This window comes from Colius striatus, chromosome 17 (genome assembly GCF_028858725.1).
Source record: "Colius striatus isolate bColStr4 chromosome 17, bColStr4.1.hap1, whole genome shotgun sequence".
NCBI classification, from domain to species: Eukaryota; Metazoa; Chordata; class Aves; order Coliiformes; family Coliidae; genus Colius; species Colius striatus.
Window position 1 is genome coordinate 878,262 of NC_084775.1, and position 71,310 is coordinate 949,571.

Consider the following 71,310-nt stretch of genomic DNA (forward strand, 5'->3'; position numbering starts at 1 on the left):
GGCTCTCCCAGGCAAAGTTTTAACCAGTGGTTCTCTGGTAGTTTGAGTGATGACTCAGCAGGAGGCCTGTAAAATCTCTAACGGGACAACAGCCTGCTTTATCAAGAGTGTTTTCCAGTTCAGATACCATGGCAATAGTTTTCTGTTAATCAATGGCTACAAAAGTATTTTTTCTAAAGCTGGTATAAAAATGACTGTCTTCTCAGAAGTGAGAAGGAGTGAGAGAGTTCTTAAATAAATCTGCCTAACTCAACCTAAAGGTTGTTTGTGGGAATGGAAAGGGGTAATGTCATCCTGTTGGTGATTATTTTTTAAACAAACGGTTTTCTTTCTAGGAAGGTGCTTCAGCTAATGTCCCATGCAGCACAGATAGCTGGACAGTTTCTTCTCTATACTGGAACATAGATGTTGCAGCTGATGGGTGAATACGACGAAGACGGCACGTGCACGAGATCAAGGCGGGAGTAGTGAGCACAGCTGCACTTCGGATGTCGGATCCTTTTGCTTAAAGACATTCTCTTGCCCAGTTTTGATTGTAATTACAGCAGGGGGGGATATCTACTGATGGGAACTAACTTTTTTTTCCTATTTGGGAATGCTTGCAGGCCTTAGTAATAAAATAAGTGTGTGGTGTTCACAGGCTCTTAACACAGAGGAAAAATGGGTGCCTAATGTCTGTGAATTCAGCAAAAGGAGGGAGAGCAATTTTTTTGCCCCAGTAACTCAAAATGGAGAATAAGTTTACCTGGAAACTTGCATGCTTTGTAACCAGTGGAATTTCTTGCACCGATCAAAACATAGTTGGATTGGTTTTTCATGGCTATCTGAGTGGCCTTCAGAAGAGACTGAGGTGGGGGACGTGGACACTGTGGGTTTTCCTTGTTTTTAATCCTTAACAGTGCTGGTATTAGTGCCCGACTCACATAGAGATACAAAAGGGTGAAGTGTACTGCTTTGCTCCTGCTAACAATGGAACTACACAATACAACTGAGTCCTGGTTCGGTGACTGCCTGCTCTCATGAAGTCTAATTGGAGAAAGTGCAGCTACTAAGCAGAAGCTTAAAATTTAGCCTTACTTTCCTTAAAACAATGGAAAATGTTTCCTTTTAACTACTTGTATTTTCCTTCAAATCTACAGAAAGTTCAGATTTGTTCAGCTCATACCAACTGAAGAATCGGATTTATTTCTTTAATGGGTCTGGTATTCAGTTCTGCCTGAAGTAATGAATTATTTGCTATGGTTTCCTGAGTCTGGCTTACAGGCAACCTGCTGAAGCTTCCTTCAAGATTTGAACCTTCACTTCTGTAGTGTTTACTGTTCAGTTACAAGATGATGCTACATCCCAAGATGTACTTGAGGTGCATGTAGATGCTGGATTTTGATGTTCCTGTGGTCAGGGAGAGCAGCAGGACACTATCTAGTCTTGTGTAACGTATATATATGCTTTAAACTGGTTATTCATGATTTTTAGTCTCCCAAGTCAAGCTGTATTAAAGGGCAAAGTTTTTAATCCTTAGGTAGAATTCTCGGTAGTATTCTGTTCAGTTTAGAGAACTGTTAGTAGGACCAACTTCCAGGAAGGTTTTCCTAAACAGCATAGGAGACTGGAAAACAAACCATGTTAGGTATCTTGTGTCAAAATTCAAACTCCCGTTGCTGAAGGAAAAAAGCCCAACTTTGGTTGCTCATAGGTGTTGCTCTTGAGGTTTTCATTTGCTTGCTTGTGAAAAATTTTAGCAAGTTGTTATATTCTCGCTTAAGACTGAAAGCTGTTAAGGAAACAACAAATACAGGTAAATGTGTCTGACCTGACAGTAGGTGCCACCTAGGAAGAGAAGCTCTGATGACAAAACCCAAACAAGCAGGGCAGGGGAAAAAAAAGCAGTGGGAGCAAGAGGAAAAAGACCAGCGTAGGCCCCACAGTGCTTGGATACCTATCTCAGCAGACATGCCATTAACTGTGTGCATCAGCTGCACTAATCAATTGTAGGAAAACTTGCTCTGCTAAAAGAGCATCAGTTGGACTGAAAAGACCAAGCATCATGGTTGATGAGATCTCTTCTCATCTGTCAACTGGGTCTGTTCACTTAAATGTCACTAATGTAGGAATATTGATCTCACTTTTGTCTGCAAATTTCACCTTTATATGCTTATTTTTTACCTTCACTTTATGGAAGTGACTTAGCCATCTTTGAGCTGCATCTTTCAAATCACTGTTATGATAAAAAGCAGCCTAAATCCAAATGTTGAAGGAACTGATGGATGTAAGTTCAGCAGGTCTCTGCACACGTTTCTTCAGTAATGGTATTCTGAATAAGTTGACCACTAAGAAAAAGCGTGGATTTTCCTGGTTTCTATTGTTTCCCATCTACTTCTGAGTATTTGCTGGAGGAGCGGGGTGGGCACACTGCTCCAGACAAGAGGAGGACTCATTCTTTCTTAATTTCTCGTGGGGAAGAAAGCCTATAGCTTGCAGAACTGTCAGTTTCCCTTCAGAAGAAAGTATTAAACTGTTCTGTGAGTAATAAGAGAGGTTATATTAAAATGGAAGCTTTATATTTAATCTGTGTTGGTTTTGACACACACCCACTCCCAAATGATTGTTGCCGTAACGGTTGGCCAAAGTCTTTCTGCCCCTTTCAAGGAACTGTGTTTAACTGATAGAGTGCAAGGACATGTCAAGAATTCTTTTAGTTTTTAAGCACCACTTTTTCTCTCAAAACAAGCACATCTCTTGAAAGCAAACTATGTAATGCTGCTAAGAATATTTTTGTTGCTAATGATGGGAGAAGCAACAGTAAACCCAGCTAACTTGCACAGTTCAGTATTGTGTTGTGTGAATTGCCTCTTCAACATCTGTAATACAAAAACTTTTGCAGGTCTGAGCTGTGTAGGTCTCAAAACTGCATTCTGTAGTTTTCAGTGGCTCTGTCTAAAACTTTAACTTGGTAACAGTTAAACAGTTAAAATGTTAACAGCCGCTGCTTTGACAGCTTAAGGCTTAAAACTTCAGCTGCTGCAGGTCCTGTGAGCTGTGAAGTCTCCACCTCAGAGCATCTCCCTCTAATTCAAAATGCAAACAACTGAACAAAGTAACTCAGCTCTGATGTTTTCATTATGGGAGACACAACATGGAAGTTGTGTCTGAAATTGTTCCGTTGCTTCCAGCTCTGTGTTTTGCCACAGGCCTAGGGAATGAGATTTGCTGCTGTAGCAGCTTCTTTACAGAGATAAAGTTTTGGCTTAGAGTCAAACTGAAGTAGTTTGTCATTTTCTGAGTTGGAAGTGGTTTGATTTTTGCTTTTTTTACAGACTGCTTAGGAGGCATAGCTTTTACTTCACCTGTGTGTGCTACACAGCAAAGAATAACTTCAGCATTATCTGCCTCTCAGAAAGTTATATACATTTCCTGTACAATATCTAGCAACAGACAAAAAGAAGCACAGGCTCTTAACTGCAGGTATGTAGTTAAGAAGCTTGCTATTCTGCTTGGCGTTTTTAGCGTTAATTTTTCTCTCCATAAACTCAGTTAACCTGCACTTGTTACTGTTGCAGTCAAGGCTGGCAGCAGTGGTTTGTTGAAGGTGTGAAACATATTTAGCCCTTTTGCTTGCACTGGCCCCTTTTGCCTGTTGTTCTGCGTGACTTAGTAGCAACGCTCCAAGGCATACTCTAGTTACCAAAAAGGGAATTTTCACTGAAGTACTCGATCTTGTTGACTTAGGCACTGTTCATGTTCTGCAGGCAAAAAAAAAAGTTGCTCTCTTTGTGACTAGAATGAAGAATCCAGTAGCTTTTTTGTGTATGTGATTTATCATTACTTCATTTCCTTCCTTTCATAAGGAAGTTGTTGCTTCATTGCACCTCCCTATTCTTTCAGGAGAGAAATAATTACAAGCTCTTCTGTCCACGGGGAGGGAGAAAGGCAAGGTCTAAATTCCTGAAACCATTTGGAATATGGTCTAGGAAACATCCTAAATTGCCTTCCTACAGAAAAGTAGGTCAGAAAAGAAAGAAAAATAGGATTTTGATCTGTAAGGGTTTTTCCTGAGTAGAGAGGTAGGTGTACACAACTTAGGAAATGTTGGTGATTCTGAACATGAACTGTGAAGATAACTACATATTATCACATTTAACTGACCAGAATTACAACTCTAAATCATTTCAGCATACATCTTCCTGAGATAGCACTGGAACTAAAGACACAAGCTTCTTTAATTAAAAACAAAGTTTTAAACCAAAGTACAAGGTGTATGTTGATGACTCAAGTTTTACTGGAAGTATTAATATCATTAACATACCACTTCAGTTATGTATCAGTAAATACTCTTGTGGAGTTTAGAATTTATCACTGCTTTCTCTGCCCTGTGTTGTCATATATGCAGTTAAGATGTTTATGAACATGAGGATTGCCGTTTTGCTGAAGGGAAAAGGTAGTATTTCACCACTTCACAGTTTTCAAGCTCAGTAGTCTAACTATGAAAATGGAGGTGGGTTAGGAATGTGTATTAGTGATGGCAATGTTTTCTGATGTGTGGTGCCAATTTTAAGGAACGATGTCCATGAATAAAAACCAAATGGTAGCTTTGCACGTTGTCTCTGTTAATTTCCAGAATAACTTCTTCCTGATATGATAATGAATGTGAATGGATCTATGGTCTTGCACAGACAGTTTCCAAATGCTGGACTTTGGCAGTGAAGTAACTAGATACTGTTTTGCAGCTCTTAACTCTTTACTGCTGACTCATTTTCTGGCATCAAACTGTGCAAACTACGTTTCCTTTCATACAAAAGGAATGCCTTCCTCCATCTTTTACCAAAGCTTCAAAAGACTACAAACTACTGAGTACAGGAGATAGAAGGCAGGGGCAATCTCTGGTTTTTGCTAAATACTGTAAGAATCAAAGACCTATTTATAATGCCTGATGATAACTCCTTACAGTTCTTTACCCACAGATACATTAGTACACATTTTATTGCAGGGAAATATGAATTTAGTTTAGTGAAATCTTAGGTTTGTGTAGCTCAAGATTAACTTAGTCTTTGTCAGGAATAATGTGTGTGTGATCACTCTAGTGCACTTCTATCTAGTAAGTACATGCTGTACTCAGCTGAAGGAGTTTTTCAGAGCTTGACTCCTGAGCAGTTCCCCTCTTACAACCAAACCAAGATCTGATTTCTTGCTGGTGAAATGCACCAAATGCTACTGCATTGGGTTTAGGGGCAAGGTGTTGACAGTGGGAGGTGGAGAGGTGCTGTGGGCGGCAGCCTCTGCATCATAGAGACCTGCTTCCAGCTGGCTCCAAAATCCACCCACCACTGCTCAAATTTGAACCCTTCAGCCAAGCTGGTGGTGCCTGTGTGGAAATGTGTTTAAGGAAGAGTAAAAAATGTGCAGCGGCTGTGAGAGAAGACTGAGAAACGTGAGAGAAACAGCCCTGTAGAAACCAAGGTCAGAAAAGGAGGAGGAGCAGGTACTCCAGATGCTGGAACAGAGCATCCTTTGCAGGCCACTTAGGACCTTGTGTCACAGCAGGTGGACTTGCCTTGAAGGAAACTGCAGGCTGTGGAGAGTGCACGAATGAGTAGTATCACTGCAAGAGAAAAGCCCATGCAGGAACAAGCTTTCTGGCAGGCCCTGTGGCCCAGGGGGAACCCACATTAGAGCAATTACTGAAGTACCATATCCTGTGGGAAGGGCTCACACAGGAGCAAAGGAAAACGCTGGGAAGGAAGGAGTAGCAAAGAGGATGTGTTGCGGAGTGAGCACAACTCCATTCTGCTGCTCTGCTTGGGGCCAGGGAAAGGATGTAGAAGAGCTGGTAATGAAGGAGTGCTTTGGAAGAAGAGGCCAGGGAGGGGGGGGTGTGCAGTGAGGGGAAGGTGGTTTTAGTTTTCTCTTTGTTTCTCACCATCCTGCTTTACTTTTAAATGGACGATAAATTAAAGTGACCTTCCCTATGTTGAGTTTGTTTTGTTGATGTTGGTAACAGGTGAGTGATTTCTCTGTCTTTATCTTGACCCACAGGCTTTTTCATCTTAATTTATTCCTATGTCCCGTTGAGGAAACCAAGTGAGAGATTGGTTTGAGGGGCTTCTGGCAGCCAGCCAGGGTTAACCCTCCACAAGCACAAAACATTATAGGTAAAAATAAGAAAAACTCAAACTCAAACAATAAATAATCTTCTTTAAGTATAAGGACCACTGATTGATGATTGAGATAAACAAACAGAAGTTTACAGTATACTGTATTTCATACCTGAAAAACTAAAGTGCAAATGGTGTCACTTAAGTGATTCCTGTAACAAATGTCATTACTTGAGGAGCTCCTGCAGCTGGAGCTTCCTTACCCGCACGGGAAAGTCACCCAGAAAAGATGCCTATAATAGTTGCAGAATATTGTCCTAATCTGCTCCTGACTCACTACGTGCTTGTGCTTTCCAAATAAAAATCAGTATCTTATAGAGTAGCTGCTGTGTTTTCAGAGGCTTTTAACAATAAACTCATTTTATCTGAAATCAGAAATTACAAAAGAGTTGCTGCAAATAGCTAGTTATTCCAGTCTCCCAGAAAAGGTATTTCATCCTTGAGTGAGATGATCACGCTGGTGTTCTTCATCATTATAAGCATTTTCTGCAAACTTGATCAAGATTAGAATTTCATCTAGAAAAGTACAGCTTCTAATAGTTTCAGTGCTGTGACCTCTGGATTCAGTAACTAATTCTCTCAGTTCCTCTTACTCTTATCTGGCCCTGACATGGCGCTGTGCTTAGTTTTCAGAAGAGTTGTGATCAATAAAAACAAGGCTCTGTCAGGGGAGTTGTCCTGACACAGGACACGCTGACACAGGAACAGATGCATCTGAGTGGGAACTACAAGTCGTCAGGTCTAGTGTTCTCTGTTGGGGGCAACTGGTGAGAGCAGTGGTGGGGGGGGGGTGGTGTGTGTGTGGTGGTTTGGCCCAACCAGCCCAGCAGCAGCACGACAGTCTCTTGCTCGGTGCCCACATCCACCCCCACCCTCGTTAGGATGGCAGAGGCCCCAGCGAAATGGCAGTAAAAAGATCACCAAGGTTGTTGTGGATGGAGACAAGGGCAGGGAGGGATCGCTGCCAGTGACGGTCCTGAGCAAAACAGACTCCAGTGCTTGACCGAGAGAGGAGAGTAGGAACGCTTATTCTACAGGAAAAACGAAGGTGGGAGCTCTCCTCATTCGTGTGCAGTCAGTCTGCTCAGCCCAGACTCAAATAAAGGCTGCCGTGGGACCCCTCTACAGGAGTAGGATGGACACCTTGTGACTGGGTTTGTGATGCCAGCTTTGACGTGAACAAGCCATTCTTCAAAGCTGGCCATGGTCAGGGAATCACGGAATCACAGAATGGTGGGGTTGGAAGGGACCTGCAGAGATCATCTAGTCCAACCCCCCTGCTAAAGCAGGTCCATCTCTGTCAGGAACGTGTCCATAGAGGTTCAGAGAGCTCCAAGGAAGGAGCCTCCACACCCTCCCTGGGCAGCCTGGGCCAGGGCTCCCTCACCTCACAGGGAAACATTGTTTTCCTTACATTTCAATGGAACTTTTGTTGTTCCAGCTTCTTTCCATGACCTCTTGTCCTGACACTGCCTACACCAGAAAAAAAGGAAACCCCAGCCTCCTGACACCCACCATGTAGACGTTTGTAACTATCAATGAGATCCCCCCTCAGTCCCCTCCAGACTAAAGAGCCCCAGATCAGAAGAAAGCCCCCAGCCACAGCTCTCCTACTCCTCTAGAGAGGTCCCAGGGGAGCCTGTCAGCCAGCAAAGTGCTCCCTTGCCAGCTCCTGTGATGTGGGAGCTGTGACAGAATCACAGAGTGGTAGGAGCTGGAAGGGACCTCTAGAGATCATCTAGGCAAGCCCTCTGCTAAAGCTCCCAACTAGATCAGGTCACACGGGAAGGTGTCCAGGCCGGGCCTGAGAACCTGCAGAGCAGGAGCCTCCACAGGCTCCTGGGGCAGCCTGTGCCAGGGCTCCCTCAGCCTTCCTCTAAAGAGGCTTTTCCTTCGGTGAGACTACTTGTGTTCAGCTCTTGTCCATCAGCCCTGGTGCTCTCCCTGGGCACTCCCATCCCGCCCCATCCCCTTGCCATGCAACTGTCAAAGTGCCAAAGTGCCGAGCTGCCGGCTTCAGGCTTCTTCCCTAGGGCGTGTCCCCCCCTGGCCCAGCCCCAGCGCCAAGGACACCCAGCCCAGGGCTGCGTCATGGGCTCGTCTTTATTGCAGGAGCCGTGGCGGCCGGGAGGCTCAGGCCCAGCGTCCGCACGGCGGATCAGAGCCGGCCGGGCTCAGCCACGGCGGCGGCCGCGCGTCCCGCGGCGGCGGCTGCGCGTCCCGCGGCGGCGGCGGCTCCTCACGGGCCGCGGGCGCCTGGGCTGCCCGGCCCTGCGGGCTCTCTTGGCTCGGCGTGGGCCCCGGGAGCGGCGGCTCCTGCTGCGGCTCCTGCTGCGCGCTCTGCGGCTCCGGGCCCGGGCCATGCTGCCGCTGCCCGAGCGTGCTGCTCAGCCGCTGCCCGCACTGCCGGCTCCCTGCCCCCGGCCCGCTTTTATAGGGCTGCTGGGGCCGGGCCCTTTGTGACAGCGCCACCTTCTCTGGCCCATCCACGCTCTCGGGCACCTTCTCTCAGCACTGACGTCACCAGGGCTGCACCCGCCGCGCTGCGCGTGGGCTCCAGTGCAACGATGGTGCTGACCACAGGGCATCCTACAGGGACCGCAGGGAAAAAACACCACGACACAGCAACAGAAAGGATTGTGCAGGGCACCTGTGTTTTCTTTCTAAGCTGCTCAGGCCAGACTGAAAAAGCCCAGATGCAGCCAAGAGAGATTCAGGGGACAGGGTGGACACTGAGGGACACCCCAAAGCCCCCAGCCCCAGCTTTCTCACACTTTGCAGAGGTTCCATGGCAGCCTGTCTTGCCAGCAAAGTTCCGCCTTCATCCTACTCTTGCTGTAGGAGCTCTCCTCATTCGTATGCATTCAGTCTGCTCAGCCCAGACTGAAAAACGGCTGCCCTCTACAGGAGTGGGATACCTGAGGCTGGGGCCTTGTTGCTGTCCCTCGGCGTCTATCCTATCTCTTTCTCAGCTGCAGCCTGGCTTTTTCAGTCGGGGTTAAGCAGACTCCCTGCATACCATTGAGGAGAGCTCCCACAGCAGTAGGGCTGGGAAGGTTTGCTGGCTGACAGGCAACCCTGGGATCTCTCTTAAGGAGATGAAAACCTGAGGCTGGGACCTTTCTTGTGTCTCTCACTACCAAGCACATCTTTCTCAGCTGCAACTTGCTTGGCTTCTGGGCTCATATGATGGTTTTGCCCTGACTGGCTGCCTGGTGCCTACCAAGTTGTTCCACCACTCCCTGTGCAATGATGACTGGAAAGAATTGAGGAAGAATGTAGCAATGACACTTCTCTGGCAGAGATGGCATTGTATCAGAGGGACACGCGGCAGTGCCAGGCTCGTTTCTTTGCGGCTGAGCGGCCGGTTGAGGGTATCTGGGTGTTCCTGGAGCGCAGGGAACGGAGGAGAAACCAGGAGCCCCGCCAGGAGCCAGCAGGTCTCACGAGGGGATGCTCCTGGTGAGCGCTGGAGCCGCTGCAACCACAGGGCTTTAAACATTCCCCAGGGAGCTCAGTGACCAGGATGGGCAAACAGAGCCTGGGCATCAGCCAGGGCCTGGCACAGCAGCTTGTGCGGCAGGCGGCACAGGCAGGGCGAGCAGGGAGGACGGGCAGGCAATGATTTCAGTCCAGCATCTGACACCGTCTCCCACAGCATCCTGGCCGCAAAACTGAGACAGTGTGGGCTGGATGATCAGGTGGTGAGGTGGGTTGTGAACTGGTTGAAGGGAAGAAGGCAGAGAGTGGTGATCAGCAGGTCAGGATCTAGTTGGAGGCCTGTGACTCCCGCAGGGGTCGGTGCTGGGACCAGTACTGTTCAGTCTCTTCATTAATGACCTTGCTGAGGGAACAGAGGCACTGTCCGCAAGTTTGCTGACGATACTAAACTAGGGGCAGTAGCTGCCAGCCCAGAGGCTGTGCTGCCATTCAAGCAGACCTGGACAGGCTGGAGGGTTGGGCAGAGAAAAATCTCATGAAGTTCAACAAGGGCAAGTGTAGAGTCTGGCATCTGGGCAAGAACAACCCCATGTACCAGTACAGGTTGGGGAATGAACTCGGAGAGAAGTGTAGGGGAAAGGGTGCTGAGGGTGCCAGTGGGCATCAGGATGAGCATGAGCCAGCAATGGGCCCTCGTGGCCAAGAATTCCAATGGCATGTTGGGGTGGATTAGAAGGGCTGTGGGCAGTAGTTGGAGAGAGGTTCTGCTCCCCCTCTCCTCTGCCCTTGTGAGACCACATCTGGAATATTGTATCTGCTCTGGGCCCCTCAGTTCCAGAAGGACAGGGAGCTGCTGGAGAGAGTTCAGCACAGGGCCACAGAGATGATGAAGGGAGTAGAGCATCTCCCTTGTGACGAAAGGCTGAGGGAGCTGGGTGTCTTCAGCTTGGAGGAGAGGAGACTGAGAGGTGACCACAGGAATGTTTACAAATCCATCAAGGGTGAGTGTCAGGAGGATGGAGCCAGGCTGTGCTCAGTGATGACCAACGATAGGACAAGGGGCAATGGCTACAAACCGGAAGAGAAGAGGTTCCAAAGAGACACAAGGAAAAACTTCTTCCCTGTTGAGGTGAGGGAGCACTGGAAGGGGCTGCCCAGATGGGCTGTGGAGGCTCCTTCTCTGGAGACATTCCAAACCCACCTGTGTAACCTACTCTAGTTAGCCCTGCTCTGGCAGGGGAGTTGTACTGGATGAGCTTTCGAGGTCCCTTCCGACCCTTAAGATTCCGTGTAACTACAAATAAGTGTGAGGCACTGGTGGCAAGGGACTTGGATGAGCAAGCTCCAGAAAGGGAAACCCCAGCAAACAATTCACCATCAGCTGCTCCACCAGCAACAGGTAATGGGCACCGTAGAAAGAAGCGACGGGTGCTCATGATGGGTGACTCATTACTGAGAGGCATTGGGTGGTGGTTTAGCCCGGTGCCCACCAAGTCATAAAATCACTGCCTGTCCCAAACTGGACAGGAGAGAGAGAGAGAGAGATAACAAATGGCTTGTGAGTTCAGATAAGGATGGAGAGATCACTCAGCAATGAGCATCACAGGCAGAACAGAAACAACTTGGGGAGAAAAAGGTGTGATTTATTAAAGGAACAATAAGAGCAGGGAGGTGAGAAATAAAACCGTCTTAAAAAAACCTCCTGCCACCCCTCCTCTTCCCAGGACTCTCCTTCCTTCCCCCCCCAGCAGCGCAGGGGATGGGGAGTGGGAGTTGGGGTCAGTTCATTACAGATGCACTTTGATGCTGCTGCTTCTCAGGGGGAGGCCTCCTGACACTTGCCACGGCTGCACTGTGGGCTCCCTCCCACGAAAGACAGTCCCTCCCCAACTGCTCCAGCGTGGCTCCTTGCCGTGGGCTGCAGCTCCTCCCCAACTGCTCCAGCCTGGGGCCTGCCACAGGGGCAGCTCCTCACACCCTGCCCCAGCGAGGGTCACGCATCAGGAGAGCAGTCCTTCAGGGACAGACTGCTCCAGCCTGGATCCATCACAGGCTCACAAGTCCTGACAGCAAACAGGCTGTGTCGTGGTGTTTTTTCCCTGCGGTCCCTGTAGGATGCCCTGTGGTCAGCACCATCGTTGCGCTGGAGCCCACGCGCAGCGCGGCGGGTGCAGCCCTGGTGACGTCAGTGCTGAGAGAAGGTGCCCGAGAGCGTGGATGGGCCAGAGAAGGTGGCGCTGTCACAAAGGGCCCGGCCCCAGCAGCCCTATAAAAGCGGGCCGGGGGCAGGGAGCCGGCAGTGCGGGCAGCGGCTGAGCAGCACGCTCGGGCAGCGGCAGCATGGCCCGGGCCCGGAGCCGCAGAGCGCGCAGCAGGAGCCGCAGCAGGAGCCGCAGCAGGAGCCGCCGCTCCCGGGGCCCACGCCGAGCCAAGAGAGCCCGCAGGGCCGGGCAGCCCAGGCGCCCGCGGCCCCTGAGGAGCCGCCGCCGCCGCGGGACGCGCAGCCGCCGCCGCGGGACGCGCGGCCGCCGCCGTGGCTGAGCCCGGCCGGCTCTGATCCGCCGCGCGGCCGCTGGGCCTGAGCCTCCCGGCCGCCACGGCTCCTGCAATAAAGACGAGCCCATGACGCAGCCCTGGATTGGTCTGATATTCTGATTGTTGTCATCCTGTTCCCTTTGCTTCTCTGGAGCAGGACTTGTGTCCTGCTTTGTCCAGGACAGCTCCATCTCCAGGGTGGGACAGAGCACAGTCTGCAGAAGGGCCCTTTGCAACAGGACTGTCCTGCTTGACTTACGGACCAGATGCTTTTTCAGGAGTTACTTGTGTATCAAGTCATCTTCAAGGCAGCACAAGGGAAAACACAGGGCAGAGAGGAAAAAGACTAATGGGCACTGCAGCTCTCCTGACTGCACTAAGGCACAGAGAGAGGAGCCCTTTCCACGTCCTGTGCCAAGGTTCCTCCAATTTGCAGTGATAAAAGTGAGTTCTATCGCAAAAAAGAGCAGCCCTGACACAGAAAAGCTGACTCCTCAGCAGCACGGGAGCAGAGCTCCTGCCCCTCACAGACAACACACAGCACAGCAGAGAAATGCATTTCATTGGGAGGGTAATTACCTGAAGAATGGAGTGGCTTTGCTCAGAGGAGTCTGTCTTCTATTTTCTCTGCACTTTGCTGTGTTTAATAGGCTCCATCTCCACCACGGTCCCCAAAACCATGGCTAACTCCTGCTGGGACCATTGGGACATCTCCTACTCGGGACGTGCTGCCCACACATCGAGGAGTCTCCTTTTCATTTCAGGAGAGTGTTATCTTCTCAGCATCATGTGCCTCGGCCGCTCCCTGGCCATCTGCCCAGCCCTGCACTAGGGGCCGCCCTGGGCAGCAGAGCCTGTGTCCAGGTGGCAGCAGCTGCCTGGGGCTCTGGCTTTCCCTCAAGTTCCTGTACTTTACTTTCTGTCAAGTTTCCTTTGTTTCCCGTGTTTTTCTTTGCAACATTAGACTTTATTTTGTAGGGTATTTACTACAGTTACTACTATTTACTACCATTTCCTACTATTTCCTCTTCTTTTTCTCTGCTGCAAGTGCTTGAGGTGTCTGGGACTTTGCAGTCCTAGGGACAGAAGGACGTGTCACCAGTGCAGGGGGATGCAGAGGGTAGATGTTGTCGAGACACAGGTGTTTGAATCTGCTGCCAATCAGGCTCAGCGCTCCTTCAACTTCATGGGAGAGGCCTGGAAGACAAGAATCCCACCCAAGGTCAGCAGCACAGGTAGGCTGAGGACACCTCCAGCCCTGCCATGGGAAGCAACCCAGCTGCCAGAAGCCTCCTGAGCTGCATTGAAAAGTTCAGTTGGAACAGATTGGACACAGACCCTGATATCCAACCAACGTGAGCAGCTCAGATCCCCAGGCCCCACTTGGAATGGCTTTGGCCTCCAGCATGGACCCAGTTGGCTGGCAGATACTTTTCAGTCCCAATTGATCCAATATCCTTCCCAGTCAAGATGCTGAGAAGCATCCCCTATCTGCTGCTTCAAGCCCAAAGGGATCCTGCAAAAGGGGCTGCTTCAGCTCCAGCAGCCAAAGCTGCTCAAATGCATTCTCAGCCCTACAACAGAGGCTGCACGTGCCCAGGCCCAGGCCCCTTGCCACATCCCTCTGCTGGAACAGCCCAGAGCAGAACATTTTGGTAAAAGCCGTGGCCTAGCCAAGCCACTGAATCCATTTCTAATCTAATTCAAGGCCCCCAAGCTACGCTCTAGACTCTGAACAAAAAGGCTCCTCTTACCTTTGATGCCACAGACTTCATAGTCATCGACATCATGGAGTGCTGAGAGGGAAATTTTGGCCCCAGATTCTCTCCTCAAGCTGTCAATAAACTGTCCTTGTTTGCCTATCAAGTGTGTAACTGTATCCTTGATGAAAGACAAGAAAGCAAGAGTCAAGGAGAGAAATGCAGATCAAACACCACTGTGCCCTGGGGCTCGTTTTGCCCATCTTCCTGGTTCCTGCGGCTGATTTGGAGGTTGGGTTTGGACAGGCAGCTGGAACGTGACCCTCCTGCACAGGGGAAAGCACCACAACTCATCCCCTGCTCTCAGGGACTGTGAACCCTCAAAGCCTTCTGAAGGCTTTCAAAGCATCACCCTGACAGATCAGGGTGGGAAGGGATGGAGAAAAAGGACCCCAGCAACCATCCCAGGCTGTAGCCCTAACGCTGAAACCCTCGTTGGCTGGTTCTGTATCTCCCTGGGGTGGCCCTGAGATGGAAGAAGCAGGAGATGGCTGTGTAGGGCAGGGCAGGAGGCACGAGCAGGACAGTGGCTGCTTACCTTGGGCACCTCTATTTCACACACAAGGACATTGGACTGCCTGTATTTTTTCCTTCGGTGACGGTTCTGGCAACTCACTGTCTGCCCCTTGGGACCGTCTGTGTCCTCCAAGTCTATGTTAGTTGCATTTAAACCTGACAGAAAGGCGCTCATGTCAGCATTCCATTGCAGAGGTTCCATTGCACACGTAAAACTGCAGTTGTGCAGCACCAGTACAGAGGCCCCAGAGCTGCAAAACATAACAGGAGCCTCTGGTCAATCTTACACAGTCCAACGAGGCAAAGACACGCTGCTATAACTGCGGCTGCTCCTCACTGCTGCCTGATGACTGCTGCTGAGACCCTGCAGTGAAGGAGAGGGGCAGAGTCCAGCTCTGCTGCAGAGTCCTGCTGCTCCAGCCGCTTTTCCCATCAGAGCCTGCAGCAGCTGCTGGACACAACTAACGAAACCAGCAGCTTCTGGATGGGGAACTGGCAGGGCTCAAACCTGCCCACTGCTGCTGCTGCCGGGGTTGGTGCCACTGAAAGGGCCCTGAAGGTGGGATAAAAATGGCCCCATGTCAGGGCAGCGCAGCAGCGCTTGTTCCTGAGCCCATCTGTGTCAGGATGCAGTTGCAAAAGTGCTGAGACCAGGTGTAGATGCACGACAGGCCACAGCACTCAACCGTGGGCTGCCCCTGTCAGCAGCAAGTCATGAGTGTCCTGCTGGAGGAGGGGGGATTTTGGGGTCCCCTCCGTACCTTGGAGGCGGAAGGTGAAGACGTTACTGCTGAGGAGGCGCCGGCACATCGTGTTGACACAGGCTGGCACCGCCTGAACGGCCAAACCAAACAGCCCATGGAAACGGGCGGCAGCAAAGGCGAAACCCTGCAGCTCCAGGGCCTCGACCAACCACTGCTCCAGCACCGAGATTTTGGGAGGAAACTGAGGGCAGGGGGCACCCTAAAACCCCCACTAGACACCCCAAAACACTCCCCAAGACTCGTCTGGGTCTCAAAACAACTCAGAAGGCCCCAAACCCCCACTCAAAGCTGAGCGTTTGCTCTGGCACTGACATGTTTAACACCAGGGGAGGGGCTCAGGGTTAGAAGGGGACCCAAAACCCACCAAGACTCCTCAATATTTGCAAACACCCCAAAATGCCTCCTTCCCCCTGTCAGTTTTTTTTTGGCTTATGAAGCCCCAGAAGTCCCTCCCCACACCACAAAATGCTTGTGGCAAAATCCTCCTCCATGTTCCTCCCCTGCTGTGCCCCCTCCCCACCATCAGCGGGTCCTGGCTGAAGAAGCCCCTCACGCTGCCGCTGCTGCAGCCGATGCTCAAGGTGCTGCCGTTGGGCTGCTGGGTGCAGGGCAGCCCCGGACGATAGCAGGACAGCAACCCTGGGCTTGGGGGGGTCCTACATTAAGGGGGGGGGTCTTGGCCAGCCAGCCGATCCCTCGCCACACCAGACCTGCCCCCTCCCATGCGCAAGGTGGCGTGTCCGAGTGGCAGCAGCGCTCTGAGAGCACTCAGAGCTCGGAAAGGCTGGCGAGTGCCCAGGGACATGGTCCCATAGTGCTGAGACTGGGGGGGCAGAGAGTGTGTGTGGGGGTCACACAGGGGACCCCTCCCCACACAAACCAGCCCGGGAGCTCCCAGTGCCTCCCAGAAGATCCTAGTTGACCCCTCAGGAGTCGCTTGTCTCTCTCAGTAATCCCCAGAAGGCTCTAATAGTTCCCCAGTAGCTCCCAGTTTTCCCCCAGAAACTCCCAGTGCTCCCCAGTATTTCCCAGTTCACTTCCAGTAGCCGCCAGTTCCCCCCAGTTCACCTCTCTGTAGCCCCTTGTCCCTCCCAATAGCCTCCGGAAGCCCCAGATAGGCCCCAGTAACACCCAGGACTTCCCAGTTCACACTCAGTAACTTCCAGTACTTCCCAGTGCCTCCCAGTAGCCTCCAGTTCATCCCTTAGTAGCCCCAAATAGCTCCCCAGTAAGTCTTTTCACCTCCAGTAACACCCAGTACTTCCCAGTAGCCTCCAGGGCAGCCCAGTGACTCCCAGTTCACCCATTAGTAGCCCCTTGCGCCTCCCAAAGAGCCCCCCCAGTAACTCCCAGTCACCCCCACTAACACCCAGTTCCTCCCAGTAGCCCACAGAGCCTCCCGATAGCCCCAAACCGCTCGAGGGGGGGTCTCTGGGGGTCTCTGGTGCTGGCTGAGGTGCAGTCCTTAGCTCAGTGTGCCCATCCACAGCTCAGGGCCTTGTGTCACAGTCACGAAGCTTCTCCTGCTGTTCCAGCGGCGCTTCCCCTGTGTCAGCGTGTGCCCGGCACCCCGCGTCCCGTCCCTGCCCACCACACAGCACACGCCGGCCCCGGCCTCTCGCCCCCTGCCCTGCAGGGAGCCCTCCACACTGACAAGGGCCCCCTGAGCTCAGCCTTCTCCTCTGCAGGGCCGCAGCCTTTGCTGCCCACAGCCATGTGCCGGCCCCTCAGCACTCACCCCTGGGGGCCTGTGTCCAGCAGCTCCCGTCTCTCTCGCTCTGCCTCTGCCTGTGGCTCAGGGGCTTTGCAGAGCCCGCCCTGAGGCTCCGCCGCCTCTGATTGGCTGCAGGCCTGTCACCGCCTTGCGCTGGGCCCGCCCTCCCTGAGGCGCCGCGGCCTCCGATTGGCTGCGCTCACACGTCCATCAGGGCCGTGCCCGCCTGCTGCGCTGCCATTGGCTGTGCGGGGCTCTGGCTCCCCTCTGGGCAGCCGTTGTCGGGCTCTGAGGGCTCCTGTGGCCGCAGCAGGCGGCTGGGACCCTCAGCATGGGGCTGCTGGGCCTCAAGCGCAGGCTGTGTGCAGGGGCACGAGGGGCTGGGTGCTGCCCGTGACGCTTTGGGCCCTGAGAATGGCAGCAGGAAGGCCGCTCTCCCATCGTCCCCGGCAGGTGCCCCGTGCCGGTCCTGCCATCCCTGACACGGCTCTGGAGCTGAGGCCAGGGGCTCCCAGTGTGACCTGGGCGCGGGTTTGCGATGCGGACCCTGAGGAAGCTGCTGTACTACCTGGCTTATGAGGCCGAGGTGCGCGAATTCGAGCGCGAGCACGGCTGGGAAGCACTGCTCGACCCTGAGAGCTGGCACAGTGCCGTGGGGCTGCTGGCCAGGTGAGAGCCCCCTTCTCTCTGCTCCCTCCAACATTTGTCCCCTGCAAACAGGACACCCCCGCAAATGCCCTTGGTGCTGGCTGAGAGGGGCTTGTCACCAAGGGCTGGCCCGGCAGACTGGAGAAGCCTGGCAGAGGTGGGTGCCCAGGAGCAGACACCCCCCAAAGCACCAGCGTCCCCTCCCGTGGGGCCTGGGCTGAGGGCTCGGGATGGGGCGTCCGTCCCAGGGCCAGGCAGGATGCAGCGAGGGCCAGAGACAGAGCCGGGGGGACGACTGGCCCGTGGGCAGCAAAAGAGTGTCGTCAGGAGGCTTTGGGGCAGGAAGGGTGCTTTTTGCTGGTCTTGGGCACTGCCTTTCTCCTGAGAAGTCCAGCCCTCAGCTAGTCAGTCCAGGGCCTTGCCCACCTTAGCGGTGCCCTTTTTCCCCCCACCCCCTGCCCGAGAGATGTGTGGTGCCGCGAGGGGCTCATGTTAGAAACTGATTCACTGCCTGGTGAATCTGCTGAGCAGGGAGCAGCCTTGCTGGGAGGTCCCTGCCAGGGCGTTCCTGGTCGAGGTGAGCCTGGTTGCTGGGAGGAGATGGGGGGGAGAGCAGTCAGTGGGGCAGAGGGTGAGTACTCGGTGTGTTTCAGTTCCTGGCCTGCCCTGACATGAGCCCTGTGATGAACGCGCCCTGCAGCTGGAACCGAGGTACCTGGGGAGCGAGAGCAGCGTGATGCGGTGCCTGGTGCTCAGAGCCGTCATCGCCCTCTGCCACGAACCCGCGATGGTGAGCAAGGGGCAGCCGGCCGGAGCCGTGCTGGGGGCCTGGAGCTGGGTGAGGGGAACTGGGGGCTGGGGGCACACAGCTGGGGCTTGGCTGTGCCTTGGGAGCTCTGGCAGCTGCTCCAGGCCTGTTGTAACAGTGCAAGCAACATTCATCCCAAGATGTAGAGAAGCTAGGTAATGCACGTGCAGAGACATACACGGGCAATGTAATGCCACCAACAGTGTTGACTCAAACCCACCCTTCCTTTGCTAGCTACTTCCTTAGATGCTGCTTTCACCCCTGTGATCACCCAGGGCCCAATTGATAACCTTGCAGCAGCTGTTTCTGATAATTGGAAGTAGCTTGCCAGTTGCATTAACTTGTCCCTACCATCTTTATTCAAGCTGGCTGGTCCATGTCACATTTGTGCCTACAAATCCACTGCTGAGCTGCTGTTCCCACCACACTCAAGAAAGAGAATATGATTTCTATTTGCTGGTGAAAGCAACACAGGGAATGGGTTTGTCTGTTTTGGGTTCCCTTGGTCAAATCCCTTCCTTCGGATTCCCCGGAGATGGGCAGAGAGGAACCTCCTGAGGTTCAACAAGGACAAGTGCAGAGTTCTGTAGCTGGGAAGGAACAACCCCCTGCACCAGATCAGGCTGAGGATTGACCTGCTGGAGAGCAGCTCTGCAGAGAGAGACCTGACAGTGCTGGCTGGTAAGAAACTGAATATGAGGCAGCAGCATGCCCTCGTGGAGAAGAAGCCAATGGCATCCTGGGGGCATCAAGCAGAGTGTGGGCAGCAGGGCGAGGGAGGTTCTGCTCCCCCTCTACTCTGCCATGGTGAGGCCTCATCTGGAGTCCTGTGTCCAGGTCTGGGCTCCTCAGCTCCAGGGAACTTCTGCAGAGAGGCCAGTACAGGGACCACAAAATGATCAGGGAACTGGAACATCTTCCTCATGAGGAAAGGCTGCGGGACCTGGGGCTGTTTAGTCTGGAGAAGAGGAGACTGAAGGGAGACCTTATTAACATTGACAAATATCTAAAGGGTGGGTGTCAGGAGGTCAGGCCGTCTCTTTTCTCTGTTGTGGCTAGCAACAGGACAAGGGGTAATGGGATGAAGCTGCAACACAAGAAGTTCCATTGAAACAAAAGAAAAAACTCTTTTACTGAGAGGTGAGGGAGCCCTGGCCCAGGCTGCCCAGGGAGGGTGGGGAGGCTCCTTCCTTGGAGGTCTTCAAGACCCACCTGGACATGTTCCTGTGTGCCCTGGTCTAGGTGGGAGCTGCTTCTGCAGGGGCTTGGACTGGATGATCTCTAAAGGTCCCTTCCAACCCCCACCATTCTCTGATTCGATTCTATGATTCTGTGAAATCTCTCAAGTCTGGTACCTGGTTCAGGCATTAAAGGTGTCCCGCCTGGGAAGCCTGCTTCCCTTTTCCTTGCAGGTGCTATTTAGAGCATACACAGTTGCTTTTTGAAAGCAAAACCATCACAATAAAACCCCAAAGAAACAGCTGGGTGATTTCCCTTCCCCAGTGCTGGCCACTCTGCAAGGTGATGGCCGGCAGCACTCTCAGGGTGCAGGGCTGGGCCCAGGACAGGCCTTTTGCAGGCACCACACTTCTGGAGGCTCCTGCTAGTGCAGTTCCTGGGCACTGCTCAAGAAATGAGGGCACTTGTCCATAATTGCTAGTTTTGGTGTCCCCCCGTCACTCGGTCTGGCTCCCTGCCCTCATCTTTCACCTCCTCCCTCTCGGTCTTTAGCCCATCACTGTTTTTTTCTTTCTCTTTCTCTGTAGGACTCCTTGTCTGTATTTTCTAACCCCTCCCTGTGTGTCCTACATCCTGTTGCTGTTTTTCCTTTCTCCTCTCCTGCTCCCTGTCCTTTGCCTTTTTCTATCACCACGTTGTGCTTCCTGGCCTTACTTTCCCTCTCCCCCCCACAGCCTGTCCCCACTTTCCTCCCCATCTCTCTTGCTCAGCTGGCTGGAACTTGTCTCTTCTCTCCGGGCCTCCATCCTGCTCCTCACCCCCTTTTAGCTCTTCCTCTGACTCTCTCAGGCCATCGCTGTTCCACCCTCTTGCGCCTCCTTCTGCTGATCCACATCCCTCTGGTCCTTGCTCTCTCTGGATGCTTTGCTTTTCCTCCCCTCCCTTTCTCTGTCCTTCCCTATTCCCTTCTGTCCTAATCCCTGTCCCAGTTCTCTGGCACTCCACTCTCCTGCTGCCTTTTCTGTCTCTCTGCCCCCCTGTCCCTCTCCCTGCCTGTGTCTGTGTATCGCATGTCCTCCTTTCTGCCCTTCCAATCCTCTCTCTGTCCCTCTTTCCTGCTCTTTAGTGTTCTTTTTCCTCCTGCACTCCCTGTCTCCTTAAGCTCCATCCCTTTCCTGCTCCAGCTGTGGCCTGGCTGAGGTGAGGGCTCAGGCCAGCCAGGCCCTTGGGCAGCTGTGGGGTGTCTCCTGCCTGCTGCCCACCCAGGGCTGGTGATGGGACCTCCAAGCTGGAGCTGGGCCTGGCTGGGACAGCCGTGGGGGTGACCCGAGAGCTGGGGAGGGGCAGGAGATGGAGTCAGAGGCCCCGGGCACAGGCCCCGGGTACCCCAGCTGCCAGAGCCCCCGGAGCCGCCCCAGCATTTCAGTCTGACAGCAGCAGTGTGTGGTGCTGGTCACTCTGGCAGGGCTTTCACTCCATTTCCCTTCTCCCCACAGGTGCTGGGCCAGAGGTTTCGCAGGCACAGCCCGGCCGGGAGCTCGCCGATCTGGCTGTGCCGCTGCTTTGGCAGCCGCCGCGGGGTAGGAGGGGACAAAAGCTCTGCCTTGCTGGCTGCAGAGGGGCAAGTTGACAGACCCAGGTAGGGACCCTGGCTGTGACGCCAACCTGATGTTCTTCAGGAGTGAAAAACACAGTGTAGTGTTGGCTGGGGGTTGTTGTTCTGGTATCTCTGGGATTGATGTGACCTTTCATAGGCAGTTGTTGGGATTTCAGCAGACATTTCCAGTTCAGCCCGTGCTGACTGCTGCCCTGAGGTGCAGCTGCTGAGCTGCTGTTCCCACCACGCTAGAGAAAGAGAATATGGTTTCTGTTTGCTGGTGAAAGCAACACAGGGGATGTTTTTGTCTGTGTTGGTTTCCCTTGGTCAAATCCCTTTCTTCGGGTGCCTTCGTTTCCCTCAGTCATGTGTGTGACTGATCCCAGCAGCCCAGTGACTCTCCTGTGTGGGGTGTGGAATCCAGCTGTGCATTTGCGGAAGGGAGATGGGGGACACATGCCCTTGTAAACACGGTCATAAGAGGCATCAGCAGTTGATTTTCGGAAATGATCTTTACAACTTTCCTGTTGTTCCTTTTTGGATCTTTTTCTCATGATCACTGTTCACGTCCTTTCGACATGGCATTGGTAGTGCTGCGTCTCTTCCTAACCTTGGGGAATTTCAGTCAGCTCTGTTGGGAGTGTTTTGTTTGTGTTCCATTGAGCTTGTGGAGGAAACCTCAGGAGAGGTGAGTAACCACAATTAAAACAAGGAGGTAAGATTCAGCCAAGTCAGAAGTGCTTGATGTATTCGTAGGATGGACTTCCTGGGATGCTTGCACAGCCTGTTTGAGTTTGTCTCTGACTGGGACGTATAGTCTTGGAGAAAGGAGCATGGCTCAGAAATGTGCTTCCACCTGAACTCACTTGGATCATCGGTGCTGCAGAGCCCAGGTTGTGGTTTTTGGGTCAGTCCAGTTCCTGTGTGTGTGAGCCAACATCCAGACTTGACAAGGTAGTAGTGGTGAGGCACAGTGCAGCTGGAGCTCTTAGCCAGGCTGGTAATTCATCTGCAGAGCCAAGTCTAAACTACCAAGGTGTAATACAGAGCACTGTGTGGAGAACTACTGCAAAGGCCTTCCAAAGCCCATGACTGAGCGGCAGTCTGAAGTACTTTTGGGTTACTGTTTGTGTGTTGGCAGTCTCCAGCTGTCCTTTTGTGATTGCCTCTTCTCTCCATTTCTCTACAAAGAGAGTGTTTCTGCTGAGAGTGCCTCGGTGGTGAAGCACTCCATGCCAGGCAAAGATCTAGCTCAATGCCATCATGACATTCAGCTCAAAGTCAGCAGCAGCCTTGCTGTTTTCTGTCTAGTGCATCTAAATCCCCTGGCATGTCTTGTGTCAGCTTGTTGTATGAAGGTGAATTTAAAACAGGGACGCTATTTTCTTTACTTTTCCTGCTCCTGGGTGTTCAGTCAGTGTGTGTAAACCATTAGAATGAAATGCAGGGCTTCAGGAGTAGGGATTTGACCCATGGTGGAAATGAGTTTCTGGAGAGCTTTTCCTAAGGATTTCAAAGACATGATTTTCCTCTCAGAGACAGAGGTGTCACAGATGCATTACCAGCCGTTGTCCTCAAGATGCACTTGTGATCCTTGTAATGTGGTCTGCTGTCTTCAGCAAGACACCTGCTTGCTCTTGGTTTCCCTTCTTCAGTTGGTAATGCACAAGACAGTAATCTCCTGTTCTGAGGGACCTTTCCTGTGCAACAGCAGTGCTTTAGTATCTGTGAAAGGAGCTCATAGTTCTAGTCCAGTTCAATTCTCCTCAGTACCTGTTTGTATGACAACAACCTGTTCGATTGCAGGTCTGGTTTAGGGTGCACCCCTCTAAGTGGGATTGCAGTCAGTTACTCTTGCCACACGTGGGTGTGTGAGGCTTTTGGGTCTGTTGCAGTTTTGTTCTCTTTCTATTCTAGTGAGTGCTTTGGGGGCGGCGGGCGCGGGGCCTCAGGGCCCTGCTCTTTGGGGCTCATCTCTTGGGACAAATGAAGGTTTTGCTGCTTGTGTTTGATTCCCAGACCTGAAGATGTCTTGCAGCCTGCAGCTCGTGTGTTGAGATGAGAAGTGCACGATGTTAGATGTAACATCGGGCTGTCCTGTCTGTAGCGGGGTTCTCTGAAGGGCTCTGACACTCCACATTCAGACACTTGCTCACAAACTGACTGACAGCTTTTTCTGTGCTGCCTTTGCTTTCAGAACACACCAATGAGAATGCCTTGATCCCTAAGAACTCGTCGGTTATAGACAGAAGAATGCCACCTGCAGGAGTTAAAGCCACCAGCCAAACGTCTGCTCTGTGAATATCCAAGAAACATCACGTTCTTTGGGAGGGGTTTCAGTATGTTCACCTTTCTTCCTGGCTGTTGGTTTGCAGAGGCATTCAGATTCTGTCTGTCTCCTTCCAGCTGCTGTTAGCTTTTCTTACCATGGAGTAGATGTGAATGGAGCTGACCCACAGCAGAGTTACACTTTTAGGCCTGCCGGGACGTAGGGTGCAAACCACAGCAATGGGAAGCTTTCAGATGATGCGCTTGGGCTTGTTCTTGCTGGTTTTCAAGACAGCAGCCTGATGAGTTGTTCTGGTTTTTCTTTACAGGGCTCCTGAGTCCCAGGACTTTGGGCTGAAAGCCTTTCAGTTGCACTGAATGTACCACGAGAGAGCAGTGTCTGTGCACAGAGAGATTTCCACAGTCACTGGACTCTGAGAACACAGCATTTTGATGTTCAGGCTTTAGAGTCTAGCTGCAAGTGCTTCATTTGAAGTTCTGATCCCTTGTGATGCTGTTCCCAGAATGAAAAGGAGCACTGGAATGCCCAGGAGTTTCATGGTGGAGGTGGATGATCCCAACACGAAGGGCGCGATGCTGACGAGCGACGGGAAAGACGCCATCCCAGCCAGTAACGCGTAAGTGGGGAGCTAATTGGACTGGCCAGAGAGTGAGCGAGAGGAACCATGTGTGTGTGTGAGAGAGAGACGGGCCAGCATCTGTCCTTGTGAGGGAGGCAGCAGTGTCAATGTATCTCAACCTTCCCATCTGTCCTCCGTTCCAAGATGAAGACAGTGCAGTCCTGCTGTTGGTGCCCCTGGAAGTTGCTTCATCTTGTAGTGTGCCCAGAACCTGCATTTCTGACCAAGAGTTCAGTGCTGTTCCTGGGGAGTCTTTCTCTTGGAAAGCTCCTTTTGCCTCTGGTTTAAGTTTCAAAGGCTTCTTGTCAACTTTCACCACTGGCTGCTGGCTGGAGATTTCCTCTGCCTTTGATCAGATGGCACGTGTGAAACCGGCTGAAGTTGTGCGGTTGCTCTGAACTGAGCAGGTGCTGCTGTGTGCTGACAAGAGTGGCTGTTTGAGAAAGGGATGGGGAGCACTTGTGGTTTTCTGTCATAGGGCTCCTTTTGCAGAAGCTGTTACAAAGACTTCCTCCTTCTCTAAAATGTGATGACTCGGAGACTAAACTCCTCGTGAGCCTGCATTTTGCACTGACCCTCTTCCAGAGCAGAGGTGGGATTCATTCCATGCATTTCCAGCTGTCAGAAAGGGATTTTACTAGTCTGAGAGGATGACTTTTCCTTTCCCAGTCTTTAATGTTTCTCTTTCCCCACCCTCCCTCTCCCCAGGGCAGCTTAGGTTCGGAAGAAGGAGGAAAAGCCAGTTGGAAGGGAAGGAAATGTTCACTGAGGTCTCCTTAGGCAAGGCTCAATGGGCTGAGGCCCAACTGGCTTCTCCAGGCCATGATCTGTTGTTAGAGAAGCTGACAGCTCCTTACAGACAATGTGGCCAGTTCAGGTCACGCTTGTTCCACACAACTGCCTCCCTTTCCGATGGGCTGTTAACACTCAAGTGCTTTGAATGCAGCTGCTCTGGGTGACCAGTCATTCTTATCAGCCTTTAGTGGGATGTGCTCATGTATCTGTCTCTGGGTTGATTTTAGGATTGACAGCCTTAGGAATCTTGTGTAGGTGAGTAGCTCCAGTGTGGCAGAGGTGAGAGCTGGCTGACAGTTGTAATGGGGCAGCAGTTGCTCAGGAGCAGGTGTCTCTTGACTAAATCTTCTCTGTGAAGACACCGTTCACCTCCTGGCAGGCGTGAGGAGGAGAGAAAGTGAAAAGGTGTAGGTGCTGGGTTTTCTGCATCTCCCTGTTCTGATTTGGGGTAAGCATTACCCCAAAGCACTTTGGAGCATATCAGTGAGAGAAATGGTCTTCATCTCCTCTTTGGTCTGTCTCGTGTAAAAGCACAGAGAGACTTTCACCCAGACTGCAGACTGGTGGCTTTTGTGAGTATTGGTCAGTTTTTGTCTCCGGAATTACGAGATCAAGGTCATTTTTAAGGAAATCTGAAACTGATGAAAGACCTTCAGAGGGGGAATGATGCTGAAGAACGTGTGTGGAATCATGTGAAAGTTATAACTTGGTGGGCTGTAGAGCCTCGGAGCGGGACAGCCAGAGCCAGTTGGGCTGAGCTGCCCTCGGGAGGACTCGGCTCCTTCTTTGGCTACTCGCCTTCCTGCTTGCTTCCAACCATCTCTCATTTGCTGCCCACTTCTCCAACCTCTTCCAAAGGTAAGGATGATCCAACTCTGTACCTCGTGATCCATCTCTAGGCTGAACTCTTGCACCTCTCTAGGCTGGCCAGGGCTATGAGTAGTGTTGCTCTGTGCTAGTTCTGATTGTGGCCCAAAAAGGAGGCACTGGGAGCTACAGAGGAGGGTTTGGGCCCAAACAGAAGCCTCAAGGCTTTTCTGAAACTTTTGCCTTCCTGTTTCTTTCCCTGTGTCTATTTGAACGTGCTGTCTGTGTGTCCTTGCTAGATGCTGCTGAGGCTGTGTGCAATGTCTCTGCGCTTCTGCAGCGTGATCCCATACGCCGTGCCCGGAGCGCTGGCACTGCTGAGCTGCTGGTGGCTCTATTCCTCCCGAAAAGCGCAGGCCAGCGACCATGAGGAACCGGCCACTGCTGCTGAGGAAGCGCTGGAGGAAGGAGGCCCAGAGAAGGAATCGTGGCCCCAGACGGAAGCCTGTGTCCCTCAGAGTCTGTGTTCCTCGTTGGAAGAGGAATGGCCAGAGGCTGACCTTCCAGAGGTGTCAGCGATGACATTTCAGCCCAGCACCTTGGAGGATGACACTGAGAGACAAGAGACAACAGGATGTGCAGGGGAAAGCAGCGTCCCTGCTGCTGTTTCTGTCCCCGTGCAGAGCACAGAGTGTCCCGACAGCGCTGCAGCCAGCCCCGCACAGGCCTCAGGCTCAGGCAGTGACGCAGAGCAGCGGCCGTCAGCAGCGCTGGCACCAACAGGAACCGGGCAGGAGCCGAGCAGTGCCCAGAGCGCCGCTGCGCTGCCGCCATCCCCGCAGGCAGAGCCCCGGGCTGAGGAAGCGCTGCCGGGTGCCGCGCGGGATGTGCCCGCTGGGCTCTGCCCGGCTGCAGCCGCCCCAGCTGATGCCCCTCCGCAGGCGGCCGGCGCTGCTGCCCCTGAGCGGGGGCTGGCGGAGGCGGCGGCAGCGGCTGAGCACACGGCTGCCAGCAGGGATGCTGCGGGGCTGCTGGCGGCGGGCAGCCATGCGCGTGGCGCGGCAGGAAAGGGCTGTGCCGGGCTGCTCGGCACCTGGCTGGGCTGGGGCCAAGACAAACGGCTGCTGCTCCACTTGGGGCAGTTTTGGTCAGCACTTGGACAGGACTGTCTTGCCTCTGCTGCTGGGATCACTGTGTTTGAGGGGCTGCTGCTGACCTTGGGCCTGCTCCTGTTGCATTGCCAGAGGTGGGCTGGTTTCTCCCCAGGCATCAAGGCTGTGTGATGGGATTTGACCCTTCGTGACATCCTGGGGAACCTGATGGAGGAGCATCCCCATGGAATGCGTAGCAAGTGCTTAGTGTCACCTCTCTAGGAAAGGATCTCATTGCCTGGCCTGCTGTGTGGCAGCTGCACTGTGTGGGCTGTCTGAATGCTGACCTGTGCGCCTGTCTTGCAGGTGTAAATGGCTCTGACGAGGACTCGGAGGACACAGACGGTCCCGAGTGGCAGACAGTGACCCGAAAGAAGCGCGGCCAAAGGGGAAAATCCAAAGTGGTTGTCTGGGCAATAGAGGTGCCAAAGGTAAGCAGCCACTGTCCTGCTCGTGCCTCCTGCCCTGCCCTGCGGAGACGCTTTCAGGTACCGTGGGACCCAATAGGAAGGAAGAAGAGGTGCAGAGATGGAAAGAAGAGGCATGTTAGGGAGACACCCAGGGCTGGTGGTTGCTGGAGTCCTTTTTCTCCAGCACCTTCCACCCTGATGTGTCAGGGTGGCGCTCTGAAAGCCCTCAGAAGTCTTTGAGGGTTCACAGTCCCTGAGGCAGGGAATGAGCTGTGGTGCTTTCCCCTGTGCAGGAGGGTCACGCTCCCGCTGCCTGTCCAAACCCAACCTCCAAATCAGCTGCAGGAACCAGGAAGATGGGCAAAACGAGCCCAGGGCACAGTGGTGTTTGAGCTACATTTCTCTCCTTGACTCTTGCTTTCTTGTCTTTCATCAAGGTGATAGTTACACGTCTGATTGGCAAGCAAGGACAATTTATTAACAGCTTGAGGAGAGAGTCTGGGGCCAAAATTTTTGTGTCAGCGCCCCTGATGTCGATGACTACGAAGTCTGTCACATCAAAGGTAAGAGGAGCCTTTTTGTTCAGAGTCTAGAGCGTAGCTTGGGGGCCTTGAATTAGATTAGAAATGGATTCAGTGGCTTGGCTAGGCCACGGCTTTTACCAAAATGTTCTGCTCAGGGCTGTTCAAGCAGAAGGATGTGGAAAGTGGCCTGGGCCTGGGCACGTGCAGCCTCTGTTGTAGGGCTGAGAATGCATTTGAGCAGCTTTGGCTGCTGGAGCTGAAGCAGCCCCTTTTGCAGGATCCCTTTGGGCTTGAAGCGGAAGATAGCGGATGCTTCTCAGCATCTTGACTGGGAAGGATGTTGGATCAATTGGGGCTGAAAAGTGTCTGTCAATGAGTTGGGTCAATGCAGCTCAGGAGGCTTCTGGCAGCTGGGTTGCTTCCCATGGCAGGGCTGGAGGTGTCCTCAGCCTACCTGTGCTGCTGACCTTGGGTGGGATTCTTGTCTTCCAGGCCTCTCCCATGAAGTTGAAGGAGCGCTGAGCCTGATTGGCAGCAGGTTCAAACACCTGTGTCTCGACAACATCTACCCTCTGCATCCCCCTGCACCGGTGACACGTCCTTCTGTCCCTAGGACTGCAAAGTCCCAGACGCCTCAAGCACTTGCAGCAGAGAAAAAGAAGAGGAAATAGTAGGAAATGGTAGTAAATAGTAGTAATTGTAGTAAATGCCCTACAAAATAAAGTCTAATGTTGCCAAAGAAAAACACGGGAAACAAAGGAAACTTGACAGAAAGTAAAGTACAGGAACTTGAGAGAAAGCCAGAGCCCCAGGCAGCTGCTGCCACCTGGACACAGGCTCTGCTGCCCAGGGCGGCCCCTAGTGCAGGGCTGGGCAGATGGCCAGGGAGCGGCCGAGGCACATGATGCTGAGAAGATAACACTCTCCTGAAATGAAAAGGAGACTCCTCAATGTGTGGGCAGCATGTTCAGAGCAGGAGATGTCTCAATGGTCCCAGCAGGAGTTGGCCATGGTTTTGGGGACCGTGGTGAAGATGGAGCCCAGGTCCGAGAGGGAGAGGCTGAGGAGGAAGAAGTCCATGGGAGTGTAGAGGGGGTGGTCACAGGCTACGGCGCTGATGACGAGGCCGTTGGCCAGGAGGGCAGCCAGGGAGATGCCCAGGCACAGCCCAAAGTGCAGCAGCTGCAGCTCCCCCGTGCCTGCGAAGGGCAGGAGCAGGAGCTGGCTGCTGCAGCTGCTGTTGGGCATTTGCTGCTCCTTTGAAGGAGAGCCTTTTAAAAACAGCAAAGTGCAGAGAAAATAGAAGACAGACTCCTCTGAGCAAAGCCACTCCATTCTTCAGGTAATTACCCTCCCACTGAAATGCATTTCTCTGCTGTGCTGTGTGTTGTCTGTGAGGGGCAAGAGCTCTGCTCCCGTGCTGCTGAGGAGTCAGCTTTTCTGTGTCAGGGCTGCTCTTTTTTGGGATAGAACTCACTTTTATCACTGCAAATTGGAGGAACCTTGGCACAGGACGTGGAAAGGGCTCCTCTCTCTGTGCCTTAGTGCAGTCAGGAGAGCTGCAGCGCCCATTAGTCTTTTTCCTCTCTGCCCTGTGTTTTCCCTTGTGCTGCCTTGAAGATGACTTGACACACAAGTAACTCCTGAAAAAGCATCTGGGCCGTAAGTCAAGCAGGACAGTCCTGTTGCAAAGGGCCCTTCTGCAGACTGTGCTCTGTGCCACCCTGGAGATGGAGCTGTCCTGGACAAAGCAGGACACAAGTCCTGCTCCAGAGAAGCAAAGGGAACAGGATGACAACAATCAGAATATCAGACCAATCCAGGGCTGCGTCATGGGCTCGTCTTTATTGCAGGAGCCGTGGCGGCCGGGAGGCTCAGGCCCAGCGGCCGCGCGGCGGATCAGAGCCGGCCGGGCTCAGCCACGGCGGCGGCCGCGCGTCCCGCGGCGGCGGCTGCGCGTCCCGCGGCGGCGGCGGCTCCTCACGGGCCGCGGGCGCCTGGGCTGCCCGGCCCTGCGGGCTCTCTTGGCTCGGCGTGGGCCCCAGGAGCGGCGGCTCCTGCTGCGGCTCCTGCTGCGGCTCCTGCTGCGCGCTCTGCGGCTCCGGGCCCGGGCCATGCTGCCGCTGCCCGAGCGTGCTGCTCAGCCGCTGCCCGCACTGCCGGCTCCCTGCCCCCGGCCCGCTTTTATAGGGCTGCTGGGGCCGGGCCCTTTGTGACAGCGCCACCTTCTCTGGCCCATCCACGCTCTCGGGCACCTTCTCTCAGCACTGACGTCACCAGGGCTGCACCCGCCGCGCTGCGCGTGGGCTCCAGCGCAACGATGGTGCTGACCACAGGGCATCCTACAGGGACCGCAGGGAAAAAACACCACGACACAGCAACAGAAAGGATTGTGCAGGGCACCCGTCTTTTCTTTCTAAGCTGCTCAGGCCAGACTGAAAAAGCCCAGATGCAGCCAAGAGAGATTCAGGGGACCGGGTGGACACTGAGGGACACGAGGGGATGCTCCTGGTGAGTGCTGGAGCCGCCCCAACCACGGGCTTTAAACATTCCCCAGGGAGCTCAGTGACCAGGATGGGCAAACAGAGCCTGGGCATCAGCCAGGGCCTGGCACAGCAGCTTGTGCGGCAGGCGGCACAGGCAGGGCGAGCAGGGAGGACGGGCAGGCAACGATTTCAGTCCAGCATCTGACACCGTCTCCCACAGCATCCTGGCCACAAAACTGAGACAGTGTGGGCTGGATGATCAGGTGGTGAGGTGGGTTGTGAACTGGTTGAAGGGAAGAAGGCAGAGAGTGGTGATCAGCAGGTCAGGATCTAGTTGGAGGCCTGTGACTCCCGCAGGGGTCGGTGCTGGGACCAGTACTGTTCAGTCTCTTCATTAATGACCTTGCTGAGGGAACAGAGGCACTGTCCGCAAGTTTGCTGACGATACTAAACTAGGGGCAGTAGCTGCCAGCCCAGAGGCTGTGCTGCCATTCAAGCAGACCTGGACAGGCTGGAGGGTTGGGCAGAGAAAAATCTCATGAAGTTCAACAAGGGCAAGTGTAGAGTCTGGCATCTGGGCAAGAACAACCCCATGTACCAGTACAGGTTGGGGAATGAACTCGGAGAGAAGTGTAGGGGAAAGGGTGCTGAGGGTGCCAGTGGGCATCAGGATGAGCATGAGCCAGCAATGGGCCCTCGTGGCCAAGAATTCCAATGGCATGTTGGGGTGGATTAGAAGGGCTGTGGGCAGTAGTTGGAGAGAGGTTCTGCTCCCCCTCTCCTCTGCCCTTGTGAGACCACATCTGGAATATTGTATCTGCTCTGGGCCCCTCAGTTCCAGAAGGACAGGGAGCTGCTGGAGAGAGTTCAGCACAGGGCCACAGAGATGATGAAGGGAGTAGAGCATCTCCCTTGTGACGAAAGGCTGAGGGAGCTGGGTGTCTTCAGCTTGGAGGAGAGGAGACTGAGAGGTGACCACAGGAATGTTTACAAATCCATCAAGGGTGAGTGTCAGGAGGATGGAGCCAGGCTGTGCTCAGTGATGACCAACGATAGGACAAGGGGCAATGGCTACAAACCGGAAGAGAAGAGGTTCCAAAGAGACACAAGGAAACACTTCTTCCCTGTTGAGGTGAGGGAGCACTGGAAGGGGATGCCCAGATGGGCTGTGGAGGCTCCTTCTCTGGAGACATTCCAAACCCACCTGTGTAACCTACTCTAGTTAGTCCTGCTCTGGCAGGGGAGTTGGACTGGATGAGCTTTCGAGGTCCCTTCCGACCCTTAAGATTCCGTGTAACTACAAATAAGTGTGAGGCACTGGTGGCAAGGGACTTGGATGAGCAAGCTCCAGAAAGCGAAACCCCAGCAAACAATTCACCATCAGCTGCTCCACCAGCAACAGGTAATGGGCACCGTAGAAAGAAGCGACGGGTGCTCATGATGGGTGACTCATTACTAAGAGGCATTGGGTGGTGGTTTAGCCCAGGGCCCACCAAGTCATAAAATCACTGCCCGTCCCAAACTGGACAGGAGAGAGAGAGAGAGAGATAACAAATGGCTTGTGAGTTCAGATAAGGATGGAGAGATCACTCAGCAATGAGCATCACAGGCAGAACAGAAACAACTTGGGGAGAAAAAGGTGTGATTTATTAAAGGAACAATAAGAGCAGGGAGGTGAGAAATAAAACCATCTTAAAAAAACCTCCTGCCACCCCTCCTCTTCCCAGGACTCTCCTTCCTTGCCCCCCCAGCAGCGCAGGGGATGGGGAGTGGGAGTTGGGGTCAGTTCATTATAGATGCACTTTGATGCTGCTGCTTCTCAGGGGGAGGCCTCCTGACACTTGCCACTGCTGCACTGTGGGCTCCCTCCCACGGGAGACAGTCCCTCCCCAACTGCTCCAGCGTGGCTCCTTGCCGTGGGCTGCAGCTCCTCCCCAACTGCTCCAGCCTGGGGCCTGCCACAGGGGCAGCTCCTCACTCCCTGCCCCAGCGAGGGTCACACATCAGGAGAGCAGTCCTTCAGGGACAGACTGCTCCAGCCTGGATCCATCACAGGCTCACAAGTCCTGACAGCAAACAGGCTGTGTCGTGGTGTTTTTTCCCTGCGGTCCCTGTAGGATGCCCTGTGGTCAGCACCATCGTTGCGCTGGAGCCCACGCGCAGCGCGGCGGGTGCAGCCCTGGTGACGTCAGTGATGAGAGAAGGTGCCCGAGAGCGTGGATGGGCCAGAGAAGGTGGCGCTGTCACAAAGGGCCCGGCCCCAGCAGCCCTATAAAAGCGGGCCGGGGGCAGGGAGCCGGCAGTGCGGGCAGCGGCTGAGCAGCACGCTCGGGCAGCGGCAGCATGGCCCGGGCCCGGAGCCGCAGAGCGCGCAGCAGGAGCCGCAGCAGGAGCCGCTGCTCCCGGGGCCCACGCCGAGCCAAGAGAGCCCGCAGGGCCGGGCAGCCCAGGCGCCCGCGGCCCGTGAGGAGCCGCCGCCGCCGCGGGACGCGCAGCCGCCGCCGCGGGACGCGCGGCCGCCGCCGTGGCTGAGCCCGGCCGGCTCTGATCCGCCGCGCGGCCGCTGGGCCTGAGCCTCCCGGCCGCCACGGCTCCTGCAATAAAGACGAGCCCATGACGCAGCCCTGGGCTGGGTGTCCTTGGTGCTGGGGCTGGGCCAGGGGGGGACACGCCCTAGGGAAGAAGCCTGAAGCCGGCAGCTCGGCACTTTGGCACTTTGACAGTTGCATGGCAAGGGGATGGGGCGGGATGGGAGTGCCCAGGGAGAGCCCCAGGGCTGATGGACAAGAGCTGCAACACAAGTAGTCTCACCGAAGGAAAAGCCTCTTTAGAGGAAGGCTGAGGGAGCCCTGGCACAGGCTGCCCCAGGAGCCTGTGGACGCTCCTGCTCTGCAGGTTCTCAGGCCCGGCCTGGACACCTTCCCGTGTGACCTGATCTAGTTGGGAGCTTTAGCAGAGGGCTTGCCTAGATGATCTCTAGAGGTCCCTTCCAGCTCCTACCACTCTGTGATTCTGTCACAGCTCCCACATCACAGGAGCTGGCAAGGGAGCACTTTGCTGGCTGACAGGCTCCCCTGGGACCTCTCTAGAGGAGTAGGAGAGCTGTGGCTGGGGGCTTTCTTCTGATCTGGGGCTCTTTAGTCTGGAGGGGACTGAGGGGGGATCTCATTGATAGTTACAAACGTCTACATGGTGGGTGTCAGGAGGCTGGGCTTTCCCTTTTTCCTGGTGTAGGCAGTGTCAGGACAAGAGGTCATAGAAAGAAGCTGGAACAACAAAAGTTCCATTGAAATGTAAGGAAAACTATGTTTCCCTGTGAGGTGAGGGAGCCCTGGCCCAGGCTGCCCAGGGAGGGTGTGGAGGCTCCTTCCTTGGAGCTCTCTGAACCTCTATGGACACGTTCCTGACAGAGATGGACCTGCTTTAGCAGGGGGGTTGGACTAGATGATCTCTGCAGGTCCCTTCCAACCCCACCATTCTGTGATTCCGTGATTCCCTGACCATGGCCAGCTTTGAAGAATGGCTTGTTCACGTCAAAGCTGGCATCACAAACCCAGTCACAAGGTGTCCATCCTACTCCTGTAGAGGGGTCCCACGGCAGCCTTTATTTGAGTCTGGGCTGAGCAGACTGACTGCACACGAATGAGGAGAGCTCCCACCTTCGTTTTTCCTGTAGAATAAGCGTTCCTACTCTCCTCTCTCGGTCAAGCACTGGAGTCTGTTTTGCTCAGGACCGTCACTGGCAGCGAGCCCTCCCTGCCCTTGTCTCCATCCACAACAACCTTGGTGATCTTTTTACTGCCCTTTCGCTGGGGCCTCTGCCATCCTAACGAGGGTGGGGGTGGATGTGGGCACCGAGCAAGAGACTGTCGTGCTGCTGCTGGGCTGGTTGGGCCAAACCACCACACACACACACCCCCCCTACTGCTCTCACCAGTTGCCCCCAACAGAGAACACTAAACCTGAGGACTTGTAGTTCCCACTCAGATGCTCTGGCATTCGGACCTCCATCTGTACCTAGAGCAGAGAGATCCCTTGCCCTAGAAAGCACTTGGATGTGCAGGTATTGGGAAAGCAGGACAGGCTGTGGTGATCAGCTGCAAGGCAAGGCCACAGAAGTGGACTGATCAGCCCCCTGTGTACGTGTGACCTGCTTCTTTCAACCCCTTTTCTCTCTGTTTTCCCACCTCTGCTCCTCCAGAAACCACCTGATCTCACCCTTTGCCTTGGTTTGGTCCTTTCCTACACATCCCATGGCAAGATCCGCGAGGCAGCAGCAGCCATCCTGAGTTGCCACGGCCATGCTGGTGTAATAAATAATACAGAGTGTGTATTGATCATAATATAGAGTGTGTATTGACCATAATATAGAGTGTTTATTGATCATAATAAATATAGTATTTAAAATAATAAGAGTTTAAGAAAAATATGTGTTAGGTGTGACAAACTTAATATGGAGTGTTTTAGAGAGATAAGTGTTTTAGAGAGAGATAAGGTCAGCTCTCAGTTCTGTTTGTTTATAGATATCTAGGGGTGGACCGTGAAAATGGGCTATGGGGACACTGTGATAGTGCTTAAAAATAAGTAATCGAGAGGGAACAGGAGTACTGCTGGACCCCAAAAATGCCCAAATTAGGAATACCGGGACATCCGATCTACAGCAAATGCAGAGGAATACGGACCAAATTGGGAATATCAGGACATCCCATCTACAGCAAATGCAGAGGAAAAAGAACTTTAAATCCTAAGGATGACCAATGAAGATCTCCGACGTAAAAGCTGGACATTTCGGAACCCAATCATGGACTATGTTCAGGCGTGTGGACAGCATTGAAATCTTATATAAGGCGGGAAATAGAAGGCCAAAGTGTGCCGTGGCGGAACTACTGTGTTTCCCCGGTCACCCAGCGCTGTTTTGCTCATTTGCCGCTTGCTAAATGTCTTTATTTTATGTTAAACATTAATTAATAAATTCCTTTATAGAAGAAAACAGATGTGACAACTTTTTCGTCCGTAACAGATGTAGATTCAGAATCTCTCAGCTGTCTGCCACTGGTCCCCCCTGCTCTGCTGGCTCCAACTAATGATAATTTGGCTTATGTGTTTGTTTTAACAATAGGTTCTTAATTCTCTTATTGACAAATCCAAAATGTCATACAAAGAGAAATGGATAATCTGAAGGGCAATGTATTTGTCAGCATCCGTTTCCGTTCCCAAGCACCAATAAACTGATGAACCTAACAGTTTGCTACACTGTCTCCTTCTCCTCACACCTTCCGCTGCCCGGGCCACTTTTCCCACCTTTCCCCTTCATTCTCGCGATGGGCGATGCCAGCCGCCAGCTCTTCCCTCCGAGCGGCGATAACGCTGGCGCCCGGCCTGCCGTTCCCTGGGACCGCCCTTCGCCCCGGCACACCAGCGGGCCCCGGGCCTTCCGGGCCCGGCTCACAGGAGCCACGGGGCGCTGGTACCCCCGAGGGGCGCTCGGGCTTGCGGGAAGAGGGGCTCGTTATCTCGGAGGAAACTAACGCCTCAGCCCCAGCCCCAGACTGGGGAGCCCAGCCTGGCCGGCGGTAACGGCCGCTGTGCCATGTCGGGCGAGGGGCGGCTGGGCCACGGCAATGGCGGTGGCGGTGGCGGCGACAGTGCTGATGGCGGCGGTGCGGGGCAGGCCGGGCCGGCGGCCTCTCCGCCACATCCTGCCCTCGGCGGCTCGGCGCGGCCTCGGCGCTCCTCTCGGAGGCCCCCTCCCCGCCTCTCCCGGCCCTTCTCCGGCCCCGGGGCTCAGCTCCAGTCAGCGCCCAGCAGCCAGGCGCCGCGTTGTAGCCCCGCCTTTCCCATTGATGGCGGCAGCCGCCGGGCCGCCTCCCTCCGGCCCGCTCCCCCCAGCGGGGAGGCGCCACGGCGCGGAGTGACAGCGGCGGCTGCGGCGCACCGGGCGGGCGGGCGAGCGGGCGGCGGTGCGTGGGCCGGCCGGCCGCCCTCCTCCGCGGCCGCTCCTCGGCGAGGAGCCGGGCCCTCCGCGGCCCCCTGCCCCGGCCCGGACAGCGGAGTCGCCGCCGCTATGAAGCCGTGCGAGGAGGAGGAGGAGGAGGTGGGGGCGGTGGCCGGCGGCGGGGACCCCTGGAAGGAGTGCGCGGAGGCGGCGGTGCAGCTGGCGCTCCGCGCCGGACAGGTGAGAGGATCGCTCCCCGCCCGCGCCGCGGAGCGCTGCCCGGCGGCGGGACAGGGGCGCGGAGAGGCTGGGGGTGCGGAGCAGGCTGCCCTGCGGCTGGAGCATCCTTCTCCCAGGCGGCCGTACCGGCTGCGCTTCGAAATGAAAGAAAGAATTGTGCTAGAGGCGGGCGGTTTGAGGAAGCGCCGTGTGGGCATTAGGCTGGTGGGGCAGAGCTGGCGGGTAGGTGGCAAGCAGGCCAGGCCCCCGCTGCCGGAGACCCCGGCCGTCCCCTTCGGCCACCCCCTTCGGCCGCCCCCTTCGGCCGCGGGGGTCACGTCCAGCTAAGGACGAGGAGCCCCTTCAAGTGAAGGCTGGTTTATTTTGTAACTGGAAGTATTCTGATTTCACTTCAATAATACGGTGGAAAGAACTGTCAGCGTGAAGGTGGTTTTAGTAACTTTTTCAAATGTACACCGAGCGTTTATTCGGTTACTGTCACGTTTTGAAGTGTGTGGTGATGTTAAGGTTGAATTTGTGTATAACTGAAGCTTTACGCTGTGGTGCCTTTATCCAGAATGTTGTGTATGTGCACGTTCCAGGACCAGCATTTAGTTTTGAGCAGCTCGTGCAGAGAAAAAATGCCCGTGTCAGGGAGGCTTTTTCTTCTTCTTTTACATACCGGTGTCTTCAGAGTAACTGAATTTCACTTGCTGGGGATAAATCGGCAGTGGCCTTGCAAAGATCTCCGTTAGCTTAGTTAAGATCCGTGTTTTGACACAGCAGAAGGTTGGTCATCTCAGGAGACATCCTGGCCGCACTGTGCGCAGCAGCAAAAATTGCACCAACTCTACCAGAGCCAAGAAATGGGATCAGCAGATTGTTCAGATGAGAAACTGAGTAAAACACAAACCTCAGCAACATGTATTTCTCTTCTGCTTCCATCTGCTCTATTTTGAAACTCACGTTGTATCTGTACACTATGATTTAAGAGCCTCCCTTTTCTATCTTGAGTTTAGGACCTGTAACTTTTCCTTAATGTGTGTTATTAAATGTATTTTCTCCTTAGTAGAAAGACACACACAAAGATGGAACAGAATGCCAGAGGAGAGGAGACTTGTTTTAGTAATACAAGGGAATAAGTGGATAATCCAAATTGGGATGACAGGTCATGCTCTCACAGGCTCTCCAAACAGCAGTGTCTCCAGCATACTCATTCTGCCAGCCATTTCACAGGAGAAACTCATGACTTGCTCACAGCCATAACCATCTCCAGACATTTAAATTGCCTAGAAGACCACAGCTGAGTACCTCTTCCTGGAAGATATAAACATGCCAGAAAATTCATCCTGGTATCTTTTTAGCTCACAATTTGCCATCGCTACAGTGCAACTGGCAGGAAATGCCCAATTCATCGGCAGCCCAAATTTAAACCAGTCAAAGATATTGTTTAAGTAGGACTTTGGAACTGTGTCGGGTCTTTATTAACTTTGTAACGTTAAGGTATGTTTTTAGTTCCAAAACCCATCAGAGATTCTTGTGGAGGAAAAGGTGCAAATAGGGCTGTATCTTTTATTTAAGTGTCAATCCACTTCTAGCTGTCCCCAAAAGAGTCTAGAGACAAGAACACAAAATGCAGTGTGATATAGGTTTGGTAGGACTGGATTTTTGTTGAAAATTGACTGATCAAATGGGTCACCAAAAATAGTCGATTCCGCTGGTCATGTTCATCTTGTTCTTCTGCTTCTCTTCCCACCCCTCAGAGCTCTCCACTTTTGCCTCCATTGCTAGAAGTCTGCTTGCACTCTTTCTCCCCAGATCTGCCTCCTGTTTCCATGCCTGCTTGAAATGTCACCACTTTAGCCTTGCTTTTAAGGCCCTCCATTTTTCAGGACCATGGCAGGTTAGGAAGGCTTGGAATCATTAGAAAGTTTCTAAAAGAGACTTGGTGCAGGGGCCAACCTAAAGAAAGGCATGCAGGTCAAGATTTTGAATTTTTAGGGAAATGTAGACGGTAATACAATTTCCTGGTGTCCCCTTTTGTCCCCAAACGTGACTGTTTGGTTTACATTTCATGAGTTGGAGTAAAATGTATCTTCGTTCCAATGGATCGACATCTATGCTTTGGTATAGTTTCTTCTAAACTTCAAAGGCCATTAAAGAAGTGATTGCTTGAATATTTGTCAAAAGTTGTGTTGCTGGAATAACTTCTATTCCCAGGTTAAAACTGTGACATTCTCGCCCATCCTCTTACTTAGTTTCATTATTTTTATGAATGATCACAGACTCTCATTTAATACGTATGGCTTTTTCATAATGAGAGTGGCCATGGTTTTGTAACCTTGGTAATTGACCTGCATGAAAATGATGCAAAACCTGCTCTGTGAGGCCACATGTAATTGCACTTTTTGAAACCATTCTTCTGCAAGGTCTTCTATGAGTATGCTCTGCTTGCTGTATTCATGAGACTGTGCTTGTTGGTTTAGTATGACTTTTTGCTTAAAAAAAAACAGCATCCTTGATGCTGTTGAGAGCACTGAGTAATATTTGCAGAGTTCTCTGAGATTACAGTCAGAGAAACTTCACCAAAATGAGTGATGTACATATGGGTGAAAAAAAGGGTAAGAAACTCAGACTGGAAGCCATCACATTCAGTCCACACTAAGTACTTTTTGACTCTTTTTTTCAGAGGATATTTTTGTGAGGCATAAGAGACCTCACAGAATCCCACTGAAAAAAAAGGCATATCCGCTGATTCTAAAAAGCCAAAGTCTTTTTCCCCCATATTTGCACCCAAGGGATATTGTTAGGCTGTTGTCTATGGAACACAGACAGTTTTTTTTAACAAACTGGATTGATATTTCCTAAATTGTTTGCAGATAGTTATCCTTTTTATCTAGATGTTTAATTATGTGTTTGGGCAAATATTTCAGGACAATGTTGCAGGCAAGTAAAACCAACTTGGAATTCCCAGGATAAGGTGAGATAAAATACTTACCACAAGGACCTCACTGGAGGTGGCTGTCCTGGCAGGTACTGGGGGAGAAGGCGTCTTTTCCCTCTGTCCTCTTCATTCTCCTTTGTGTGAATTAGTTTCACAAAGGTGTTAGGAAAGGAGAAGTCCAGGACCATGACTGCACTGTGCCCTGCTCCGTGGGAAATGAAGAAGGGAGAAGGACAACTTCGCTCTTGCTCTGTGATGTGGTCTTCGTGCATGTACTGCTTGATGTAAATGCCCATCACTTTGCATAACACCCCCCCCACCAAATGCTCCCAGACAGGGTATTAGGATAAGATCTAGGCAATTCTTTGTTAGAGGGAAGGCAGCATGGGATAAGTGTTAAGTGGCTCTGCTGTAAATAACCACACTCCCAAAAACCAGCTGCTTAGAAATTGTTGTAAAATTTCCAGTCTAGATACAACCTATAATAGAGTATAAAAGACATTTACAGACAAAATACAGCATCTTGGTTGCCAGTTTTGTTGTACAATAGTGATAAGGAACAATCAGCAGTTTTCATTTCATCAACCTGTAGTTCTTCACCTGTAGATCTTGCACTTACCTATTGTCTGTTAGAAAGAGAGAAGCTTTTCTGGAGCTTCACGCCCAGCTGGGAAGACCAGGCAATTGCAGTAGGTGTCTTCAAACCTTGTTGTAAGGCTTCTGCAAGGAAAGGAGCTGAGTGATGTTGTTGGAGTAGTCTGAGGCCCCGGGCTGTAATACTCTGTAGGTAGATGATTTTTAGGGATTATTCAACATAAGCTGAATTCTGGACTACTCTGAGCTATTTGATGAATTTGTGAAGAATAAAGCTGTTTCCCCAATGATGCAGGGAATGTGGTCTTTGTGGGGGACACTAGCTTGGATTGCATACCTATACAAGCTGATGCAAATGCATATGAGTCCCTTTTGTCAGACCCTTCCTAGAATGCAGAGAATTATCAGGGATGAATCCATCCCATGGCACCACCACAGGTGAGCTGATGCAGATGGTGCCCATATGTAGCTGATGACCTCAGCATAGCATTGTGACTTCCCTTCTTCTGCTCTTCCCTTGACACATCAGTTACACAAGAGGCAGGGAGAAGCAGCACATCGTAGGACTGGGTAATGTGTGTCACAGCCCCTCAGCACAGGTCTGCAGAGGAAGAGAGAGGTGAGAAGGCCATCAGACACTGCTTCTGATCAGTCACACCCTTGCATAAGTCGCACCTCCAAAGTGACTGGAGCTTCAGGCTGGCACGTGCAGATCAACAGAGAAACAGAGTTAAAAATGGTCAGGAGCAATTGGAGAAAGGGTCAGAAATGAAAAATAATAAATTCAGTGCTGAGAGGTGCAAAGGATTGTGTTAAAAAGGGAGAGATCAAGTGCTGGATCACAGGGTGAAGAGCAACTGACTGCAGAGAACAACCACAGCAGAGAGCTTGCACCTCTCTTGTTTTTGCAGCAAGGCTCAGGTGTGATCTCACTCCCTCGTTGAGCACATACTGATTTAAATGGCTACAAAAATCTCCTTAATCTTATATTAAAACTGAGTAGAAGTCAAAACCATGGCACTGCTAAGAAGTTGTTGAAATCTTCTCTATTAAAAGGAGCATATTCCTCATCTATTTCACTATGCAGAGTTCTGAGCCCTGTTCTAAGCAGGGCATTTACTTGTGTACAGGCAGTATAAAAGTAAAGAACAATTAAATTGTAACAGAGTAGCATTTTTTTAGAATACACAACCAAGATGGCTGTATTGTTTTGAATTTTACTTTGTACTGAAGAGGAGCTCGAGGGCATTCCTAGAGTTGTGCTTTTATGCTCCTACAGCAAAACCTTCAAGAAAACCATGGAGGGCATTGAGGGGAGTAAAAGAAGTAAGTGTAGTTAATATTTTTATATACAATAGTGAAGCTCTGCAAGACGTCAAGCTGAAAAGTTTTAACCTGCCTTCACAAGCTCAGTAAATAGGCATAACTAGTGTTTTGAATACCTTCATTAGACACCTTCTGTACTAAAGCAACAGTTGGCCATATCCATTACTTGGCAGAACAATCAGCACACTCTTCAAACACAGTATTTTCTACTATGAAAACCAAGAGGCGAGACTGAAATTTGGGAGTTGCTGGTTCCCCTTCCCATGCAGCACAACTGTTTTCTTTGGTCATCAAGCATTTCTCAACACTTTAAAACTACTTTGATATTTGGAATAGTAGTGGATAGTGGAAAATTAGTTAAACAATTGAAATATTTGAAAGTTTTGGAAGGGACTTGGAATATTGGTCTTGTTGCTGCCAGTTTTAGTTAATATAATTCTGTACAAATAAGAGGTGTTTAATGTTTGGGAGTTTTTTTTGTTTTCCTAATTTCAAATAGTTTATCGTTTTCACTGGTTATAAAAATAAGTCAGCTCCATTTGCATCCTGCCTTCTTATTTTAATGAAAGAACAGAAAAAAACCAGAAATAAGATGGGAAAACTAGAAGAAAGCTTTTAACTGTTTTCCCATATGTGCATTTGCAGTTGATGTGGTTTAGTTCTGAGTTTATAACAGCTAAATCCTTAAAAAACATGTCAAAGACTTTTCTAGAAGAGTCCAGGGTTAGATCACTGGTTCCATACCTAGGGAAAAGTCTTAAGTTTTTTGTTTTATTAAAGACATAGAAATTCTTTGGGAATTAGTGGGTGGTCAGCTCTTGAAGTTCCAAAAACCCATATACTCGAGATAAAATAAACAAGTGGGGTTTGCCTTATTGCATGTCTTTTAAAGTAAGAGAGCAGTGGGGTATTGACCCTGTAAATTAAAGAAAAGAAAAGAAGCAGAGGGAGTTTCCATGAAAAATTCCTGAGTGTTAAGGCTCTTTCTTATCTTACATGTATTTTTTGTAATTTCCTAATTGGCTACAACTGCCATCATCCTTTTATTCTCTTAGTTGCGTTCCGTTCCTCAGTCCCTTTCTGAACTGTCAAGAGTGGTTCTCACAGAATGATTCAAAATGGTGTGTTTCCAAAGACTACTCATTAGCTCAGAAGGACTTTTTTAAAAAGTCAGAAGAATGAGAACACACTCTGGTAGAATTAGGCTTACAATTGTTTTTTCAGGATTAGGTATAATTTTTCAGTAAATATATTATTTTAGTGTGCACTGGATGAATGGCCAACAACTATGGTCTGTGAACTTCTGTTTCAGATTATTAGGAAAGCTCTAACAGAGGAAAAACAAGTGTCCACAAAGACATCTGCTGCAGATCTTGTAACAGAAACTGATCATTTTGTGGCAAGTTGAATTATTTCTGTTCTGAAAGAGAAATTTCCTTCCCACAGGTGAGTGCCTATGGGATGATTTTTTTTTCCTTTAAGAGCTAAATATCTGACTGGCACTTCAAGGGAATTTTAAAAGTATCTATTTCTCATGTATATTAACCTATTGCTGTTGGACATTTTCACAGGACTCCTTTGTTTAAGAAGTATTACTTCCCTATACGTAGTACTTTATATTTTATTATCTTTATGTTTCTTAAGATATATATTGAATAGTCGTGTTTCCCCTCTAGGGGTATCATGTACAAAGGTTCCATGTGGATCTCCACTGATCAGTCCTCTAGTGTATAAGAATTCTTCCCAGGATATCTATTAAAATATAGTTGAAATTAATGATAGCAAATGTCCTGTCCTACAGACCTTTCTTCTGCTTTCTTTTGCCATGATAGGTAAGCATTTGCCAAATCAGGACAAGTACCGTATTTAATCACATCCACCCTGTGTTGTATGGAGTCCTAAAATGAGTGAGGAGCAGAGTTGTTTATCGTCATCATTTGATGCATGTACATGAAGAGATTATAAATTAGTATATGGGGTGTCAACCCAAGGTTTTAAAAAGAGATCAAATTATTGGCTTCTCTTGAATTATTATGGTCAATTTGAAAAATAACCATTCCTAGCACCTGTGCAGAATAGAGAGAGATTCTATGAGTTGTCTGGGTTTGGTTTGATGCAGAGGGTCTGCATCAAACATTTGACTTCAGTCTACATGGATAAAATGAATCTTCCTGCAGAGCCAGTGCAGAGCCTGTGTATCCTTTAAATGCTGTATGACTTCTTTCTAACTGTGTGCATCTCTGACAGAGATGAGCCTTACACTCCAGCACTGTGCAGAAATCAACAAAGATGAAAATCTGGAGGGCTCAGCTACTAATCTGGTTATCGACAATGCTGCTAGGAAAAAAAAACCCAACACCCCACCATAAGAAGGAACAGAAAAAACATTGTATACTAAATATGGCTTTCTAAATACGTGTTGTGTGTGATCACATCCTGAAGCAGTACTGTGCAGCACAATGTGTGGTTCTTGGCCACCATTCTCAAGAGAGTGCCAGGCTTTACGAGCCTATTATTTGTGTAATATTCCTTCGACTATTGCTGCCTGTGCTCCTTTCTCATCTCCACTCCTGTGTTGTGGGGTTTTTTTGCCTTGAACAGTCTGCCAGAGAACATAAAACATACACATAAAATAAGATTCATCAGAAGTGCTTAATTGAACTCAGAATGGGAACAAAAGTTTTAAGGTCAGTGTAAGACCTAGAAACTGAAGAATCCCTGACTTTATTAACTCTGTACAGTTAGCTTCTGACTTTATAGGCAAATGAAGGAATTGCTATTTCTTCAGTATTTTGCTGATGTTGGTTATTGGGTTTGGTTAGAGTTTGTTCAGACAGTAAATGCATTTATGTTAAACAATTGATTAAACTAGATTTAACTAGACTAGATTAAAACATTTGCAATGAGGAGTCCACAGTAGCAATCAAGGTTTAAATTCAAGTAAAACAAAAACTTCAAAAGATCGTGCACACTTTGTTTAGTCTGTTACTTAATCTTGCTGTTGGAAGCATTCTGCTACTTCTTCTCTCTTGATTCTTATGTTCTCTGAATCAACAAATGTACCTTAAGAGGAACATTAAAAAGTAAAAAAAAATTACAATACATTAAAAATTTAAAAGGGTTCTCATGAGAATCTGTGCCATTTGCACTGTGACAGTGATGAGTCTTGAGATATTGGAAGTGTACCCAGAAGTAAAGAGAAGTATTAGGAAAACACGTGGAAAAGAGAATTCTGTCCCACGTTTCATTCTTCTTCTCTCCACTTGGTTCAGTGATATGTATCATCCTCATTCACACTTCATCCAAGTTTTCATCTCTCACCACCCTTTGGTACTCTGACATCCTTCAAGTGAGTTTTTTCAAAAGGGGATTTTTCCGATAGATCTTTGAATTGTGGATAGGCACAGCCTGAAAGGCTGTATTGTTACACAAGTTGTCATCTTCAGTTTTAATTGTGGCCTTAATCCTGTAGACATTACAACCACGACACAGTCATTATAGAGAGTGACATCCAGCACTAGCTTCCTGGCCTTCTGCTCTCAGGCCTCCATACGGGGATAGGTGAGGGGACAGCCCTGGCTTGAACCTCCTGCATTCTACTGGATGACACCCTTGCTGCAGGTTTCAGCACTTACTATGCTACAGGTTTCCCTGCTGTTCCAACAATGAGTTTCAGAGTGGCACCATGGTAAGAACAGATGTATGATGAGAGTTGGCTAAAATCACTGGACTCATTTTCAGTGGGAGAAAACTTTAATCCAGATTTAAGGAGAGCTCATAGGCTGTCAAATTAACTACTGTGATAACATGGCTATACCTCCTGCTTCTCAAGCTGTTCATAAAATTTTGTCTCCAGTATTTCAAGCCAAGTGTTTTGCTTAGTTTGCATATTTTTACAGGACAGGAAGCCATAGAACAACACATCTCACGTTGACCTTGAGCAACTGTCACAGTTCCTAGTGTTGTATAACAGCAAGGGGCTTACTTTAAACTGTTAGCCCAAATTTCATTAAATGTGTAGCTAATTTATCCTGCATCCATTTTGGAAAAAATATTCTTGGACATCAAGACTGTATCAATGGCACTGCTGTTCCTCAGCTTCATGTTAGCATTTCTGTATGTGAGGACTGCAGCGTCACATCCCAGTGCAGGAAAAGGTGAGAAACAGACTTACAATACTTGAGAGCAAAACAACTCACACAGAAGTAGTCTTGTCTTTAAAGAGGTTACCATTTCATCTGTCTTGAACTGGCAAGGAAACAGCTACAGTTCAGGCTTTGGCTGTGGGGGTTGGCAGAGGGTTGAAGCAGAAGCATAATTTATGGAGAAGGTGGACAGTCTGAGAATGTGCTCCATCTGCAAGAAGATGAGCTTCCTCTGCAGCCAGTAGCACAGCCAAAGTGTGTGGTTGGGTTTATATGCTAATTACAAGATTTGTAAAAGATTTGTATCATTTGTCAAAATTATACAGCACCATGACAAAATAATGAAATATTTACAGCAAACAGTCTGCAAAATGTTACGTTTGAAAGAATTCCAAACGCTTGTTCTAGTCTTTCTCATTTCTCAGTTCCACACCAAGACTTTTCCTTCAGCTTTAATAGAGATGAAAATCCTAGTAAACATTTCCTTCTTCCCTCTTCATACCAACTAGGGGCCTATAATGCCATCAAAACAGTACTTTTTTTACTCAGGGAAAGCATTTGGAAAGTTCACAAAGTCTCCTCCTGTGTTGTCTGCGGAACATTTTAAGCTCACAATTGCAAGTGCTATGTGGCATCATGCAGCACTTGTTGAGAGCACAAGAAAAAATAGCTGCTACTCTAGCCCTGGGCAAGCAGCTATTTTATTTTATTGGGTTTTTTTTTTTCTCTTTGTGTCATCAAGAGGAGTTTTTTCATCTTCAACTGTTTGGAGGAGATTCTGAATACCACTACCAGCTATTTGAATGAGAAACCAAAAGCAAGATTGAGTGCTAGCAGTCTGATTCTGCACCTTCTGTACATGCAGCACTTAATTCAGATCTTTGAGAGTGACAGCTGCACAGCACTTAAAGAAACAGGCCGTGAGCAGTTCATGGGAGAGCAGGGATAATTAAGGTCAGCAGGAAGTGTACCAGAACTGGATGTTCATTTCCCAGGGAAAAAGGAGGGTATCTACTGAAGGAAAAGGATATCTACTGAAAGAAATTTGGACAGAACAACAGAACAGAAGATGAGCTCAGATTTCAATTTGTGCCTTCTGCATCCAAACAACAAAAAACCAATAACTTGTTGATTTTCTCTAGGTCACGGGAAAAAGAAAGTTTAGCTTTGTAAACCTCATTTCTCGAGTCAGTCTACTGTAAAAAATTCAAGTAGGAGTGAGATTGTGGATTTTCTAAGAGTGTGTTATTTCCTAATGACTGAATTTGGCTGCAGAAGAGAAGCAGCTACAGTTTGCAGTTTATATTACTTACTGCAATAGACAGTCCTAACCCATAAAATGACATTCTGCATTAAAAAACTCCTTCTGAAGTTCCAGGGGTGCCAGTTTAGATCCATTGTTGTATTCATTTTCATGACTTTTTTATATTTTGGGAAACATAAATGGAGTCCCTTTTTACCATGCAAAATAGTGTGCTATGAATTTGAGAACTCTCCTTCAAAGTTTCTATGAAAGCTCCTTATTCCGAGAAGAAAAAGCAGTATGTACGTTTATACATATAGATATAGATATAAAAATTAATTAAAATATACAGATATTAAAAATTAAGTATCTCTTCAAAAAGAGAAAGATGGAATTTGTCTTTTCACGTCACATCTCTAAACCACACTTGTTTTACTCCACACCAAATGCAGGTTTATTGCAGAAGAGTCCACTGCTGCTGGTTCAAAATGTGTCCTCACTGACAGTCCGACCTGGATTATTGATCCTGTTGATGGAACGTGCAACTTTGTGCACAGGTAAGTGGACAGTGAACTGGGAAGTACATAAAAGAGCAAAATGTAGCTTCTCACAAAGCCTCTCTTCTTCTTGAAAATGTTTTACCATGGTAGATTTATTCCATTGTCTTGTAAGTAGGTGTCATGCTGTCCTGGTTTCGGCCCATCAGGGAACAAAGACCACGATTAGCCTCAAGTACCGAAGAGGCTGAGAATTGCTCGAGGGCAGGGAGGGCTTAATTGCTGCTTAAGGTTCAGGACAAAACAGACCAGGCTACTTGGTTTGGGGAAGAAAACAGAAAATAATTTAATGCAACATCAACTAAAACATACCCACAAAAACCCAAAACATAACCAAAACGAAACAAAACAACACAGAGGAATACGTCAATGAAGAGTCCAACCAGCCTTTTTAAGAACACCTTCCCGCCACACCTCCCCTCTTCCCGGGCTCAGAGCCCTGATCCCGGGGTTTTTACCTTGCCCCCCACCCTGAACGGTTCGGGGGGGCAGGCAGTGGAGGTCTCAGTCAGTCTGCTCCCAATAGCTTCTGCCGTCTGTCCCTCCTCAGGACGGGTGAACTCCACACCAGTCCTCCCTGCGAGTCCGTGGGGTAACTCACACGCATGGCAGCCCTGCACGGGCTGCTCCGACGTGCACCCATTCCAAAGGCTGCAGCTCCTCTCTGCCTCTCGTGTGGGGCTGCTCTACGGCGTGCAGGCTCTCCAACACGGCCTGGGCCATGGCCGTCTCCCCACACAGTCCCTCGCCCGTCCGGGCTCACTCACATGGAGCTGCTGGTGGCTCTCAGTCCTGCCACGGATCTCCACAGGTTTCAGGGGCACAGCTTGCATTCTCGCCACGGCCTGCAGAAGGGTCTCCGGTCTACTGCTCCTCCTTCCTTCCTCCTCTGGCTGAAGGGTCCGCGTGGTCGCCTCCATCTTGTATCCCTCTTACACCTCCCGACCCGCATTCCAAATTCCCGTCCCCTAAATAGTGATCGCAGAGGCGCCAGATTGGCCCAGCCAGGCCGGAGGTGGGTGTGAACCCAGGAGCCGGGGGAGAGTCCGCAAACTCTTTACCGGGTCTTCACTGCAACCCGCTCCCCCTGTTACTAAGCCAAAAGCTGCTCCTTGCTAAACCAGAACACATGCCTTTATCTTTTTGTAGCTCCCTTAGTGTATCTGAGGGAGTGTGTGTTTGTGCTGGGGAGAGCTCTATACTGTTATCTAAAGGTAAGCTAAAGTTTCTGCTGATTGCTTAATGGCCCACAGCTCTTGACTCACAGCTTGTTTATATATAACCGCACATGAACATGCAGAGGCTTGAGCTGAACTGGAGGAACAAGGCTGTGCTATGATGACATTTGGCCTAACGCCTTATGTGGTTGTTACCTATTCCTTGTAGTGGTGACGTTTTCTCCCTTTCAAATACAAGTGCTTCAGTTTTCCTAAGAAGTACAACCTTTGCACATATGTAAAGTAGAAAAAACAAAGTTGTACATAGATACTGTTTTTAGACTTACAGAATACTGCTCTGCAAAAGTAAATCTAGGGCTCGTTCTCACAGAAGTGCAAAACCTTTAATTCATCATTTAAGTCCTAGAAGTTGTAAATGAATGACTGCTTGTAATACTTCTGCTTAAAATATGTTCTGCCTTGTACTTTGTGATGTAACATAACTGCAGTTTTCATTAAATGAGAACAAAATAACTTGTTGGTGCAATTCCCTAGAATTCAAGGGGAGGTGGAGGGATGTCATGTGCTTTTCTTCAAGTGACATTTTCTCTTACTAGCAATATTTCCTGAGCCTTGCCTTCACAACTCTTTTTAAAACTTGTTTTTAAGAAACGAATTCCTTTCATTGTTTAAAGTGTAATAATTATACTTTAGTCAAAAGGAGCAAATTAAATACATGATGGTGACTGATGAAAGAGAGGGTAGAGGAACTGGTTTCTCCTTACGTTGATGTCAGCAGCAAGGTATCTGTGCAGCTGGATTGCTATCTCTGATGCTTGAACTTGAACAGATTGTGCTCTTTAAAGTGATGACTTGTTATAACAACAGTGATGATTTTATACTGGGTAATTCAATTACACTAAGGCAAAAAGATCACTAAAATATACAACGCGTTTCGTGTAAAAAGCCTGGTATCTTCCTGTGCTTATTTCTTGCCTTCTCCAATAGTAAATTCAGTTTTAACGACACTGACAAAGAGGACAACAAAGGAGAAATAGTACAATGCCAGGAGCATTTTGACACAAGTAAAACCACAGAGCTCCATGTGGGTTTTTTTTGCCTGAGGGAGTTGCATAACGAGTAAGTCAAGAGATTTTTCATTAGTGATGGGTCTTTTCTTATTTTTCACAGATTTCCGACAGTGGCAGTGAGCATTGGATTTGCTGTTAACAAAGAGGTATGAAGTATGTTCTTTAAGATGAGTGTCTGAGATGTGGGTAGAACCCTCAAAATCACATGGGAACTTTCAATAAAATACTTTTAGAAAGAAGCTAGCCACTACTCAGGTTTTTCCACCCTTTTTTAATTCATGTGGTCATACTCTACTAGTCTAAAATGATAGTCCTGCAAAACCTACTTGTGCAAACTGGCAATTGAAAGATAATTCTTACAAATTATTATAAATATTATTATAGGATTTATGTGGGGAAAAAAGAGAGTACTGACGTGGGCAAGGTTTTGTAAGACAAAACCGTGGTGAGTTAAATAATAGTGTTGCCTATTTGTAATTGAAACACATCTCCCAGTGTTCTTATATTAGCATTATTGCTTCTTTCCTACAAGCGGTATCTGTGAAGGCTAACTGCTGCTGTGAGGCAATTCAGAACTGATTTCTGTTAAGACCTCTCTGAACTTATGGGCCTAGTTAATTTAATCTACCTTTATGGTTTTCTTAACATGGAGAATAAGTGTATTTCCCACGAGAGCTTGATTATTGGCGGGGGGGTGGGGGTGTGTTAAGTATCCAGCCTTCATATGTGCCATTTTCAGTCTCCTAGCTATACCCGATCACGCTACTGCCTTTTCTCTGTATGTTGTCAGCTTACAGTTTGATATATACAGAAGAAGGAGCTATTCAAAGGAATGTACCTTTTTCAGACTAATTGCATGATCTCAAATACATGTATAGCTGTAAGTGAAGCCACCAAGAGTTCCATGCAATAACAACATAGTTTTCAGGTGCGCTAGTGCCTGTTACTGGTTTAAACAGCACAATGTTCTGTACTTCTCTAGTTAGACTTTTCAAACATGGAATCTGCAGAGAAACACTTCCATGCTTTTCTGAAGTTTGTTCATTCCCAAAGATCCTTTTAAATACTACATATTATTACCAGACAGCTTTCTCTAATATTTATGTTTTCTAGAACACCATCATGATTTTGATGCTGCATAATTTGGGTTATGTGAACTGAACAAAGCTGAAACAAAAATAAAGAATGATGTTAAATCTCCCTCAGTAAACAAATGGGAAAAGCAGAAAAAAGTATTAAGCTGAAAAGGAGCCAAAGTACACACAGGGGAACTGACCTGAATGTAAGCCTTGAATGGTACTGAAGAAATTCCTGCAAATGTCTTCAGGGAAAGAGTCTATTAATAGTGTCTTCCTCAAAAAAACCCCTTGCCAGATGCAATGTGAATGGTGAATCAAATTCAGAGTACTGTGTCGGCTGTGAAGTGTGTTATGCCTGTAGGCACACATGCTAACTGTAAACTAAAGGATGAGTGCTTCATTAGGGGTTCTTTAACAGCTTGCTTTTGTGTGCGGTATGTTTCAATATGCAAATAGCTAGCAATACTTCATCAACATTTTCATGGAATTATTTTATTGGTAAACCATGTTACAGATCTATCTGTTTGCCTAAGGATAACAGATAACAATAATCACATGTATGTAGTGAAGTTTTCTTTTAATCAATCAAAATGCAGATGAGAACAGACAGAAGCAGACATGTGCCAAAAATGTACATCGTTGTACACAGGAGGTGATAAAAAATTTATCCCAAAACCAGATATCGTGAATTTGAAACACAGTAAATTCAAGCAATTGAACATACAGACTTGTTGTAGTGCCTCAAGCAGACCCTCAAAACTTCCCTGAAATTTGGGAAGTTTAACTATTCACCTGGATTAATTATGAGCTGGATCTCCCTATTTGGAGAGTTGTAATGTCAATGACCCCTAAGATTTTAATCCTTGATTATATAACACCTTTTTTTTCAGTGCTTGAATATCTCATGTTCCACAAAAGCCCGTGCTGGCAGAGACTAAAAACATGTGCTCCCATTTGGGCTGGCTGAGCCACTTTTGAAATGGCCTCACTCCTTTTTGCAGTCAGAGTTCTGGTTTCCAGATGGGCAAGGAACAGTTTTGGCACGTGCCACTTTGTCTTCCTTTCTCTGGACATCCAAATCTAGAACAAAGCAAGGAAGTGGACCTTCTGCCCTTGCAAGTGCTTTGAAATTTGCCTTTGTTTTGAGAGACATAATTTGGTGGTGGCCAGTTTCACTAGTGAAGATGGATCTTCTTTAGTCTCACTTCTTTTGATGTTTTAAGTATATAAAATCACAGTTGCTCTTCTTCTGTGAGGACTGTGGCTTCAGTGAAATAAACCAGCCCTGGAAGAGAGGGTGTGTTTCCCTATGCCCACCACTGGAAGTCAAGCAGCCTTCACCAATGCATGATGTGTTGGAGGTCTAGGCTGTCACGTTACTTCATGCCTTTTGTTTCTAGGAAATGTGACTGTTGGATAACATTGATCTGCGCTATACATTTATTATTCACATGTAATCATTTGAAATCACAGTCCAGGCAAACACTCTTCTTTGTCAATGCCAAATTTTGTAGAGGCCTGGCATGGGAGTCCAGGCATCAGGATGCACCTAAATGAAGGATCCATCTTCCCTTTGATCTTGAATGGTGTTTCTTCTCATGCTTAGGTTCAGGTCAGGCCTTGTATGTGCTTCTGTGGTCAACAGAATTGTTCTTTTCCTCATAAATCTATCCGTATCACCATTAAATCTCTTCTACCAAGCCTCCTTATTTTTCTGGCCTGTACTAATGTAAGGAGTAGCCTGTAAATTTTCTCCTGTACCCTGAATTCGTGAAACCCCACTGATACTTGATCAGCCAGCTCATTTTCCTAAACAGAGACCTCCCTCTTAGTCTCTTCAACTAATTTCTACCTATAGCCTTTATGAAAACTGAAGAGAGCCACTTATCTGTTAGAAATTCATTTTAGAACTCAGAAGAACAACTTAGTCATGACCTAGCTGTGACTGGTGTGGTATGAATGCTTGGTGCATTTCAGCAATGAGGCGTGCTTTAGATATTCTGTAATTATAACTTGGGCCTGTTATGCAAAATTATCTGAGGCAAATTGCTTTCACCATCCAGAGTTTTCACTGATGGCTAAACAATGAATACCCTGCAGCGTGCCTGGATGGGTGTTACTGTATTTGAATTCGATAATTTAAAAAGTGATTGTTAAATCTGTGTTCCTACAGTTATGCTTTGTGATATCTTGTATCTTTCAATCTAATGACGTACCTGTTGCTCACCAACCGTTTACCGCATTGCTAGAATCCATACTCTACTTCTGCAATACTAAATTCATTGTTAGCCTGTTTAATTAAATGATGTCTCCAGCCTAATTTGAGTTTGAAAACCCCCTTGCTACTTCTGCTAAGAATTTTCAACTTAGGCAATTAGCTGTAATAAGCAGGCAGCCGTTCTCTAGCGGAATGAATGCCTCGCCTTTAACCCACAGTAGAGGTGACAGCTGACACTTGGACACAGCTTAGTTACTAAGTAATGAACGGCTAAACCTTTGAGTTTTGTCATGCCTTTAATGCCTCCAAGTTCAGCTGGCACAACAGAAGCAGAGACACTTGGCATTTGATGAACCATCTGCATCTGCATTGGCATACGCTTGTTATAGACTAGCAGTATGCAGATCTCAGAGGTGGACGACTTCAACACCTTGCAAGTCACTGTGGGTCTTTCCTTTGACTGTACACAAGGCTGACATCCTCATCTGCTGTGGGGCAGAATTGCCCTTGCTGAATGCAATACAGAAATAACACTCATATTAGTATTTCTTAATTAAGATACTGGTTTCATTTGTAATAGGTAAGGGTTCTTCTCAGTCATAAGGTGTCGTCAGTCTCTGAAATGTCAGAATGAGGAGGAGCTATTACTGAATGACTGGTGGTTTAGGTAGAAAGTTTCCTTTGCTCTTACTGTATTCCCAAATAGTTTATTAACAAATTTCATTGAAGTTCCCTATTCATGAAATCCTGTTTTCAAATATAATTAGATTAAAATCATTGCTAATCCCTCATTTATTTTATTATGCTGGGTCCCCCGTTTATTTTTAGTTGACCGCTAATGTTAGTACATTTGCCAAAAGCTGACCGGTCAATGAAATCAAATGGTGTGTATAAAGAGAAGGAATGTAAGAAGGCATACTTCTTTTTAATCTTTCTGTTCTGGTTTTAAAAATATCTGTTTAGATCAGACTGTTTGGTATGAGAAATCTGGTCTTGCTTGAATTTTTATGCAAAGCTGTCACTTATCCTATGAAAGAGTTAGAGGTATAAAATTTGGGCATGAAAACTGTTTTATTGTGAAAAGTCCATTAGTGTTGTGTTTAAAAACAAATTTCTAGAATCTGCCTGGAAGCTGTTGAATTACTGGAAGCAACTGCCTACATTGCAGATATCTCGAAGGCCTTAATTTTAACAGAAATTGGTCCAAAACGTGACCCTGCGACTTTGAAATTGTTCCTTGGAAACATTGAGAGATTGCTCAAGGCCCAAGCACACGGGTAAGATATTTTACCATATATGTCTCACATTAGTGACCAAAAGTCATTAAAAGCACTCCCTCCCGCCCCCTGAAAGCAAAACCCAGACAAGTATGTGGCATGTTTTGCAATCTTGACACATAGGTTGAAATCAAAGGCCCTTTCTGCTTTCCATTACCATGTGTCCTTCTCGTGGGGTTTAGGGTCCGTGTGATCGGGAGCTCAACCCTGGCCCTGTGCCATTTGGCGTCCGGTGCTGCAGACGCCTATTACCAGTTTGGGTTACACTGCTGGGACTTGGCAGCAGCCACTGTCATTATTAGAGAGGCAGGTGGCACCGTGATAGACACTTCAGGTGAGTAAAATATCATTGTCTCTGTTGACTTTTGGGTGACCGAGTGGCTATTTTGGGGCAACTTGTGTTAACTCAATACAGTCTTCCTATGGCTCTACCTCATTTCTAGCAGCATCCTGTAGAAATGTCTGTACTCTCCACTAGAGTCTGGCTGATTATTCATGACACAGTGATGGAATTCCAGCCCAGGGTTTCATCACATCAAGATCTTCTGAGTCAAACTCTATTTTGATGACTGAATAATTCCTTTAAAGTATCAGATTTACAGTGAAGAACTAGCCCAGGAGAATGGTAGATGCATTCAGATTCCAAACAGATTTGGGGAGACATCCTCCTGAGAAAGGATGATTCCAGGTTATTATTTTACTCATTTAGACAGTACACATCTCACAGTAATTGTTTACTGGTGACTCCAGATAGGAGTTGCTGAATAAGATTGTCCTTCCCACCCCAAAAAGAGCCACGTATGAAATTGTTTCAGTGTTTCTGAACCTCCTGAATGACAACATGGTTTCTATTTCAGAACACATTGCCTTTTTACATAATGTAAGACAGTTCTCATGAATCCCCTTGTTCTCAGGGGGACCGCTGGATCTGATGTCCTGCCGAGTGATTGCTGCGGGCACCAGAGAGATGGCTGTGTTCACAGCTCAGGAATTACAAACCATTCACTACAGACGGGATGATGAAAACTAAATACTTAGCTATGGAGTCTACTCTCCTAAACTATGTTAACCTTTGCAAGATGGGTGGCTTAAATGGTACGTGATTTCAGCAGGATGCTTTCTGTGGAGATTGTCTGTGTCAAATATTTTTAATAAATTTATTACTATGTGGAAAGGCATAGGGAGATTTTTAAACCTCTAAGAATCTTGTTTCCTTTTGAATATGTATCTCTTTCAGCAGTATCTTTTTTATAAGATAGCATATTTTACTTGTAGTAAATTAGTCTCAAAATGAAGTTATCATTTCATATCTGTGGGGCTGATATTTAGTCTTTTGTAACACGCAGCTAAAAATGGAACTTTATTTTTACAGATGCAGATCTCAGGTAAACGAGCTTTAGGACTGTAGTAAGGACAAGTAGTTGAGAATGTGTGCCTATAATACCCTTGTTCTGTGATACTTAAGAACGCAATAAAAGTGACGTTATTGTTTCCTAACTGTCATAGCTATATATCCATATATATGTATATCATAGAATCATTTTGGTTGGAAAGGTCTTTTAAGATCATGGAGTCCAACCACTAACTTCACACTGACAAGCCCATCACTAAACCACGTCCCTCATCTGCACATCTTTTAAATATCTCCAAGAATGGGAACTCCACCACCTCCCTGGGCAACCTGTTCTGTTGTTTAACTAGCCTGTCAGTGAAGAAGGTTCTCCTAATATCCAATCTAAACCTTCCCTGGTGCAACTTGAGGCCTTTTCCTCTTGTCCTATCACTCATTACTTGGGAGAAGAGACCAACCCCCAGACTTCACTACCACTTCCTTTCAGGTAGTTGTAGAGAGTGATCATGTCTCCTGAGACGCGTTTACTCCAGGCTAAACATCCCGAGCTCCTTCAGCCTCTCCTCATAAGACTTGTACTCCAGACGCTTCACCAGCTTCATTGCCAGCCTCTGGACACACTCCAGCACCTCCATGTCCTTCTTGTAGTGAGGGGCCCAGAGCTGAACACAGTAGTTGAGGTGCAGCCTCACCAGTGCTGAGTACAAGGGGACAATCACTGCCCTGGTCCTGCTGACCACACTATTTCTGATACAGGCCAAGGTGCCATTAGCCTTCTTGGCCACCTGGGCATACTGCTGGATCATGTTCAAACAGCTGTCAGTCAACACTTACGTACATCCATGTATATCTGTGTGTATGTGTGTGTGTATAGATACACACCTATACACGTATATGCATGTATACATATACATATCGGTGTCTTGGATGTTCACAGCAATGTAGAGAATGCTTAGAAGAAAGCTAATATTTGAAGTTATTTTCAGGTAAAGAGCATAGGTTGTTTAGGTGGTTTTGGTGGGGGCTGTCCAAATGGCAAATAACAGAGCTGATCATGAAAAACGTGTCATGATTTTACAAACTGTTCAGGTAGTTCTTGTTTCCCTTCATCCCTCTGCATTGGGATAAACCATACTGTCCTACAGGCCTCTGTAAGATATTTAAACCTTTGAACTCTTACTACCATAGAGTAAGTGTAGTTAAAACCAGGAATATCAACTCCACTGAGTTGTTCACAATATTAATTACAACACGCAATAGTAGGCCAACAGAATAGAGCACAGTATCAAGCAGCTGTTGATTTTGGAGAAACTTGGAGCAGAACAGCAGGATTTGAACAAATTACAGGCAAGTTATTAAAAATATGAGATATGCTTGAAAAAAAGTTGTAAATCACATGCCCTTTCTCACAAAGTCGTAATCACACTTTTTGATTAGAGAAATGTGTAAAATCAGTTACATACATTTCCTAAATACACAGTTGCTGTCCATCCTCGTATCTAGCATTGGTGTTAATTCCCAGTTGATCATTTCTGTTCATATTAATTGTTAAGTTATGAGCACATGGAATATACAAGTGTGTCCAGAAAAGCAGTTGAGATTAAATGACTTCTATATTCTTATTTAAAAAAATAGTTAAAGGGTACTTAATTTTTGCAAGAATGCAAATTAAATAGAGGAATGAGTCAAAAAGTAAGTTGGTTAAAAGTTTTTAACTTTATACACTGCATGTGTACACTTTGTAAACATGTTGAAATATCTGCTTAGAACATACAAACTAAATATTTTTTTAAATAATCTTACATATATTTCTTGCAATGAAAAACGTTTTTTACTGACGATAACATAAAATTCTGTGTGATGCTTTTTTCACAAGAAATATGAAGTATTGACTGTGTGAAGAATGTTTAAATACAACTAAGTGCCGCAAAGTTTTCGGCTCTTGGCCTGAAAAACCAGACTCGAAGTCTGCAACCCAGACACTAAGTCTGAAAAACCCAGGCTCGAAGCCTGAAACACCCAGACTCTAAGTCTGAAACACCCAGGCTCGAAGCCTGAACAACCAGCTCCAAGCCTACTTCATGCGGTGATCAACCCAGGGTCCGATTCTCAGCTGGGTGGGAAGAAATCAGTCCTACTCAATGTGAGTGATAGCAGAAATCCTCTTTTATTGAGAGCAGGCTCTAACTTATATACACAGCAGCTTCAAAGCTAGCTCAGCAACAGCAGCTAATAGATTACATTCTCATGTTCATCCTACTTGCGGTTTCTGCCATAAGCCAGCTCCCTCACATTTTCCCATCTTGTTTTTCCCCCGTAGTTGTTTTCCACCTTGGGCTGTTAGCTCGATAGCTGAAAACAGCCCGACCTTGAGCTGTTAGCTCGATAGCTGAAAACAGCCCGACCTTGAGGGAGCAGAAAGCGGCCTGCTGACTACATGACAGCAACTGCTTTAACCATGGCTCTGACTCTGGTCTTGATTGTGCATTAAATTCATATAACTAGAACTCAGATTGCCTTGCCCCAACAGGTCTAACATTATACCCCGGGATCCATGTCCATGCTCCCTTAACCACTCCTCCACAAATCCCCCGTTTTGTTTTTGCATGATCAAGACAGAGTCAGTCAATGTGTGTACTGCCTTCATAACACAACTATATACTATTCTAAACATTACAAGCAAAAGCAAAATAACCAAAATCCATCTTAACCCTTCTTTGATTAACATAGTCAACCAAGGTGACAACCCCCAAAAGCTGATTGAAGCCAAGTATCAAAAGGGTTATAACCCACCGTAATATTCTTAGCGTGAGCCTTTAAATATGCCAAAGCTTTGTGAATAGATTCACTATGATCAGAAAGATTAAAACAACACATGCCTTCAAAGTCTTGGCATCCGTGCCCTTGTGCCAATAGCAAAAAATCAATAGCTGCACGATCTTGCAATCAGGCATGTGTAAGGCTTTTCTGGTCTGCTAACAATTTTTCAATAACATCAGTAGTAACATTAGCTTGCTGCTCCGACCAACACACTAGCTTTTCTAACGGCCGTAAGGCCTGGGCTGCAGCCAGCCCAGGTACAAATGCTGAAGCAAATACATTCGCCGTAATGGACCACAATTGTACTTTACCATCACAATCTCCTTTTAAGTTGTGGGTGTTTCTTGTTTTCTGTAACTTGGTAATTTTTAACCAGTCCTGCTGTCGAGGAACAAACAAAGTTAGTTTCCCTAAATAACATGGTTTCTAGATCTCTCTCTTGATCTACAGTAAATGCCTCCTCCTGAGCAATGAGGATATCATGCATACAATGATACACAAGTGCATGTCTAATACTACTTACATCACTAATCAAGCCTTCTAATGTCATTGAGGTTTGGTTACTTTGTTTGCTAAGCCAGCATCCTAATTTGCATAGCTGAGTTAATAAAGCAGATACTCTTACACCTGGAGCAAATATACTAGTTGCTATTATTGCTGAGGGAGACCAAAGGTAACATGGTCATCACACTCGCCAGTAAATGCATGCACAAATTGTTTTGGACAATGATGTTTCTAAATCATTGTGTGATTAGGCATCAAGATCGTCAGTTGTCCCAAACTGCGTGGTTCCCTTTGTAATCTCGAGGATGTTCCAGGCCATGCCTGGTCCCCACAGATCAGAAACATTCCCTTTGGTAACTGTACAGGCACAAGACTAGACCTGGGTCTTTTTGGTGAAGTATAATTGCAGCAAGATGTTGTGCTCTTATACACTCCCGGGATGGGATCCACATTCTGTCCCAAATGTTTTGGTATTGCTGCTAAAATTAAACATAACACAAAAATCCATCTTTATAGATCCCAATAATTCTAACTCCTGTGGCTCTGTTGTCATTATTGGCAACCGTGAAATGATCAAATCCCAGCTGTCAACTTTGCCATTACCCTTAACTAAGGGATTTGTTTTTAATGCATTTGGTACAGGCCATTGTGCCACATCTGATGGAACTCCCACCAAACAGGTAGAAAAAGGATTATCTGGAGTGGCCATTGATAAACATATTGTAGACTGAGTGATTGCTTTGGCCAGTGTAAGCCACATGTTTTGCTTGGGTTGCTGAAATTGCCTAAAACCATTTACCACAATCATTTGAAGCATCAACAGTGTGACAAAATCTTTTTTTTTTTTTACTTCTGATAAAAAAAAATCCTTCACCACTGAGTCTAAAACACAAACCACCTTTTAGCTTCTCAATGCCAAAATGTTCTGTTCCTGACACCTAAAACACCTCAGAAAGTTTCCACTGTAAGAAAACCACTATTCATTATCACATTTACAGCAAAAGGCATAACATCACGACCAACAGTTTTTACACTCGTTGAGGCAAGGGACTGAGGATGGAAAGGACGAGCCCAGCGGTCCGTGAGGGCCGGGGCCGGTGGTGTCGGTGCGATGTGTGTGGGGGGCTCCGGAGACACCGACCGGGCGCGGGAAGCGGCTGCGCGGCGGCGGCTGCGGATGGAAGGGGCGGGGGGGTCTGGCTCACTCAGTGCCGGCGCCGGCGGCGCAGCCGCTATTACTCTCTCCTGTGTTTTCTTTGTCTCCCCCCGCGTGCCCGATGGTGCCCAGTCTAACACGGGGTCGCGCTCCCCCACTCTCCTCTGATCATCCTGCGCCGCACCCCGGCCCGACTCCGCCCGCTCGGCATTGCCCTGCGAGTCGTCCCAGGGGTAACTCGGCGGGCTGGGCTCGAATGGGAAGCAGCTCTCCCGCGGGGGCTCTGCTCCGAAGCCCCTTCGCCTCTCTGACTTTGTAAAAACTCCTGTGTAGAGAAGAACTCGTTTTTTTCTTTTTTTTCTCAGCACGCCCCGCTCAGCACCGGGCGGCACCGGGCTGTGTCACAGCGGTACAGGCCGCGCACCGGGCTGTGTCACAGCGGTACAGGCCGCCCACTGGGCTGTGTCACAGCGGTACAGGCCGCGGCACCGGGCTGTATCACAGCGGTACAGGCTGCGGCACCGGGCTGTGTCACAGCGGTACAGGCTGCGGCACCGGGCTGTGTCACAGCGGTACAGGCCGCGGCACCGGGCTGTGTCACAGCGGTACAGGCTGCGGCACCGGGCTGTGTCACAGCGGTACAGGCTGCAGCACCAGGCTGTGTCACAGCGGTACAGGCTGCGCACCGGGCTGTGTCACAGCGGTACAGACTGCGGCACCGGGCTGTGTCACAGCGGTACAGGTTGCGCACCGGGCTGTGTCACAGCGGTACAGGCTGCGCACCGGGCTGTGTCACAGCGGTACAGGCCGCGCACCAGGCTGTGTCACAGCGGTACAGGCTGCGGCACCGGGCTGTGTCACAGCGGTACAGGCTGCGGCACCGGGCTGTGTCACAGCGGTACAGGTTGCGCACCGGGCTGTGTCACAGCGGTACAGGCTGCGCACCGGGCTGTGTCACAGCGGTACAGGCCGCGCACCGGGCTGTGTCACAGCGGTACAGGCTGCGGCACCGGGCTGTGTCACAGCGGTACAGGCTGCGCACCGGGCTGTGTCACAGCGGTACAGGCTGCGGCACCGGGCTGTGTCACAGCGGTACAGGCTGCGGCACCGGGCTGTGTTACAGCGGTACAGGCTGCGCACCGGGCTGTGTTACAGCGGTACAGGCTGCGGCACCGGGCTGTGTCACAGTGGTACAGGCTGCGGCACCGGGCTGTGTCACAGCGGTACAGACTGCGGCACCGGGCTGTGTTACAGCGGTACAGGCCGCGCACCGGGCTGTGTTACAGCGGTACAGGCTGCGGCACCGGGCTGTGTCACAGCGGTACAGGCTGCGGCACCGGGCTGTGTCACAGCGGTACAGGCTGCGCACCGGGCTGTGTTACAGCGGTACAGGCCGCGCACCGGGCTGGCCTCCAGTGGCGACAGGCTGTGCTTCCATGGTCTCTTGTCGCTCCAGTTTCTTTAATACTTCTTGCAGGAACCTGTCCGCTCCCTTGTCTGTCTCCTTCAGCCTCGGTGCAAGGGTCAACGCCTGGGCTGCAGCCATGGCCATTCGCTGCTCTGCTTGCATTTCTTTTAAAGTATTTAGCACGTGTCTCCAAACGAGACCTAGATCTTTACTGATCTTACTATTGTCCTTATCACCACTAATAGTGGCTTCCCAGAGAAGGTTTCCAATTTCTCCCCACTCACCAGAAAAGGGAGGTGAGACATAATTAGTCCCGATACCAAACCGTCCAGCTGTTGGCTCGGCTGCAGTCTCAGGCACATCAAGCCGCTGAGTTACAGCAGCGGCCAAATCCTTTTCCAACTTATACTTTTTCAAACAGTTAATTACTTCTCTCCACGGTTTTATCAGTTTCCGAGCAGTCTTATCTTCATCTATAACCAAGTCCCAAAGACAAGTCCCATATGCTCTCCACTCCTCCTCATCAAAATATTTCTCAGAGTCCTTACAAAAGCCTTTACAATTACCATGTACAAGTAGACCAGACAAATCGGTCAGTTAAAAGTCCACCCCCCGCTTTTCTAAAAAGCGATGTAAAAGTGAGAGTGCTGCCTCCTTATCCATGGTGCCGGCTCCTCGTCTCACCGCAACCTGTAGTCACTCCCCCGGGTACAGCAACCTCTGCTTGGGGTCCGGCAGGCTTCCTCCGACGACTGCCTCTGCCTCCAGATTTTCAAGTCTCAGCTCCCCGCAGGCAGGCTCCTTACCCGGTAACACCCAGTGATGTCCCTGTTCGGGCGCCATATGCCGCGAAGTTTTCGGCTCTTGGCCTGAAAAACCAGACTTGAAGTCTACAACCCAGACTCTAAGTCTGAAAAACCCAGGCTCGAAGCCTGAAACCCAGGCTCGAAGCCTGAAAAACCCAGACTCAAAGCCTGAAACCAGGCTCAAAGCCTGAAACCAGACTCTAAGTCTGAAACCAGACTCTAAGTCTGAAACACCCAGGCTCAAAGCCTGAAAAACCCAGGCTCGAAGCCTGAACAACCAGCTCCAAGCCTACTTCATGCGGCGATCAACCCAGGGTCCGATTCTCAGCTGGGTAGGAAGAAATCAGTCCTACTCAATGTGAGTGATAGCAGAAATCTTCTCTTTATTGAGAGCAGGCTCTAACTTATATACACAGCAGCTTCAAAGCTAGCTCAGCAACAGCAGCTAATAGATTACATTCTCATGTTCATCCTACTTGCGGTTTCTGCCATAAGCAAGCTCCCTAACATTGTCCCATCTTGTTTTTCTCCGAAGTTGTTTTCCACCTTGAGCTGTTAGCTCGATAGCTGAAAACAGCCTGACCTTGAGCTGTTAGCTTGTTAGCTGAAAACAGCCCGACCTTGAGCTGTTAGCTCGTTAGCTGAAAACAGCCTGACCTTGAGCTGTTAGCTCGTTAGCTGAAAACAGCCCGACCCCGAAGGAGCAGAAAGTGGCCTGCTGTCTGCACTGACTACGTGACAGCAACTGTTTTAACCATGGCTCTGACTCTGGTCTTGATTGTGCATTAAATTCATATAACTAGAACTCAGATTGCCTTGCCCCGTCGGGCCTAACATTATACCCTGGGATCCATGTCCATTCTCCCTTAACCACTCCTCGACACTGTTAACTATTATCTTGCTGAAATTTCCTGGCTCCTGGTACAAACCGTCTCTCACTTTTTTTAAATTAGAGAAAAAATGGTGTTGCTGTGAGACAAAAGAAGAAAATGGGAGTAGCTGACGTCACATTTGATCTGTACAAGCTGAACCCTAAGGATGTTATTGGCTGCTTCAACATCAAGGCAGCGTTCTAGGAGATGTACTCTATCTCGTATGACATCAAACGTATGGGAGCAAAAAGTGTATTGCGGTAAGTATGTTCCCACTCCTGATCAGGTTTACATGTTAATGGAAAATCTGTGCTTGCTTACTGGTCTCAGGAAGCAGCTGTAGTATTTGTATTAATTCTCACATACTGGCCAATACACTGAATCTTTCTTTGTAAGGTGAATAGCTGACTTGTAAAAACTTACTACAGCTTTTTATGGTGGAATTCTAAATTTCCCCTAAAGCAAAAATCTTATCAGCTTGTATTTACTACTAGGCTCTAGATACAGTCTCTGTTTCTGGAGAGAATTTCCTCAGGCTTCTTTGATTTGTTTGAAGAATGCAGGAGGCCTAGGAAGAAGAATCAGACTGCTTAAAGGAGGGGTTTTAAGAGCACAAAATGAGAGGAATTTGAGATCTAATGGCAGAGGTCTTATAGCTCGCCCAAGCTTTTCAATACCTGGCTGCTGAATTCACCAGGTGAGCTACATGGATTCAAAGGAAAATGGGAGAGATAGAACACTCTCTGCTGTCTTAATGGGAATTGACCATCTGCAAAATGCTGCCACCGTTTTTAAGCCAACTGGTCTCTAAGCAAGCTAACAATTGGACTCTGATCTTAAAGGTCTTTTCCAACTGTAATGGTTCTACAAGGACTGCTGTCTCTTGCAGGACTGTGACACGACCCACACTGTGGTGGGTTGTGATTTTAGTAAAGTTAGCTTTTGAGAAATACTGGCTTACGTAGGGGCAAAATAATACCTGTTCTGTCCACTGCTCTCAACAATGTGGTGAAAGCTGGTGCCTTGTCAAAAGCAGCTGTGTCCTGCCCTGGTTGAGGAAAACTTCTTCTCTGTTCAGACACCTTTACAGAGGTGCCATACTTGGACAGATGTTCAAGCTGCGGCCCTGAATTCCTCTACCCGACCTTTCAAATTCTGGTTGAGACACAACAGTATAGTGTTGCTGTGCTTCATTTCTTGAGGACCAGATCTGTTCTGTACAGAACAGATTATATGCCATAGAGTTTTCACTTTCACTGAGCAATAGGTAGTCTTTAGTTTGAAGTGTTCAAGTAGTACCTTGTTTCATGATAAAGCTATTAAACTTTGTAATACTAATCTTGCTGCTTGTCTTTCAGTCTGATTGACCTCTCCCACCCTATTTAGGTGGTCCCTCCTTTAATCTTTGAGGCCACAACTATCATGGCTGCAGATGAGACTCATTACTCTGTCTGTGCTGTGGTGATTATTCAGCTGTAGCAATGGCTTCATCAGGGTTTCTTCAAAGCAAAGGTTTTCTCTTGAACAGCTGCACTCCTCCTGCTCCTGTGTTTGTCAAGTCTCTTGAGGCAGAAACAAACTTTTGTTTCTGGCTGTGTGCTGTGGAGGCAAGTATCAGCACTGGAACTTGCACTGCTAAGGAGAGTTTGAAGTGACAGCTCTGCCTCCCTGCTGGCACAGTACAGCTGATGAGGAGGAAATGACACTGGCAAACAGCTGAAGTAGCTGTGGAGTTCTTCTGGAAGCACTGTTTTGTTACAGAGTTGAGCTGCAAGGGAAGTGCTGCCCAGGGAGGGTGTGGAGTCTCTTCCCTTGGAGGTCTTCAAAGCCTGCCTGGACATGTTCCTATGTGACCCAATCTAGGCTGACCTGCTTCTGCAGGGGGGTTGGACTAGATGATCTCTAAAGGTCCCTTCCAACCCTAACATTCTATGACTATATGATAAGCGTCACAGTGGGAAAACAGTCTGCTAGCAAAGAATAGGGGTGACAGAAGAGAGAACCTTCTGTACTCTTGAACACAACAGTGAGGTGGCCTACCTGCAGAGTGTGAAGGGGAAAGAACTTTAAAATGCTGTTCAGTGGGAGGGGCTCGAAGCATGCCAGATCTGATTAATGCATTTCCCCTGTTTCTCCCTGTAGTGTCCAACTGAAGGATCAAACGTTCGGTTCAACAAAGAACTTGTTCCATGGCTTAAGTGACAACTGGTCTTGTGTGCAAGTGACACACTGCAGCTGCTCAAAAGCCCAGTACCAGCTGCAGCTTTCTTTACAACTGTAAAGCTCCGTGGCCTGTGTTATCTGGTGGAGGGAAAGGCACACTTGAAATGACGTGTGTGTGGAAAGCATGAGTAAGGGTACAGTGGTCTTTCTTTTTTTTTTTTCCTAAAGGCTTCCCAGGCTCTAAGTACAGAGTATTCTACTCTTTTGAAGCATCGGCTTTTGACTGCAAACCTTCTTTAATCCCAGTGAGGAAAAGGAGAATTTGTAGCAAGAAGACTTGGTTTCCTTTGCTAGAGCTCAAAGGAGAAAGGAACAGCAGCAGAGAGTTCACAGCTGTGTTTATCTCAGGAACTCAGAAAGTCTTCCTCATCTCTTACAGAAGACAAAGGCCAGGCTCATTTCTGTGTCTTCAAAAACTGATCCCTTTCCAGTTTTGGAATGGTTCCAGTTCTTGCCTACCACTTCCCCAATGCCTCAGCTTCATACTTGTGAGGGCCTACTTAGCTTTTGGGGAATGAGGCTTGAATATAGCTCTTAGTACTGTTCCTATTGTTTCTTGGAGAATGGAAGAAAGATGCAGCTATAATCAAGTTGAATAAGTGACTATTCAAATATTACAGTCTCTATTCCTCTGTGATCCTGTGGTGAGCCGCAATTTATATCGTATACCTTTGCTTACCTGATCTTAGTTTATGGATCTGTATGGATTCTCAAACAGTGTTCCGTATTTCAATGTGAATACTTTAAAAATCTTCAATAAAAATGGAATAGCTGTTAACTGAGAATTCTTAAGGCTTGCAGCTTGAACAGCATTAATTTGCCTGGCTTCACATTTTTTGCCGTTGAGTACCCGTTGTAATGCGATTGCTCAGCTTCAGAGCTAATCGAATTTGAGCTGCAGCTTGGGGACACGTGAAGTGTTGTGTTAGTGAATGGCCTAAAGGTGAGACATGAAGTGGATTCGGGCTGCAGGAATGCTGCTGGGCTCTCCCAGGCAAAGTTTTAACCAGTGGTTCTCTGGTAGTTTGAGTGATGACTCAGCAGGAGGCCTGTAAAATCTCTAACGGGACAACAGCCTGCTTTATCAAGAGTGTTTTCCAGTTCAGATACCATGGCAATAGTTTTCTGTTAATCAATGGCTACAAAAGTATTTTTTCTAAAGCTGGTATAAAAATGACTGTCTTCTCAGAAGTGAGAAGGAGTGAGAGAGTTCTTAAATAAATCTGCCTAACTCAACCTAAAGGTTGTTTGTGGGAATGGAAAGGGGTAATGTCATCCTGTTGGTGATTATTTTTTAAACAAACGGTTTTCTTTCTAGGAAGGTGCTTCAGCTAATGTCCCATGCAGCACAGATAGCTGGACAGTTTCTTCTCTATACTGGAACATAGATGTTGCAGCTGATGGGTGAATACGACGAAGACGGCACGTGCACGAGATCAAGGCGGGAGTAGTGAGCACAGCTGCACTTCGGATGTCGGATCCTTTTGCTTAAAGACATTCTCTTGCCCAGTTTTGATTGTAATTACAGCAGGGGGGGATATCTACTGATGGGAACTAACTTTTTTTTCCTATTTGGGAATGCTTGCAGGCCTTAGTAATAAAATAAGTGTGTGGTGTTCACAGGCTCTTAACACAGAGGAAAAATGGGTGCCTAATGTCTGTGAATTCAGCAAAAGGAGGGAGAGCAATTTTTTTGCCCCAGTAACTCAAAATGGAGAATAAGTTTACCTGGAAACTTGCATGCTTTGTAACCAGTGGAATTTCTTGCACCGATCAAAACATAGTTGGATTGGTTTTTCATGGCTATCTGAGTGGCCTTCAGAAGAGACTGAGGTGGGGGACGTGGACACTGTGGGTTTTCCTTGTTTTTAATCCTTAACAGTGCTGGTATTAGTGCCCGACTCACATAGAGATACAAAAGGGTGAAGTGTACTGCTTTGCTCCTGCTAACAATGGAACTACACAATACAACTGAGTCCTGGTTCGGTGACTGCCTGCTCTCATGAAGTCTAATTGGAGAAAGTGCAGCTACTAAGCAGAAGCTTAAAATTTAGCCTTACTTTCCTTAAAACAATGGAAAATGTTTCCTTTTAACTACTTGTATTTTCCTTCAAATCTACAGAAAGTTCAGATTTGTTCAGCTCATACCAACTGAAGAATCGGATTTATTTCTTTAATGGGTCTGGTATTCAGTTCTGCCTGAAGTAATGAATTATTTGCTATGGTTTCCTGAGTCTGGCTTACAGGCAACCTGCTGAAGCTTCCTTCAAGATTTGAACCTTCACTTCTGTAGTGTTTACTGTTCAGTTACAAGATGATGCTACATCCCAAGATGTACTTGAGGTGCATGTAGATGCTGGATTTTGATGTTCCTGTGGTCAGGGAGAGCAGCAGGACACTATCTAGTCTTGTGTAACGTATATATATGCTTTAAACTGGTTATTCATGATTTTTAGTCTCCCAAGTCAAGCTGTATTAAAGGGCAAAGTTTTTAATCCTTAGGTAGAATTCTCGGTAGTATTCTGTTCAGTTTAGAGAACTGTTAGTAGGACCAACTTCCAGGAAGGTTTTCCTAAACAGCATAGGAGACTGGAAAACAAACCATGTTAGGTATCTTGTGTCAAAATTCAAACTCCCGTTGCTGAAGGAAAAAAGCCCAACTTTGGTTGCTCATAGGTGTTGCTCTTGAGGTTTTCATTTGCTTGCTTGTGAAAAATTTTAGCAAGTTGTTATATTCTCGCTTAAGACTGAAAGCTGTTAAGGAAACAACAAATACAGGTAAATGTGTCTGACCTGACAGTAGGTGCCACCTAGGAAGAGAAGCTCTGATGACAAAACCCAAACAAGCAGGGCAGGGGAAAAAAAAGCAGTGGGAGCAAGAGGAAAAAGACCAGCGTAGGCCCCACAGTGCTTGGATACCTATCTCAGCAGACATGCCATTAACTGTGTGCATCAGCTGCACTAATCAATTGTAGGAAAACTTGCTCTGCTAAAAGAGCATCAGTTGGACTGAAAAGACCAAGCATCATGGTTGATGAGATCTCTTCTCATCTGTCAACTGGGTCTGTTCACTTAAATGTCACTAATGTAGGAATATTGATCTCACTTTTGTCTGCAAATTTCACCTTTATATGCTTATTTTTTACCTTCACTTTATGGAAGTGACTTAGCCATCTTTGAGCTGCATCTTTCAAATCACTGTTATGATAAAAAGCAGCCTAAATCCAAATGTTGAAGGAACTGATGGATGTAAGTTCAGCAGGTCTCTGCACACGTTTCTTCAGTAATGGTATTCTGAATAAGTTGACCACTAAGAAAAAGCGTGGATTTTCCTGGTTTCTATTGTTTCCCATCTACTTCTGAGTATTTGCTGGAGGAGCGGGGTGGGCACACTGCTCCAGACAAGAGGAGGACTCATTCTTTCTTAATTTCTCGTGGGGAAGAAAGCCTATAGCTTGCAGAACTGTCAGTTTCCCTTCAGAAGAAAGTATTAAACTGTTCTGTGAGTAATAAGAGAGGTTATATTAAAATGGAAGCTTTATATTTAATCTGTGTTGGTTTTGACACACACCCACTCCCAAATGATTGTTGCCGTAACGGTTGGCCAAAGTCTTTCTGCCCCTTTCAAGGAACTGTGTTTAACTGATAGAGTGCAAGGACATGTCAAGAATTCTTTTAGTTTTTAAGCACCACTTTTTCTCTCAAAACAAGCACATCTCTTGAAAGCAAACTATGTAATGCTGCTAAGAATATTTTTGTTGCTAATGATGGGAGAAGCAACAGTAAACCCAGCTAACTTGCACAGTTCAGTATTGTGTTGTGTGAATTGCCTCTTCAACATCTGTAATACAAAAACTTTTGCAGGTCTGAGCTGTGTAGGTCTCAAAACTGCATTCTGTAGTTTTCAGTGGCTCTGTCTAAAACTTTAACTTGGTAACAGTTAAACAGTTAAAATGTTAACAGCCGCTGCTTTGACAGCTTAAGGCTTAAAACTTCAGCTGCTGCAGGTCCTGTGAGCTGTGAAGTCTCCACCTCAGAGCATCTCCCTCTAATTCAAAATGCAAACAACTGAACAAAGTAACTCAGCTCTGATGTTTTCATTATGGGAGACACAACATGGAAGTTGTGTCTGAAATTGTTCCGTTGCTTCCAGCTCTGTGTTTTGCCACAGGCCTAGGGAATGAGATTTGCTGCTGTAGCAGCTTCTTTACAGAGATAAAGTTTTGGCTTAGAGTCAAACTGAAGTAGTTTGTCATTTTCTGAGTTGGAAGTGGTTCGATTTTTGCTTTTTTTACAGACTGCTTAGGAGGCATAGCTTTTACTTCACCTGTGTGTGCTACACAGCAAAGAATAACTTCAGCATTATCTGCCTCTCAGAAAGTTATATACATTTCCTGTACAATATCTAGCAACAGACAAAAAGAAGCACAGGCTCTTAACTGCAGGTATGTAGTTAAGAAGCTTGCTATTCTGCTTGGCGTTTTTAGCGTTAATTTTTCTCTCCATAAACTCAGTTAACCTGCACTTGTTACTGTTGCAGTCAAGGCTGGCAGCAGTGGTTTGTTGAAGGTGTGAAACATATTTAGCCCTTTTGCTTGCACTGGCCCCTTTTGCCTGTTGTTCTGCGTGACTTAGTAGCAACGCTCCAAGGCATACTCTAGTTACCAAAAAGGGAATTTTCACTGAAGTACTCGATCTTGTTGACTTAGGCACTGTTCATGTTCTGCAGGCAAAAAAAAAGTTGCTCTCTTTGTGACTAGAATGAAGAATCCAGTAGCTTTTTTGTGTATGTGATTTATCATTACTTCATTTCCTTCCTTTCATAAGGAAGTTGTTGCTTCATTGCACCTCCCTATTCTTTCAGGAGAGAAATAATTACAAGCTCTTCTGTCCACGGGGAGGGAGAAAGGCAAGGTCTAAATTCCTGAAACCATTTGGAATATGGTCTAGGAAACATCCTAAATTGCCTTCCTACAGAAAAGTAGGTCAGAAAAGAAAGAAAAATAGGATTTTGATCTGTAAGGGTTTTTCCTGAGTAGAGAGGTAGGTGTACACAACTTAGGAAATGTTGGTGATTCTGAACATGAACTGTGAAGATAACTACATATTATCACATTTAACTGACCAGAATTACAACTCTAAATCATTTCAGCATACATCTTCCTGAGATAGCACTGGAACTAAAGACACAAGCTTCTTTAATTAAAAACAAAGTTTTAAACCAAAGTACAAGGTGTATGTTGATGACTCAAGTTTTACTGGAAGTATTAATATCATTAACATACCACTTCAGTTATGTATCAGTAAATACTCTTGTGGAGTTTAGAATTTATCACTGCTTTCTCTGCCCTGTGTTGTCATATATGCAGTTAAGATGTTTATGAACATGAGGATTGCCGTTTTGCTGAAGGGAAAAGGTAGTATTTCACCACTTCACAGTTTTCAAGCTCAGTAGTCTAACTATGAAAATGGAGGTGGGTTAGGAATGTGTATTAGTGATGGCAATGTTTTCTGATGTGTGGTGCCAATTTTAAGGAACGATGTCCATGAATAAAAACCAAATGGTAGCTTTGCACGTTGTCTCTGTTAATTTCCAGAATAACTTCTTCCTGATATGATAATGAATGTGAATGGATCTATGGTCTTGCACAGACAGTTTCCAAATGCTGGACTTTGGCAGTGAAGTAACTAGATACTGTTTTGCAGCTCTTAACTCTTTACTGCTGACTCATTTTCTGGCATCAAACTGTGCAAACTACGTTTCCTTTCATACAAAAGGAATGCCTTCCTCCATCTTTTACCAAAGCTTCAAAAGACTACAAACTACTGAGTACAGGAGATAGAAGGCAGGGGCAATCTCTGGTTTTTGCTAAATACTGTAAGAATCAAAGACCTATTTATAATGCCTGATGATAACTCCTTACAGTTCTTTACCCACAGATACATTAGTACACATTTTATTGCAGGGAAATATGAATTTAGTTTAGTGAAATCTTAGGTTTGTGTAGCTCAAGATTAACTTAGTCTTTGTCAGGAATAATGTGTGTGTGATCACTCTAGTGCACTTCTATCTAGTAAGTACATGCTGTACTCAGCTGAAGGAGTTTTTCAGAGCTTGACTCCTGAGCAGTTCCCCTCTTACAACCAAACCAAGATCTGATTTCTTGCTGGTGAAATGCACCAAATGCTACT

General features: G+C 48.2%; 1 protein-coding gene across 1 annotated transcript; it reads left to right on the forward strand.

Moving 5' to 3' along the window:
- The first annotated feature begins 36,257 nt into the window (after nucleotides 1-36,257).
- Nucleotides 36,258-55,008, forward strand: LOC133627109 (inositol monophosphatase 2-like). Its single transcript, XM_062010303.1, is given in 8 exon segments — nucleotides 36,258-36,368; nucleotides 42,524-42,657; nucleotides 47,052-47,156; nucleotides 49,505-49,550; nucleotides 50,387-50,439; nucleotides 53,820-53,978; nucleotides 54,161-54,312; nucleotides 54,893-55,008. Coding segments are annotated over 8 exon segments (876 nt in total).
- Nucleotides 55,009-71,310: the final 16,302 nt, after the last annotated feature.